This window comes from Equus asinus, chromosome 28 (assembly GCF_041296235.1).
Source record: "Equus asinus isolate D_3611 breed Donkey chromosome 28, EquAss-T2T_v2, whole genome shotgun sequence".
NCBI lineage: Eukaryota > Metazoa > Chordata > Mammalia > Perissodactyla > Equidae > Equus > Equus asinus.
The window spans coordinates 29,366,726-29,438,814 of NC_091817.1; positions in this window are offsets into that span (position 1 = coordinate 29,366,726).

Consider the following 72,089-nt stretch of genomic DNA (forward strand, 5'->3'; position numbering starts at 1 on the left):
TGGGCTTGATATAGATATTATTTAACCATATTTAAGAAAATATGAGAACTGCATGAACAAATGGTAGTAAAAAAGACCAAGGACCCAGCAAATTACTCACAAGTAAAGCAATGTCCATAAACCTAGGCATATGATTTATAACCATGCAAGTCATTGGCCTTGAGCTCTGGTGGCTAAGAGTTGAATAGAAGAAGTTTTTGCATATAGAGTTGTATTAGTCAGGGTTCTTCTGAGAAACAGAACCAACATCTATACGGAAAGAAACTTGTGATAAGGAATTGGCTCACATGATTATGGAGGCTGAGAAGTCCCAAATTTTGCAGTCAGCATGCTGGAAATAGTGTAGTTTCAGTCTGAGACCAAAAATTTGAGAACTGGGAGAGCTGATGGTTAAGTACCAGTCCAAAAACCAGCAGGCTCAAGACACAGAAGAGATGATGTTTTAGTTAAAGTCCAAAGGTAGAAAAAGACAATGTCACAGCTCAGCGAGTCAGAAGGGGTTCCCTCTTCCCTGTAGGAAGATCAGTCTTTGTTCTATTCAGGCCTTCAACTGACTGGATGAAGGCCATGCACATTAGGGAGGGCAATCTGCTTGACTCAGTCTACTGATCCAAATGTTAATCTCATCCAGAAACATCCTCAGAGACACCCCTAGAATAATGTTTCACCAAATGTCTGGGGACCCTGTGGCCCAGTCAGGTTGACACATAAAATATCATGTCACATCTCAAGAGTGATAAATACTTCATAGGAATGTGAACAGATCTTAACTGACGGCGTGGACAAGAAACAATATAGGAATTAAAGTAGGGCAAGTACTGTGGAGTTAGAGGTCAGAAAAAAATATTCACCTGTGGTCAGGATGGTGTACATAAAGGAGGGCCACAATTTACATGTTGATTCATTTATGTTACTTAATTTGATTTGTTCTGAGTGCTGTCATTCTCCAAAACCTGCAGGACTTAACATACCCCTCAACTCAAATGCGTTGCTTCCAAGGAGCCATTGCCCCTAGTCTCTGATTTCTTCCACATCTCACCACACAAATGATTTTACACATTCACAGTCCCAGGCCAGTCTCAGTGTCATGAACAACATCCACTATTTTCCCATTTACAGTCTGTGTTTGACATTTTCTCTTTATACCTCCACACTTGCTCTTTCACCAACCTGCTCTGTAAACTGTTACTCTCTTGCCCTATACCTCTGGTTTGGGTTTTATGATGACAACTGACACCAAGAACCAGGAGGTTTGGAGGAAAGTGAGGGCAGCGTTTCTATCTCTCTGGCTTCTCTCTGCTGGGGCATAACTCACAGGTTTCTGTTTGCTCCTTTATGTTAAGAGTCTTGCTAACCTTGAGGTTCTTACAGTGTTCCTTGTTGGTTTTCATAGTCCTAATCTACACCTCCAAATAGCCTGTTTATTAAACTCTGCTATGATTATCGTATATTTTCTATCCAAACCATATGGATACACCACTCTTCCCACATTATTCAGGTCATTTCAACTTGCCTTTGAGAGACTTTCCCTCTACTCACATATTACAGCTAAGGTTGCCACCAACCTCACTTCCAGAGGTGACCATATGACACAGTTCAAGCTTACTAAGCATGTTCTGGTCACTTAGTCACTATGCTTCTCTCAAGAAGGATATTGGACCAAAGTCAGGTGAATCTCAAGAAATATCAGGATTTTAAAAAATTGTATTATTATTTTTTTAATAGCCAAAAAGAAGAACCTCTCTTTCTACTAAGATTGCCAAGCTGGCGGGTCACAAGCCTGGACCTGTTGGTGGCTGCTTTGCTAGAGAGAAGACAGAGCTGGCCTGAGATGAAAACCGAAACAGAAAATCAGAACCAAAAGATGAAGCTGGACACATATTTACCCTGTGCTAAACAGCCAGTCTGTCTTTGGACTTGTAGCTTTTTCCCTCCTTAAGTCAGTTTGAGCTGTGTTTTTTGCCATTTGCAACCAAATGTTTTATGACAAATAAACACTTCTCTCACACATTTTTCATGAATGCAGATTACAGAACAAGGGCGTGGTGAGTGAAAATGTTTCACTCCAGTCTTGTGTTCTCTGGTGTCTGGTGACTTGTGTGACACCCTACCTGTCACCCTTGTTTTTCCAGAAGGTCTCAGCTCTCCATCCGCTTTGGACTGTGGGACTCTTCAGACACCTCATCTTGCTGACCCTCATTCTTCCTCATCAATATTTTCTCATCCATTCCTTATGGTTCCAGAAAACACTCCTGGAAATATCTTTCTTAATCATTGAGCATTCATTATTTGTGATGTTGTAACTTTAGAGTTATTTACCAAATATTAGCCCATATTTTCTTCAAAAACCCTGAACCTCCGAGATACTCTTGACCATACAACTGGATACCAACTGACCCATTCTTGCCAATGCTTAATCCACTCAATGACAACTCAGCCCACGTCCAGAATTAATAGTTGGCTTTCTATAACGACGGAAATATGTTCCAGTAGGTTGATATATATGATTTGTTAAATAGTTCTCTCTTTATGTAATACTTGAGATTACTTTTTTTGTTTTCTTCTTTTATATTATTTGTAATACTACAATAAGCACTTCATTAATGTACTTTCTGCTTTTATTGAATTATATATTTAGACAAATAAAATAGTGCAATAACTTGATGGATGATTAAAAATATCATCAGAGCTCTTGCTGCAAACTACAATATTGCTTTACAAAAGAGCACAGTAGTTTAAAGGATATAGGCAATGAAAGAGTATAATAGCTTATAACATCACCAATATTGGGTGACACTTTGAAATTGCTACTTTCTTAGGTGTAAGACGATGTAACTCTATACTTTTTACTTTTTACTATCTCTGTAGATGCATATTTGGCATCATAGTTCCTTTTATAGAACAAATGAAACATGCATTATATAGAAAGGAAAGGAGAATCAACTAAAAATAAATAATATGAAGAAAACTGTAGTTATAAGAACAAGATATATACAATAAAGAATAAAACAGAAACAGAAATTAGCAATAGAATTTGTCATCGAGCTGCAAAATCTTTCCTTGACATGGCATTTTAGCAAAAAGTAGACCAAAATATGTTCTGTAATTTGTTCTATAAGTTTTTTGTTATTATTAATTACAAATTTTCACAGAATGATTCAAGTCCTGATATAGACTTTATATTTTATGTATTTATTTTTTAGCACAACCTATCACATTAATGAAAATTGAGCATCAAGGTTACATTTGAGCAGTGGTAGGGGCAGCGAGTCCTTAGAACACGTTCAGCTATGTTGTGACCCAAATGGAGCATATGACCCATGTTACTCTCCCCTCACCACACGACTTAGGCAGTGAGCATGTGATTTGAAGTAAAGTTGGAAGTTGACTCAGAGTGTGACAAAATTAGCTGTGCCACGTTTTGGTGATCGGTTCTAATATTATATAGGAGAATCATGAACCAATGTTTTCTTTCCCTAATCAACATATTTTAGGCGCATTCATTTGGGAAGTTGAGTGCTACACAGTTCTGTAGATTTCTGGTTTTTTTTTTTTTTTTGAGCTGTGTAGTGAGTTGAATAGATGGAGAGAACCACATTGCAGCCAGATCATTGTAAAGCGTTCTGGACTGGGAGTCAGATGGTCTGGGTTCTAACCCTGGCTGTACAATTTACTCTCCACTGGTCTTCGGTAAAATGCTTGACTATTTAAAATGATGTGTCCTTATATGCTGAATGGGGATGAGAAGTCCTTCCCTAACAGCTACACAGGCCTTTGTGAGGGTCAAGGGTAATGCCCATTCGAAACTAAAGCCCTGCATGAACATAAATCTTCCCATGCATCTCATTGTCTTCTACGTTGGGGGACAGCTTGGTCCATTTGTGTCGCACAGAGAAATGCAAACTGAATTCACTAATTCAGAGTGAAGTTACCTTTATATGTCCTTCCAGCAAACGCACCCTTTGTGCTGTCTGATCCTAAGAAAGCATTTCTCCATAAATAATTGTTGTTGAAATCAAGGGCCTTCCAACTCCTGGAATTGCAACCACGTTAGACAAGCATGCCCTCCAAAATGCTGTCATTGTTAATCAGACCTTAGAAATAGACGTTGAATAATGGAATTTTTAAATGTAAGAAAAAATATGCCTCTATATTCTGGCAGGCTTGCACTCATATGTGAATGTGAACAGACATTTGCAGACAATATTACCAAAAGTTCATGAGCAATAATTGTAGTCTTCACTTCATCCCTCATTTTGCCAGTTTCTTTCAAGATTAAATGTGAAAAATGCATTTGAAATATATTTAATGTGCTATCCAGAAAGCATTGTGGAAGATAGATTCTTCAAAATTGTTTTCAGACTCGATTGAAGATTAACTGCATGAAGAGGTGGAGATGATTGTAAGTGATTGTAAAATCTGTCATGAGAAATCCATTATTGAGCTTCTGTATAGCTAACAGCTAATTAACTGATAGGTGCTGTATATATACACACACCCCCTCTCTCTCAGAGAGTCTACGTACAGAGACATACATATACGTATATATGTGTGCATATGTATATACGCACATACATAATGCACACATCCATCACTTAGGCCACAGTCTGAGACCTTATTATGTCTTAAAAATGTCTTTTTGCACTGCCTTCCTATTTCTCTCTCCATCCAGACCTCCTACAGTTTCTCACGTCTTACCTCCTTTCAGGTCTCTGAAATGCCCCATTGTCCTTTCTGCCACTAGACTTTATCCTGTGCTGATCCTTCTGCTTGCGATGCCCCTTACCTCATTCATTCCTACTCCAAGCATCAGCATTAAAGGCATTTCCTTCAAGAAACATTCCATAGTCCTCCAGCTCTGGGTTAGGTGTCTTTCTGTGCTCTCTCAAAGTGCACTTAGGACTGTGATGGCATTCATGGATCATCAAGGACTGGATACTTGTCTACCCCTCCATTAGATTGTGAACTCCAGGGGCACTGGTATGAAACTTTATTAAGTGTTGTATCCCCAGTGCCTTAAACACAGAGAAAATGTTTAACGAGAATTTATGGAAGGAGTATATACAAAAATGAATGAATCGAGGAATTTGGGCAGATAAGATCGGGCCTAATACATTCCACTCAGTAAGGATAGGAGATTAGAAGGAAGAGGAGACAGGACAGGATGTTACTTCTCTTCTGGTACCATCAAAAACAATTCTCTGCCTTTTGACAAACATTTGTTTATAAGAACATTACCGTGTAGGCAATTCCAATGGACAACTTGGTGATCAGGAAGCTGCTGATTGAAAGAAATCAGCTAAAAACAAAACATTGCAAAGTCTTCATTGGCAGTTGTCCTACTAGTCGCTCCTGGGCTTCCTCAGAGCCAATAGGCACGCCGGTTTGGGATAGGCACAGTGCAAGCGGGATACTGAAATGAATTACTTTCCTATATTTTGTCCCTTTTTTTCTCAACTTAGCATGCAATATTTCATAAACAGTACTATTGCTATTTTTAAAGCAAACTTTACAAATTTGCACAGATACATATTAATCTTTCTTTCCACGACTATGATACCTTTAGAGGAGTTTATACAGAATCCCATAACATGTCAAGCATACTTATATTTATAATACTTACATTATCAACTAGTTCCACCATTGTGAGAGAAACGCATTACGGATCCTGATGTGCTTGTGGATGTTTGGCCTGTCACATAATTAAATCCAAGGGAGCTTCATTCTGTCATGAACTGTGACACTTTTGACAGAATATTAGGGCTCTCTAGACTCAGTATTTTTGTCCATAGATGAGGGAATTGAACCAAGCGATCATTTAACTTTCTTTAGGTTTTGTGATCCAAATCCCTTGAAATGAAAATGTACATAAAACTTTTCCTTCTCCATTGTAGATATTATTACTTTCCAAAAAGGATTCAAATTCTAATCCATTTATTGATTCATTTACTCACTCTCTCAACATTAATTACGTTGCCAGCATAGGGTATAATGGCTGCATATAAAAGTCCTACTACTGCTTCTACTTCTATGACTACTAGCAGTGCCAAGAATACCAACGGTAACTGAGTAGGTACCATGTGTTAAGTACTAAGCTAAAAAGATTTATATAGATTAACACATTTAGCAGGAGTGGTACTTCTCAGTCAACGCCTGGTACTCCCATTTCAATGAAGGTGGGGTTTAAGCTTGCTAGAAAACCTTCTTCATCTCTGCTATTATCATTTTTGTTTCAGAGATAATTAAGCAGAAATTTATATAACTTTTCCAAAGTTATAGTTTTATTTAATGCTATCAACTGGCTGAGCTGGAATTTAAACAGAGTTCTCATTCTTAACCACTCTGATGCTACTATTATGGTATTTTCAGTACCTGCTTTTATTTTATTAAACATTTTATTTTAGAATAGGCTTAGATTCACAGCATCTGCTTTTTAGTGTTGTATATATTTAAGAAATCTATCTGTGAGACATTAAACTAGGATTCCTTTAAGAATAGGACACATATTCCCAGGGTACAACAAAATTCTCAAAACCCAAAACAAAAATGGATATTCATTGTGTTCAGTAACTCTGATGAAAAACACATGAACAGATGAAAAGAAAGAACAACAATAATACCAACAAAATAAAACGAAAAACCTAAACAATACATTAGAGAGCAGTCTTCTCCTATGGGAAAAGGTAGAACTGGTCATTAACAGACCCGGGGACTTCTTGGGAAATGGGGAAGAACCTCTGGTTGAAAGGCAGGTTGTACAACTTTGCGCATGGCACAAATTTGGGGGAAAGGCCTGCATACCCAAAGAAAGTGTTTAGAGAAGAATGAACAAGCCACTTTCGGTAAGAACAATTTAATTATAATTTTATAGTTTTAAAAATCTGTATAATTTAGTTTTATCATGAAGTATGATTTAGCACTCTTTAACAAAAAGAGGTTAAATTCACTAAGCCCTTGGTTTAGAGCACTAGTACGTGACTGTTATATGCCACGCACCATGTATCTTCCTTGCTATTCTATTTGCCACTTCTAGAATGCCCTCATATTTGCTCTGCATTTCCTTGTATTTTATGCCATTGTTCCAAGGGGGAAGCCCGATGCAAGCAAAGCATGGCACACATTTGTGAATGCCTCTTTCCTAATGCCTTTAGAGCATTTTATTCATAAAATCAACTTTTGTTATGATGTCCATAGTTGCAGCATTTGATGTAAAAAGCAAAATTGGGTCTTTCAGATCTGAGGATCTCAAGCACGACCTACAATTTTGTGTGACTTTTTTTCCAGATTCATTATTAAAGTTAAACAGTTCATAATGTCACTTAAAAAATGACTTGAGGGGCCGGCCCAGTGGTATAGCAGTTGAGTGAGTACGTTCGGTGGCCTGGGGTTCACTGGTTTGGATCCCGGGTGCAGACATACACACTGCTTGGCATGCCATGCTGTGGTAGGCGTCCCACATATAAAGTAGAGGAAGATGGGCACAGGTGTTAGCTCAGGGCCAGTCTTCCTCAGCTAAATGAGGAGGATTGGCGGTAGTTAGCTCAGGGCTAATCTTCCTTAAAAAAAAAAAAAAAGATGATTCTTTGAGAAATCTGACTGAAATATGCTTGGTATATTACTTACAACAGGTTGGCAGCATAAGAAAAAATCTGTGAATTCTGACAATAAAAAGTAAAATATAAAGGTAGAGAAGTTAACTTTTTCATTTTTTAAATTAATATCAAGTGAACACCAGGACAGATTCAGATTAGAAATAACTAGCAGTACCCAAATGAAAAAAAAAAGACCCTCTATTCTCAAGTCAGCCTTTCCTATGAGGAAGAGCTTGGACATATTTAACCTCTTTTCGTTTCAGGAATTTTTTGATAAAAATTGATTTTCTTTATTTTGTGTACATTATTTTATGTTGTTTCTTGATTGTGATATTTTAACACTTTAAAAAGATAGCATTTCTCGGCTTTCAAGATTGAACATTGATATGAACCTCCTGTAAATATAGAGAGGATGATAAGTATCAAGACGTTCTGATGATTACATGAAGAATTAGTATCTGGCATGTTCAAAATAAAGTATTGTGTGTGAAAATGTAAAAGAGTGGAAAAAGTTAGTGTGTTGTAACTAAGTAAAAGAAATAACGCCTATATCCTAAGTTTGATTTTGGCATCAAAAATATGATAAATGAGAAAGGATTTTAGGATGTATAAAGAACATTATAAATATTATGTAATACTTTTATTTTCCCTCATATCCATTATGAAGGAAGTTAACATATATTTACAATAATTGTGTAAAAATGTGTTATGATTATCTTTAAAATACCTCATACATTGCACCATCATTGATCTTCTCATTTCTTATTTTACACAAAATGTATGTGTTATGTTCTCATTCTCTGAATTCTAGATTGTTTTCTTTCCTTACTTTTCTTTTTATTTTTTTCCTAAACTGACCGTAAGAGGTTATGATTATATATAAAATACATTTGAAAATTATAGATAATGTATGACAGTTGGGCTCAAATGTAAAATTTCCCATTCATATTCTGCATTGCCTGAGTAACACAAGGGGTCTGTGTGGGAGGAAAAGTGGCAAAAAAAAAAAAAAATATGCTTCATAGTTCAGTGAGCAAAAACTTTTTACCAAAAAAGGAAAATTATCTTCAATGCAAAAATTTTTAATCTTGTCCTTTGCAAAACTGAGTAAGAGACGATTCCTCTAATCTCAAGAGCAGATACGTAACATCAAATTTTAAATTAATAGTGGGCTCTATTCTTTGCAGCACCAGAACGTTTTTTGGGGAGTGGCTCTTCGGGATTAGAAATGTAGGAATATTTTTCAGTGATAAAAAGAAGGAAATCTTGCCATTTTCTACAAAATGGATATGCTAAGTGAAATAAGTGAGAAAGAAAGATGAATACTGTATCATCTCACTTATATGTGGAATCTAAACAGTCTAATTCACAGAAACAGAGGGTAGGATGGTCGTTGCCAGGGGCCAGTGGGTGGAGGAAAAGGTGAGATATTGGTCAAAGGTACAAACTTCCCATTAGAATATGAATAAGTCCTGGGGATCTAATGTACAGCATGGTGTCTATAATTAATGATACTGTAAAATATGTTTGAAAGTTGCTAAGACAGTAGACCTTAAATGTTCTTGACACGCACACACACAGATAATTACGTGAGGTGATGGATGTGTTAACTAACCTTATTGTGGTAATTATTTCACAATATATACATGGGTCAAATCATCACTTTGTACACCTTAAATTTACACAATGATATATGTCAAGTATATATCAATAAAGCAAAGGGGAAGAAAAGAAATGTAGCCATCAGTAGATCCAAGGTGATAGAACCATACCTGACACTTAAGCGGGAATGCTGATGTGGAAAAGTCCTTTAAACCTTCTGGCCAGAAGAAGGTTTTCTGTGTTAGATTTGTGGCAGTCATCACTGCTTTCAGGGAGATTGTTGATTTATAGGGGGATTAAGTTGTATATATTACCATATTAAACTTCCAAAGTCTCAGTTCTGCAGTATTATGTAGACTCTTGGACACTCGGCTTAGCATTTCTGAACTTTAGATTCCTTCTCTGTAAAATACTAGAAGGATAATATTAACTTTCCTAACAGGGCTGCTGTGGACATAGCTTACCTGTAACTAGCAAAACAAATTCACCAACTCTGGGGTCTACTAGTAAGAACTTTTTCTCTACCTTGAATCTCTTCTACAAGTTGGGGGACAAAAACAGAGGAGGACTTTGACCCAAATATTGTCATCAGAAATTCATTGTCAGTAGATTTTAAATAAACTAATTTACAAATACAAGTCTCTTTGTTTGATCCATTATTGAATATGAAAATTTAGCTTTCGAATGTTCTAGGGGCACTGTTTTCTCTGATCGTCCCATTATGTTTTGTTTGGTTTCTTTTTTTTTTTTTTTTAATTTTTTTTAAAGATTTTATTTTTTCCTTTTTCTCCCCAAAGCCCCCCGGTACATAGTTGTGTATTCTTCGTTGTGGGTTCTTCTAGTTGTGGCACGTGGGACGCTGCCTCAGCGTGGTCTGATGAGCAGTGCCATGTCCGCGCCCAGGATTCGAACTAACGAAACACTGGGCCGCCTGCTGCGGAGTGCGCGAACTTAACCACTCGGCCACGGGGCCAGCCCCTGTTTGGTTTCTTTTTATTATTACTCAAATACAAAACTCAGTAAACTTTAATGTGAACCATCGCCTTCTGAGATCCCTGGGGAAAAATGGGATGATTCCTGTCCGTGGAGCAACGATGAACTCTAGGCTGTAAAGCTCAGTGGCGATTTTATAAACACACTCACACACACATATATGTACATTTATATTATATTGTATATGTATCAGATTATCTTACCATTCTACCTCAAACCCTCTCAATCAGAGCTAAATAAATTGCTGTTGCTCAACCAGCTCTAGTCTGTGAACATTTTATTACTGGTCCACAATAAGATAAATGTAAGTATTTAGCAAATTTGATATTTTTTCATTAGTACACTAGTCTCGTTTTAATTTTTATTGGATTTTACAAGATTATCAGCCTAACATTGAATGGGAAATTGCAAGACAAACAGGAAACAAATTGCCCTACCTTGACTGCTAGCCAAAGCTTTTACCATAAAAGGCCCAATCTATCACTAGCTCTCAGTGACTTCTCACTCTCCTCTTCCTGTTGTCCACTAGGGTGTAGTGACACTAGCCTCTCTGTGCTGTGAGCTTCACACACTTATTCTTGCCATTTGAGTCTTTTGTGCAGTTCGTGTTATGTGTGGGTGTGCAGGTGTGCACATGTGCATGCATGTATGTGTGTTTCTGTACATAATGCTCTTCCCAGAGATTCCATACACCCTGACTGGCCATCATTTGATCATCGGTGAACATTCAATCTAGAGACACCATCCTTCCCACCAGCCTTGTCCTTGCAGCTCACTTTTTATTACATCACCAAAATTTAATATTTTCCTAGCATGCAGGAGGCTATGACTTATCTGTTTCACTTATTAGTTTAACCATTTCTTTCTCGTTTTTTAAAGATTGGCACCTGAACTAACATCTGTTGCCAATCTTTTTTGTTCTTCTTTTTCTTTTTCTTCTGCCCAAAGCCCCCCAGTACATAGTTGTATATTGTAGATGTTGGTCCTTCTGGCTGTGCTGTGTGGGACGCCGCCTCAGCATGGCTCGATGACTTGGGCTAGGTCTGCACCCAGGATCCGAATGTGCAAAAACCTGGGCTCTTGTCCAAGGGACTGGTCGCTAACCTTTATTTCTGATTCTCCAGTCTAGAAGAGGAGCGTCATGACAGGAAGTATCTGATATATTTTGTTTGTTACTCTAGGCTTAGATCCTGGAACAATGTCTGGAAGATAATATTAATAGACAATAACTAATATTGGCTATGTGTTAAGTATTGCATGTTTATATAGCACTTTATCAGTTCAAAAAGTAATTGCACGTACACTGTTTAATCTGGTTTCATTAACCATGGGAAAGCTATTATAATAATAAGTCAAGTGTATTAATATCTCTTCATTAATGGTCTCCAAAACATTTAATTTTACTTAAAACATATTTGAAAGACTGAAACGATTCTTCTTTCCTTGCCACCTAAAAAGCCAAATGTGTATTTCAAAAAAAAATTAAAAAGAAAGAGGGGCTGGTCCAGTGCTGTAGCAGTTAAGTTTGCACATTCTGCTGAGGCAGCCTGGGGTCCACTGGTTTGGATGCTAGGCACGAACTTACACAACACTCAACAAGCCACGCTGGGTCCAGCGTCCCACATATAAAGTCGAAGAAGATGGGTACGGATGTTAGCCCAGGGCCAATCTTCCTCAGCAAAAAGAGGAGGATTGGCAGCAGATATTAGCTCAGGGCTTATCTTCCTCAAAAAAAAAAAAAAGAAGAAGAAGAAGAAGAAGAAGAGAAAAAAGAAGCACATAAACCATTGTCACAGAATTTTTAAGAAAATGTTTAATACAAGGTGAAGTGTAAATCATGATCACATGGAAAAACATGTTGTATTGGACAACCTGGACAGCACAACTTATATTCCCATTTATTATTTGAATTTTGACAAATCCCCTGGTCCAGTGTGCATTCCAAATACCTCATCTGTAATAATTAATGTTAAATCCACATTTCTAGATTTTCAAAAGGATTCAAGGAGATCAGATATCTAAAATCATCAAATACAGGATTTAGCACATACTATGTTTTCTCAATTATCCTTTTAATCAGAGAGGATAAAGTTTATTTCTACTAATGAATTAATGCCATATTTATTAACAAATTTAAATTGTGTACCTGTTACTTGTGCACAAAGGAAAACTTGTCTCTGTTTCAGCAATATTCTATATCTGCATACACTTTTAGTGTACATATATATATAAATATACATATACTAGAAACAGATTTTATTTTTATCACCAAACTCTAATTTTACCTGCTGAGAAAGCATTTTTAAACCTCAAGCAATTTTTACTTAGCTTTGAAAAATATTGTTCACTGTCGGGGCCATAATTGTAAATCTAATTTTCCATCTAGCATTCTTAGGGATTTACTGACTGCTTAATTTGATGGTTTGGGACTTATTCATAATTGTAATAAAAATACATGTTAGAACACATTTCTGAATGACACAGTGATTTAATGACTGCCATTTCCACTGGCCAGAAACAGCATTATTGTCAGCATTTAGACAGAATTATGGACTTGCTGAATATGCTACAAAAGAGAGAAGGCAATCTATATGGAATTAACAGGAATCCACCCTGATTCCTGTTTCATATCCCAGACTTTATGCATTCTCTGAGTCATGTCTTTATTTATTTAGTTTATGTCTGAGCTTAAAACTAATTTCAAAGCTCTGTTACCAAAATCTACTTGGTATGAGTTAAAATCAGGAAATTAGAAATGAACTGGTCTGTAGCAAAAATATTTATGCATTAGTTAGATTTCAGAAATATTTCCCTGGTGGGCATTTCAACATAACTGAGTTAAATAAAAGTCTACAGAATTGCTTCTTCTAACTCATGTTTATAATAGGAAATGTTCCTCATAAAAAAAACATCAGATATCCTAATTTCTCTCAGGAAAATGACATGTTTATATAGACAGGGAAATATAAAATATTTTGGATATTTTATAGGAATACTATTTGGCAAAATTTCTCTGCCTTATAAAGAGATAATGATTCATTAGTTCTGTAAATATTTCCTAAGGGCCTAAATTTGTGGACATAAGCAAAACATGAGAAATTCTAAACCAAATAAGTCTACTCTAAATATGCTCAGAACGTACTTCTGGTTACAATAAGAGTCGATTGTGTTGCCATGGAGCAAGTCATGGAAGCACATGGAAGAGTACCTGATGTAGTCATAGAAATTAGCTCCCCGCTGTGATGCCGGCTCTTGGCACATGAGTAGGAGTTGCCACGCAAGAGTAACAGGAGGGCTTTACACAGTATACCAGGAAGTGCCCCTCCAAATAGTTCAGACTGACTAGAAAATTAGACAGAAAAGACTGGCCAGGTTGAGCAGGAAGCAGATGAAAGTGGAGTATAACGATATTAGCTTTAAACCCACCCATGAGATCAGTTTGAGAATAGAAAGAGAAGACTGTCCGAACAGACGTAAGAAAGTTCAGAAAGGTCACCAGTGCCTGACAAGCAGTTGGGAATTTTACCCTGAATAATTGACATGGGAACCTGGCATGGTTAATTTAGTATTTTTGAGGCTCTAGATTTGAGTAGGTTCGTGATCAATATGTGCTATGCTTATTTGTTTGTTTTTTTTTTTTTAAAGATTTTATTTTTTCCTTTTTCTCCCCAAAGCCCCCCGGTACATAGTTGTGTATTCTTCGTTGTGGGTTCTTCCAGTTGTGGCATGTGGGACGCTGCCCCAGCGTGGTCTGATGAGCAGTGCCATGTCCGCGCCCAGGATTCGAACTAACGAAACACTGGGCCGCCTGCAGTGGAGCGCACAAACTTAACCACTCGGCCACGGGGCCAGCCCCTATGCTTATTTGTTTTTATGAGGCCTGGGAGTTGCTCACTCTTTTATCCTCCCATATTTGTTCTTTTTGTTTAAAGCTAAAGATTGGAGTCACATGAAAACGGACATCGTCCTCTCTTATGGTCTTCCCTACTACCATTCTCAAATTCATTGTGACTTTTTAAGCACATAAAAGAGACTGCATTTTGAGAAAGAAACAAATGTCGACCCCCTCTTTTATCCCATCAAAAGTCCCACTAGTGCAGGAAGGAATGGGGAGGGGGTTTGCCCAGGTGGCTCCATTCTGACACTTGCCCTTGATATATAACAGAAGGTGTCTCCTAGAGAAAAATCTTTGGTAAGAGGAAGGATAGAGTGAAAAGAAGGTACAATCTCTATTATACTATGACATCTTCTTTAGAATGTCCCCTACTGGAGAGTGTGTCTGTTTTCTTGTTCCCAAGAGCAGCAGAAACTATGCGTGTTGCATACATGTGTATGTGCGTGTATAACATCCTTAAATAAGTCTGAGTGCAAGATGGTTTAGATATATAATTAACAATATTTAATAATTTGATAATTTAGAAATGTACATATAAAGAATTAGAAGATTTCTGAAGACCCTAGTGATAGCGTTCTGTCTCTTTCTCCCTCTCTGTCTTTCTCCATCCTTATTCCTCTCTCCTTTTTTCTTGCATGCACACACACACAAACACACACTATCACATGCATATATTTCTATGAAATATATACTGACATAAACACATAGACACACACACAAACACACACACACACACACACACACACAGTAGCACTAGCATTCATTGCTGACCAAACACTTCAATGTTTGTTCAACTATAGGCTTTTTCTCAATGAACAGACAAGAACTTCTGGTCCCAGAAGAGTCAGTTTGTACACAAATACTGTGACGAGTTCCTCAAAGCAGATGAAGGCTTTGCAGACTCTTAACTGTGGTGCTTTCATATATGTTTATTGTAGTTTTAACTCTGAAGTCTTTGAGTTTGTCATATGTCCAACAAGAATCACTTTTTCAATTCCAATCAGAACTCAGGCAAAGAATGACTGCAGAAAGGTGACTTCCATCGTCTTCCATTTCTTCCACTACATCCTCACTTAACTAATACACATAAGCATTTCATTCCAAATCCTATAATTATTCCCCGTTCACCATAGTACAGCTCTTCAAATTACATTCTGAGCAACACTTGCACCCCCACAAATTGTGATTCTGATTCAAATAGATTTTGGAAACACTTTCTCCAACAAAATATCCTCTTCTGAGAAAATCACAGTTCAGGGGAATATATTAAACTCTCAGTAACGACACTTTGTTTACCGTGTTTTGCCAACACAGAGATTTTTAAACTTATTTGACAACAAAAGCTTCCTTTTCTTACTATATTTCTACATACACACAAACATGTATGAACACACACACACCAAGTGATAGCATGGGAATTCACTTTTAGAAACACTGACCTAGAAAATACTATAATTTATATGTCTGTTAGCACGGCGTTCAAGAACTTGCATAGTCTATTCTAATCTTTCTTTCACAACCTCATTTTCCTTGATTTAAAAATCTGAGAGAGTAGATTTCCCTGTTATAACTTCCTGAGTCTATTATTTATACCACAGCTCAGCCTTCTGTCTCCCTTTTGCCACTCCCCAGCATTTCAGCACACAGTGACCTCTGCAGTCTCTAGAACCTCCTTGTCCTGTCCCTCATTTGATGCTTCATAAACATACTGTGACCTTTTTGCTAAGTGTTCAAGAAAAAGATTAAGTAGAACAGGTGTTGGAGTAGGAAGGCCAGAGGAAGCTTTTTCAGGTTTGCTATAGACAAATTTATAACTAATTTTGATGAGCTCAAAAAACACATGTGGTGGAGAAGCATAAGCTCTCAATCATAGGTGAGTAATGACGTGGTATATAGAAAACGAGTCTCAGACCTGGGTTTCAGTGCTTATCTTGCAATGTCCTACATAAACGATCGTGGTGGTCTTTCTTTTTTGTGGATTCATCCCATTTACACTGGGATAACAAAGTCTCCCTCAGAGAACTGCTTTGAAAATAGAATAAAATCAATGATGTGAGTGATAGTATCTCAAGTTCTAAACAGACATAATGCATCATTTCAAACCAGAAAATTAATAACCATAATAATAATGATAATTAGTATTTATTATATATGTGACTCAATCTGTTATAGAAAAGAAACATACATTACAGGATTTCACTCATTTCTACTAGTATCCATCCCTATTTCACAAATAGAAAAACTAAGTTTCTGGAGTTAAATGCTTGGCTCAAGGTCATAGAACAAGCAAGGGGTGGAGCTGAGATTCAGAGATCACATCCTTAACTAGGAAGCTGTATTGAATGCTCCTAGTGGTGTTCGATCTATCGTATGAATCTGTTTATCTTCACCAAGCCCAGCACAGCATTGAGCACGTCCTAGTTAGCAAGGAACTAACAGATTTACTTATTCACAGTGCTGTATGTCTTAGTGGGAATTCTAGCCAATGGAAGATACAATAATTGATACCTATTTAGTCAGCTGTTAGTTCTAATTAGACAGAATTCGATACTAAATCCATTATTTTACATCACAGTCTATTAGTTCCCAGATAGAAAAATACGCTCTCATAGTGCATTTGAATTGGAGTTCACAACATATTTATCATCAAACACATTTATTAGGATATGTAGGGTGCCAAAATTCATATAGCTGAGTATTCTTTTTTCCAAAGGGAATAGGGCTATTAAAAAAAGTTACTATTTTGAAATTTGTTGTGACCTTCAAAATTACTTGGTTCTAGTCCAATATAGATGTGAAGATTAGGGCACAAAGAGAAGAAATGAGTAATCTAAATCTCAACAACATGTTAGTGGCCAGGCTGTGACACTTGGTTGTTTGTCTCAGTAATATTTGTGGGGATAGTTTTGGCTTCTGGTCTTTGGAATATCATACTTTGGTGAGGAACCAGAAGTCTGAATACATTATTGGATAATCCATGATGGATAGGACTTCTAGGTCAGATGGAACCAATGAAAATGAACTGGAGAACAGTTAAGATTGAATAGTCTATCATCTTGAATCATGTTTGGTACAAGTTCTCTCTTAATGAAGGAGTTTTTATTATTGTTATTGTTCTATCATTGCTGCTGTAGTTTGACTGCACAATCTAGAAGATGATGAAATTTTGTATGGCAGAAAATCTTCCTGGCTTGATCGTTCTTCAACTAAAATAGATAACAGGCCTCTTAGAAGTTATTATTTATTGTTATTGAACATTCACCTCTACTCAGGGAGGGAAAACATATTATGAACATTTTGTAGAGGATTTAGCTGAAGCTCAAAGAAGTTAAGTACACAAAATCTGCAGCATCCCTGGATTCTCTCTTGATGTGCATGTTGCAAGGGACAAGAGGAGGACTCCTGGAACGAGTGTAACAGATAGCAAAAGTGATAGCGATTCAGGGAGTGTCTATAGCTTAGCAAGAGACAAAGGGAGGGTGATTCAGCCACGGATGACCCTATCCAGAGTAAAGCATTAATTAATTCGGCCAATTATAAGTCAGGGGCCAGTAAGAACAGAAAAGATCAAGCGCACAAAAGATGCTGCCTGCAGACTTGATGGAATCCAGAGCAGGCCACTTAAATCAATGGGTGCCTTCCCCCTGCTGACAAGAGGTCGTGTGGTTCTTTCCTCACCCAAAAATCTTAGAAGGAAGGCTGTGGTGCAGAAATCATAGAGCCTGAGCAATCTTCCTCCCCAAAATCTAAATATTACTTACTTAGACTGTCTATGTCTCCCTCCTTGCTTGGTTTAGTATCTATCATTTGGAGAGAAGTTGGTAGTGCTATGCACATTAGGAAGTTCAGATTCCTGATAGACTAATTAAATTATATAAGTTATACTTTCTTTTGCTATCGAAGTTAAACTCTGTGTTAAGTTACATCTTACCACTTGTTCAATATCCAATGATTTTACCATTTTACAGTCACAGTGCACAATTTTCCAAAATAGATCACACTCTATGGAAACTTGTTGCACTTAATTATCATGATTTCAGAACCTCTGAGTCCTATTTCTTTCTCTAAACGTACCTAATTTAGTACTCAAAACAACATTGATGTATTCTGTTAATGTGTACCAAGGATGATGATGATGATGATAATTCATAATAATAATATAAAGACTAAACAATGCGAGAATATGCTTATTCATCAAGATACCTCCTATGCTTAAAGAATGATTCATTTATTTATTAGTTAAATATTGAAGTAAGATTTGACTATTTCAACAATAAAGGACCCATTAATTACCCCTAACATCTTAGATACTTAACTGATCACATCTATGTACATATTGCTTTCAGTTTCAGAAATTACGTAGAAAATTTCCCTATTTCTCTGGTGGTAACCATTTTGCAATATATAAATGCATCAAATCAACACATTGTACATCTTAAACTTACATAATGTTATACATCAATTATATCTCAATAAAGCTAGAGAAAAAAAGAAAATTTCCCAATTTCTATTTCCTGTTTCCTAAATAGTAGAATGTGAGGTTTTGAAACGATCCCGTTTATAGGTGATCACTTTGGTTAATAAAAGTGAAGTAAGCCTGATTGATCAGTAAGTACCCATGAACACTCACATGGATGAGCAATGGTGTGTTCCAGATAAAGAAAACTGTATGCTCAAGTTAGCCTTGTCCCCAGATGCGTGCCACACATTCCTAGGGATTTTCACTCTATTTGAATTTTATGATGCCCAAAGCCTGATGTTGCCAGTCACTGTAACTTGTCTCCTATCTAGCCACACATCAAATTAAATATCTCTTTCTAATTATTTGGAAGACATTTTGTTTCTCATGTCTGTGGTTTTGTATCCGTCCTATTAGGCAGGACTAAAGATAATGGATATGGCACATGAGAGCCCTACAGAAGTTACACAGATTAGTCAAAAATGTGAAAACCCCCAGTATATCAGAGAAAGAAGGAAAGTTTGGGCTTCATTTCTAAAAAAGGGGTGGGGACATAACAGCAGTGAAATATGTAGAGAGGCTCAGAGGTCGTCCTTAATGACACCTCAAATCTCCTCCTTCCCAGGAGGCCAGAATTCACTCTGAATTTGTCTTGTTCATAGCACAGACAAACCACTGCATTTCCCCACATATTGCCCTAAGCCAATGTGCAGTGCTTCTCCTGGATGTTACTGAGGAGACCACTGCCAGTTCGCATTACATCTACATATGTCATCTTCCTACTGAGAACTCTTGAGATCATTTTGAAGAACCTAACAGGAGGATGAATACACACAGAGTCATAGTTCATTTAAAATGAACGAAAAACTGATCATCACAAGATATTCCTTATCAGTGAAGAAGTTTCTGATGAGTAACACCCTCCTCCCACTCTGCCGTCTATTTTCTTACTAAACAACAGGGAGAATAATGTAACCCAGATCACTTTAATGGCAGCAGAGGGTATCATACACATGTTAAACTTTATAAAGTGGCCTCTTCAGCTATTCATCAAATAATATAAAGTAACTGATCTTTAGCTAACATTTAGTACTTTCTATGTTCAAGCACTATTTTAAGCACTTCAGATGTAGTAAATCATACAACATTCTTAGTAATTCCAAGAGGTCGGTACTAATATTATCCTATTTTATAGAAAATAAAAATAAGGCACAGAAAATTCTGCTAAGGGTAATTCACTTTATCTGCTTGGATAGCCTTTCAGGAATGTCCCAAGTTGAGGAAGGAAGATGAGCCTTGATACTCTTGCGGTCAGCGAAAATGAGGGGCCCTGAGGTGAAAGTGAACTGCCCCAGGGAAGGGGGTAAACCTTGGGTGAGGCACTTCCTTCTGTTGAGGGCAATTACAGGGGAAAAGCTCAACTATTAGGACTCCACAGCCAAGAATTCCAGCTACCGGGAGAACTGGTGCTTCAATCCTGAAGGTGTATCTTAGCAATGCACTACAGCACCCTCTACACTACTAAACAGGTAAACTCCAGATGTCTGATATAGCCATGGATAAACTAATGAAGGAAGGGATGACTGGAATATATTTGTCTGATTAATCATCTGAAGAGGAAAACTTACTCTGCCCTCCTAGGATAGTATCATATTCTCCATGTTCAGATTTCTATCTTCCATGTGGAAGAAGCAGCACAATCTGAAGCATCATCAAGGAATATTCATATATTCCAATGATGACTATGGAATTAACATAGAGTTCTATTGGATGTAGAATAGGAAGTACTAGGCTTTTAGTGAAGGCGACTCTGGCCACCCAAGACAAATAGAAAGAAATGGATTGTCTCAAAATATCACCACGAAGAATAAGAATGCTAAAGACAATAGTGAAATTAGATTGTAATAAACTAGAACAATAGAGGAGGAAGGGAATTAACATAGAGTGAGGTCTGTGTTAAATGCTTTTACTTTTATTATCAAACTTACTGTTTGAAACTCCCTGAACATTAGGATATCACAACCAGATGAGAGAAATCAAAGTTCAGCAAGGTAAAGTAAGTTGTCTAAGAAAGTGATGCACCTCATATTTGAACATAGATTTGTCTAGGTCAAAATTCAGTGATCTCCTCTATAGAGGCTATAATTCATGCCTCTAAATGTCATAAATTTATGATTAAGTAATCATGATTGCAATGTCTGACTTTAACAGCCACTTCATACTTTGCTATAAAAGTATTATTTTTGGAATTTATTTTGTAATTTTTTTTCTTTGTAACTTGTCTGATCAGCAAAACACAAAATGATAGTCCTTGTTTTACATATGAGAAAGTTTAGGCTTAGATGAGGACTACTTTTGACTTTTCCATTCTCTGGGGCTGCTGTGTCATTCTATCATTCATTCTGGAAAGATGGAATTCCCATCCTATTTTTCACCAGAGCTGTTCCATTGTAGGTGTGTTAGGCAATTTGGGTTGAATTTTAACAGACTGAACTGAGCAGCATTCAGAGAAGGCACAGGGTCACTTGGCTCATTTCTTTGGTGATGGCTTCCCTTCAAAATCACACACAGAAAGGTTTCAAGAGGCTGACTTGACCAAAGTGACCCAGCTTGGACATAGCAGAGTCAAAACTCAAAAACAGGTTGTCTGCTTCAAGATCAGTTAACATATTTTTGACGTAACAGCTGTAGCTCTTGATGTGCTGGTAAAGCGATTCTTTCTAAGTTTTTCTAGGTTCCTGCTTTGTCTTAAATACTTAAGCTCTGCTTCTCCCAAACTGACAGCAAGGAGGTGGAACCAAAGTCAGGTGAGACCTGGCACAATCTTCTGCCCCAGATAATGACCATATCGTTCTCTCTGCCTACTCCCGGAATCTCACTGAATGATACCTGACAGCATATTTTTTGTTCTCCTGTAGGAATGTGGGAGATCTTTCCTCCTGCTAGGAGGAAAATAAAATTTAAACAGTTATTGCTTTTTTCTTTCTCCTGAAGTTTTTAGTTTGCATAAAATATTGAAGCCAGATGATGTTTGTTTTGATCACTTCCAATTCCATTTCACCCAACGATCTCTGTATCACTTATTTTTAAATTTTCTATGTCAAAGGATTTGGTTAACTATCTATATAGCTAGCTAGCTAGCTAGCTATCAACAGAGAATGGGAGAGAATACAACTCTACAACTAAAGGAAATATTTAGATAAGGGTAGAAAAATCTGAGAATCTAAGAATCGTGTGTGCACTGTGGCATATGGAGACATCAGCTTTAAATCTTTCTTTGGCCTGGAGCAATATAGCCATAAATAGAGAAGGGAAATGCAATTCTCCTTACAAGCCACTACAACTCTAATATATTAGAACTCTAAAAATGGGATTTGGGACCAAAGCTCTCATTCATCCATCTGTCAATCCATCCATCACCCATTTGCTCATCTGTTCATTCGATATTCATGAACACTTAATAGATTCCAGCTACTAGTAGATGATTTCATTGCCTTGATTTGGTTCCCACATGCATATATACCCCTCAGAAGATATTACTAGTCCTTTAAACAATAATCTGACCACAGATTCTAGCACGATGGCAAATAAACTAAAAGAAATATTTATCAAAACTGTTAATTTGCTTATTGTTAGGGCATTTTTTTATAACTCCTCTTATACTTTTTTCTTTCTTTTTTTTTTTTAGGAAGATTAGCCCTGAGCTAACTGCTGCCAATCCTCCTCTTTTTGCTGAGGCAGCCTGGCCCTGAGCTAACATCCGTGCCCAACTTCCTCTACTTTATATGTGGGACACCTACCGCAGCATGGCGGGCCAAGCAGTGCCATGTCCGCACCCGGGATCTGAACCGGCGAACCTGGGGCCACTGAGAAGCAGAACGTGCACCCTTAACCGCTGTGCCACCGGGCCGACCCCTACTTTTTTCTTCATTACCTTTCTCTTTGGACATTTGCTCTCTTTCCAAAGATTCTATAGTCATCCATTCAAGTAAGCTACAGAAGTAATTTTTGCTTTTCTGAATAATCTTAGGTTTATCATATACTTTTTCTAAAGTAAGCTGTAGCTTCTTCTCTTACTAGATTTGTTCATGGAGAATTTCTTTACTAAGGCTGGGTTATTCTTCAATTATTCAAATTAGGGATAAAAGATGGAGAGACACACTATCATTAACTTTACCTCAACCTTCACAGACATTAGTCCTCACAAAATACTTCAGGGAGAAGAATCATTAAACCATTTTCATGAAAGAGAAAACTGAGGCTTCAAGAATTAACCTGCATCCATGGACAGGAAGTTCATTCATGATGGAGCTGAGATTTACCTCAGTCTTGTCTAAACCAAAAGCTTTTACAATTCCTACCAGACTAAAGCAAGAGAGGACTATTCACAGCTGAAGGAGCCATTGGGTATTACCCTAAGATCAGCCCTCCACTGGTTTCTACTTCTTGTGTTGGATATTTATTATGGTTATTTTGTCTCAGAGCCTTCTCTGGTGACTTCTATCTCTCAGTCCACTGGGCCATTATGTCTGTGAATGATCTCTTCTATTAAAGTTGGTACCTCTAAGCTTAAATGTGTCCATGTATAATTTTAATATGTAGAGTCTCTTTCTCCTCTGCCATTAACCCACTCTCCATTCCAATTATGCAAGTGGCTCAGACCTACCATGGCGGTGGTTAGTTGTATTAAATTGAGGAATAGTCACAGGTCATAAACCTCCCAAATAAATTGTGCTCAAATAAGATGTGAGTAGAAATTCAAGTTCTAGATCACATTTATTTCTAAGTTGCACTTTCACAGCATTTTCCTCTTGTTCATGTAATGAATCCTTATTTGTTTAATGATAGTGATTAGATGCCTTAAATTACCAGAAATAAAATCCATTTCCCTCAGCACTGGGCATGCATATGAGAACCTTCAGTTGTGTATTCTCCAGGCACTTTTTTATAATGGCACTAAATACATATAAACAAGCATCTGTTGCAGTAATTTAAATGTTTTCTCCTTATGTACTGCATGCATATTAGAAACAGAATGTGTTATTTAAAATATTAGTTATGTTCATGGATTAGAATCTTTATTTCTGAATAGCTAGCACACAAAGATCACCAAGTGAATATAGCAAAGTGTGTCTTTCTGACTCAAATAGGCACACCTTCCATTTGACTGTGTGTTTTACATATGTTATTCAGAATCATGTTTCAAAGTACTTAGAATCTACATCTATAAGAGGTCACACCTCTCTTTGCCTCAGGTGATTTTAAAGAAAATAACCACTTTTTGTTAAGCTATCCAGAGATTTGAATGCAATTTTGACATTTGCTGCCTGAAATAATGGTACTGATTATAATTAAAATTAAAGTAGAAATTGAAAATTAAAATGACCAAAAAAAATGCCCTGGAGTTCAGGAAAATGTATAGAAAATAGAGTCATAGAAGGACAGACTAGTTGGAAAATAGTACACTGATAATGATTTAAGAAATAAAATGTTAATAAATATAATGGAAGCTCAGATATTCTATGTAGAATGATGTGACTCTTACTCTACTATTTTGGGGGCAGTGACACTTGATGTGTAAGAAATTAAATGGAATATGAATTAAACTGTCCACGATAAGAAAGGTCAGTATATAGACATTATCTGAGATTTCTTTCACTAATTTTACTGCTTACAAATTCGAGTGGAATTGCAGAATAAAGCCAATTTTATAGACATGCCATTTGAGCCAAGCCCCTGAAAATTAATAATATTTAACCTCTACCACCAATCTATAATAAAGTGCATTGCCCTTCAATTAGTCAATAAATGTCTTTCACTCTCTTCTCAACTTTGTGCATTTTTGTAGGCATATGTTAAACATCCATGTAACAGAGTACCCTACACTGAGACTAGCCTCTGGATGATATGCCAATTAGTGACTGATGTTCCAATCAAAAATTAATATTTATCTTCAAATAGAATATGTAGTTTCATCCATATTGAGGCATTCTCTCATTTATTAATTGAGATAATTCTTTTAATGATTGTATTAGCTCGCTATGGCTATGTAACAAATTACTACAAATTTAGCAGCTTAAAGTACTATACACTTGTTATCTCACAGCTTTTGTAGTTCAGAAGTCTAGGTATGGTGTCCGTGGATTCACTCTTGAGGGTTTCAGAAGATCACAATCTAGATGTCACCCACAACACAGTTCATCTGAGGCTCAGTGTCCTACTCCAAACTCAGTCAAGTTGTTGGCTGAATTAAGTTCCCTGCGGTTGGACTACTGAGGTACCATTTTCTCACTAGCTGTTAATCAGGGACCCATCTCAATTTCTAAGGCTGCTCCCAGTTCCTTGCCAAGCAGCCTCTAAAAGCAGTTCACAGCAACACTGTTTGCTTTCTTCCAAGCCATCATGCACACTTGTCTCTATAGTCTTCCACTAGCACCAGCTGGAGGAAATGTTCTGTTTTCAAAGGATTCACCTAATTAGGTCAGTCTCACCCAGCATAATCTCCTTATCTTAAGTTCAATTGATTTGGGACCTTAATTACATCTGCAAAGTCCCTTCACAGCAGTACCTAGATTAGAGTTTGATTGAATAGCCAGCCCAGATAACATGCATATATCCTAGGGGCCTGGATCTTGGGAGACGTTTTAGAATTCTACCTAATTTTAAAAATACAAATGAAGGCTTTTTACATAGTAACAAGACTTCATAATAACCTTTCATTGGGAAGCAACAAGGCCTTGAATGATTAAAAACAAAAGCAAAAAAATGAGCTTAGACTCATAATTCTTGGGTTAACCTTCAAGCTCTTGGGAAAGATTTTTTTAACCCCTGTGGAGTAAAATTTCAAATTCCTTATGGATAAGATACCTATATGATTGGTTTGCCCAGGAAAGAGCCAGTTCATCTCTGTTTTCCTGGTAATATTATTAAAAATGCCACCTTTTATTCTAAAATGCATCCATGGTTGGATAATAAATCACAGGGTTACTTATATGACTACTGTGAGTATATAATATGAAAATGTGTCTAAAATCCTTCAAAGTATTTAACTAATAGAAGGCATGCAAAAACCAGTAGTATAGACTCCCTTTTTCACCAGCCTGGATGTGTAAATGCCATTGCACAAAGGGTTTATATGTGTAAACACTATGCTGTGTTCAATGATAAATACAAAGAGATAAGTAAAATAAGAACCTAAGGCTTAATAGATATAGTTAGGGACATCAGAAAATTAGGAAACAAAAATTAATAGCCAAAAGTTTTAAGTAAGTTTATATTGGGAATATAGACTTGGAGTGATCAATTGTTTGGGGGGGGGGAAGGAAGCTATATGAGAGTTCTTAGAAGAGAGTATTTGAAATGATGCTTAAAAGATGAATAGAATTTCCATCAATGAAGAAGAAAGAGGAGGGCATTCTAGTTCAAAAAAATTAAATCAAACCCACAGAATGCATTAGAAATTCCATGTGGAGAGAATACAGAGTGATCACAAAGGCCAGTGACAGACGGAGCCGAGAAGGTAAAGTTCATTACAAATCGTAAAGGATTTGACAGCTGGGCAAGGAGTTTGTATGTTTTTGATAGGCGACTGACACAATCACAGTCTGTCAAATGATTATAAGGGGCAAGGATGGAAAGAGGAAGCAGGGTCAAGAGAAATCTCCAATAATTTGAAGAAAAATAATGGAGTCTTGAGTTAAGATAGTAGTGGCTTTAAGAAACAGCAAAATGAAAGAAAAGGAAACACACACACATGTATATTAAAGCAGTGTATGTTGAGTAGAAATATCAGTCACTAAGGGATGTGTGAAGGGATCTATTGAATAAAAGTAGAGAAATGTGTCAACGTTATTTAGTAGAAATACAAAGATTAAAGTTAGCAAATTTGCAGAGGAAAAATTGTTAAATGAGTGAGGCTGCAGTCCAGTGTATAAATTACTATCAGAGCGAAGGGACAAAAAAGAGTGGGAAAAAAGCAGAGCTGAATGTGGTTTGTACTTTATTAAAGGGAAGAGTTAGTGTGGCTAAAAGCATAGTACAAATTTGACCGGGTAGAGATAAAGGCTGCCTTTAAAACACACATATTTTTTATCTGATTGCTGTGTTTTTGTCAACAGGGCTCCTATGTTGTTGTATAAGTACTATAATTATAAAAACTAAAGGAAATATGTCATACACTAATTAGAGATGGGGCCACATCTTGTCTAGTTAGTTACATCTTGGGAAAAGATATGCAGAGAAGTTTGAAAAGGAGGCACACTGCATGGAGCCTTGAAAAAAAGACCGTGATGCAGGAACATGTAGATTTACTTGAGTCCGCATGCTTGAAACATATAAAGCATTATATATACATATATGTGGGTGTGTGGGTGTGTGTGTGTGTATTGCCTTTATACCCAATCATTTCGACTAACTAATTGTCAACATGATGGAGGAACTAGAGGACAGGGAAAAGTCAAAGACAACATCTGTGTGAGTGTGAGCCTCAGTTTGGCTTAAGTATGCTGCTTAGATTATTCTTTTTGCTACTATAGCCCTAGATGTTTGGGCTGGCCCAGAATGCCAGTTGAACAGGGTGAACACTATATATTTTCTCAATTCTGTTAAGTATCCTATCTATTTAGCTTACTATTTTTCACCCCATTACTTCCAGTGATCAGGGATAGTATAGGTTTCAGCAGTATCCTTGACTGCCTTCTTTATACTCCTAGGAAGTGTAATGGTCTCCCTCTGCATCTGGTAACTGATACCATTAATTAGACCTGACAAATTAATGATAGGCTATATTAACCACATTTGTCTAAGCATTTCACAGATATCTCCTGTTTCCAGTGGGAATCATTCAGGCTAAAGGAAAATATTTAGAATCCTGGATTCAGCAGTAAAGTTAGTTTTCCTAATCTCAGAAGTATCTCAAATAGGATTTAAGAAAGGATTGGGCTAAAATCCATTGCATGCATTTCATCCAAAAGCAGCAGAAATTTCACAGACCAGTCAGATTGAAATCTCATCCTAACGGTTAAAAATCATCAATAGTTCCCCATTAATTTTTAAGCAGACAAGGTACTTTGTGTTCTGCCTTTCCTACCTTATATCTGTTTTTTTCCACACAAATTATATTCCAGTCTGGTTGAATTACTTGCTTATCCATGAATATGTCCTGAGGGGCAATATCCATTTGAAATTGATTTCATCCAGACAAGTAAGATTTGGCTGTACCTGCTTGGTTCATCCTTACTTTATATCATGAGAGTAGGGCAAAACAAAGAATACACAATTCCATTCTTATGTTAGCCCATTGGCAATAAATAGGTGGTAGTCTGGAGAGAAGAGCTGCAAGGACTGGTCTTCCATGCTTCCACTTAGCAAACTATATGTTAGTTGCTATACCAAGGCTTGTGTATGAACTTCACCCAGGAAGGGATAAGGAGGGACAATTCTAGCATTCAGAGAATCCCAGCTCTGTCTGCTCAGGCATGAGGTTATTTAGGGAGCGGAGATGGAAAAGCTAGGGGGCAGGAACAGACTCAAGCTCTGTGGAATTTTTCCTCAAGTTTAGAGGAGGAGTCAGTATAAGAATTGAGTTATAAAGCAAGCATACCTACTCAGCTAAAATCACATTAGAATCTGATATCTCTTCTTACATCTCCAATGTCAGAGCTAGTTCAACGTGTCCTACAATCTAGTACTAGGTACCGTAAGTGACTCCATGGCCAAGCTGGGAAGGACTCATGTGTCAGTGAATGATCACATTGTTTTACCTGTAGAAATAGCTTGGACGCAGATCTCCCTAAAAACAGAGCGGAGGAGTCTAATGATAGTCCCAAGCATTTAGTCACAGCACTCAAAACCCTCCCTTAAATTCATCATCTGTGTTGGAGGGAGTTAGGAGAAACAAAAGCAGACAGTTGTGTATCAAACAGTAAAAATATGTGATTATAAGGAGTTCTTTTCAGTAGTACTTACAAACCACTGGTAAAGTTCTAAAAGATGTCATACCAAACCTCTTAATCTCAAGTTCCTGTGCCTGATGCACAATAAACCAATCACTGAGACGTTGGTGCTTGGAGATGGAGAAAAGTTTACTCAATTTGGCTCAAATGAGAAGACAGGAGGATAGGTTCTCTCATATCTACCTTAACAGGAGAAGAAAACAAAGGGTTTTACAGAGCTAAGGGGCTTGGCAGAAGAAGTTTCAAGGAACAAAGGGGTGGTACTCCAATTTTCCTTCACTCCCAATAAGCCCTCGGGCGATCTGACTTCTGGGCATCAAGGGCAGCTGGGGGCTGGTTATCTGGTGATGGATCATAACTTCCTTGAAGATGTGCTTTTCTTCTGTAAAACAAGCTCATAAATTCTTGTGACCCTTGAGTCATCCCTCAGGTTAAATAAGAAAATAGCAAAATGACAAGATTAGCTTCTTATCTATGTCTGTGTTAGGAACAAGGTGGAACAAAGGTAATCTTATTGAATATTTACAGTAATCCTCAGGTACCCAGCTTCAGAAGTTGCCATTCAAACTTTCCAGTGTCTCACTTGGTAAATTAGGACATGGTACAGAAAGTAAGTGTAAGTTTAAATGCATTCACCAAAAAAAAGAAAAGAAAATCTCTTCTGGGACATTAATACTGACATCTTGGAATTACCATGACTATTAAATAGGAGGATATGGAAGGGGCAATGGAAAATGCTATTGATGCTGTATCTCCTACCCCCTGGCCCATGCTGTATTACTGTGACAGGGTGTTTTCAACATGCTGGGAGCTCCCTAACTCAATGCTATACTGAAAGAATTTCTCTGTTTTGAAATGTGGGGAATTAACACCTGGGGGAAACTCTATGCCATTAGAGAGTTGGAGTTGTGTAAAAATGGCCCAGACTCCAATCCTCTGTCCTATAACTCTGAGCATGCTCCACACCATTTCTCAATAGGTCCTCAGTGTCTTTGCGCTTCAGCTACCCACAGTTACCACAGCAGTAGCTAGTATATCTTTTATTGTTTTTTTTCCTCTTTCTCATTTAATCACTTGTAATTCTTGGTCACCTCCCAATTATCTCCACTGGAGGCCCTAACTCAGTGTCTCCTTTTGGGAAAACCCTAACTAAGATGGGACTTTTCTCCCTTTTATTCCTTCCCTTCACATACTAACATTGTACCTATTCAAAGATTTAACTTGTGTTTTATCATTGATTAACTCGTCTGTCTCCCCCTAGAAAAATTTAGGGTCCTTAAATATAAGAACAAGATTGTATTCAGCATTCTAATTTTAATATCATGGCAATCATAAAAAGTTACTGAATGAATGAGATAGTGAATGGATGGATTAAAAAACGCATGAGTTGTTCTATGCCTTACTGAGTATTTCCATGACCGATACTGTTGACAATAGCAGATGGTTCTTTCCATATCCTTGAGGATTTAAACCCTGGCTCACTATAGGCCACATTTCAAGTTGCTGAGCTGTCCTCTCTCCAAAAAAGGAAACGAAAGTAGACAATGCTGAACCATGATAATGGTATAAACACTTGGCAATCCAAGGAAGATTCAAGCAAGTATATTCACAAGAGTGCATATTAGACTAAGGATTTCAAGGGCATTTGGGAAAGTTTGGAAAAATGAGATACATAACACGACTCTGGGTGCCAATTTTTCTATTCCAGGAACTAACCCACTATTTGGAGCCACTTCCTTCCCTCTGAAATAGTTGTTCAACAAGTTGGAACTGACAGCAGACAAAATGTTTTACTGCCATGTGTCAGGTAGCTTGATGCATTTCATGCCTGAATAAATGCAAAATGAAATTTTAGCTAAAGGAGATGGTATAGCAAATGGTTCTTCACAGAGTAGGGAGTAAGGGACATGTCTCCCATGGAGAAACTCATGGTGGCAATGTGTTTGATTCACTAATTGTCAGAATAAAATCAAATATCCATAAGTTCAGACATGCTAATGAACAAGAAGCAGAATTAGCTTTTTCTCTGTCTATTGAATTGTCTAATGTTTGTTAAAAGAAGCAAACAGAGCATTGTGGATCCAAATATTACCCCAAGGTGTTATAAGCACTATAACTTGCAGATTATCACTGACTGGCCTTTTACAAGATCCTTTTGAAATGACACTGATTCTTCAGCAACACAGTTTCCCCCCAAAAAATACGTTAAAATGATTTACTGAAATTTTCTATTGAATTGCATTAAATTGAGACCTGCTATAAAATAAATCTGACTTTGGATCCATATTTTAAAAACTACCTTGGACAAACATTAGATTCATTTTTACCATAAGACTTTATTTTGTTACTCCCTCTCCCTTTAGAAAGATGTTGTCTACTATATTTTATTTATTAAAATACTTTATTAATTACCATTATAAATATTACTGCTAGCTAATGCTTTTATTTCACAAGTTTGCCTTTCTAAAATGAGTCAGTATGATTTCAGATTAAACAACCAAGACAGATTTAATGTTTTAGTTCATCCATGTGGTCTAATTGGGGGGAAAACGTTTAATCTTGAAATTGTAAGAACAGCTCATAAGTTCTTTATGCAAAAAAATTGATGTTGTTTGAGAAGGGCAATAGTGACTTGCATTTTGAATATATCATTCATTCAGTCCATGTTAATGCTATTAAGTATTGAATATACGTATACTCTGCGGGTTCAAAAATCAGAGTTGTGATATTTTACTTCAAAAGACTTTCCCAAATTATGCAGGTTTAGGAAAATGACAAAGACAAATGAAAGAGCAGTACCCTGTCTAGACACCCTTATATCCACATCCGAGCTGGGATCTGGGGAATACAATACAATGGAAGTCTACTCAGCTATCCAATAGTGATAGAGCTGAGGGTGTGATAGAGGGGGAAAACAAAAGGTAATGAATATTTTAATAATGCATCTTTTTACCCCAATCTTAGACTTTTATTTTACAATTTATATATAACTATGTAAGAATTCCTAGTGACCCAAAAGAAGACATGGTAAAGTCTAGAATTATTGTGTGCCTCTGTGTGTGTGTAGGCACACATAGACACTTGTTTTCTGAGATGATTTAGTTGAATTTTAGAGCTATCCTTACCATGATAATTGGAAAAATTTGAAAGATATAGGCCCCAAAATTTTAATAAAATAAATTTTGACAACATTGAATCTGCATAACCAGGCAATTTATTATATGAAGGGAGCAGGAGAGACCTCCATAATGATTTTCAACATTTAGAAGAGTTTTGATGATATTTTTCTCTTTTGGAAGATAAAAGGAAGGCTCCATTTGGATGGGTGATTCGCTCATTGAATAACGTCAGTTCAAGAACTTTGTGAGTGCATGCATGAGTGTGTGTGTGTGTGGTGTGTGTACTATGACAAGCGCAATGACAGACACTAGGTATATGACAGGCAATAGGTATATGTTCTTTATTTTCATGATGTTTACATTAGGGTATTTATATGATAATAAGGGAGGTATGAGCTGACAACAAAATAAAATATAAATATGCATAAAAATTCAAGAATTGCTAAGTACTACAATGAAAATCTAACAGTCTAATTTTCAGAATGAGGGGAATTTGGGATGCTAGCAAGCAGGGGCAAGAGTGTATTTGTGGGATATCCAGATATGCTTGTACTCTTTTTATTTATATATATATATATATATGTTTAACGAAAATTATATATATTTAAGGTGTACAATACGATGATTTGATATCACATACAGAGTAAAATGATTACTACAGTCAAGCTAATTAACGTATCTCACATTGTTAGCATTTTTTTTGTGGTGAGAGCACCTGAAATCTACTCTCAGCATGTTTCCACTATTCAAGACAGAATTATTAACTATATTTGTCATGTCTGTAGATTAGATATCTAGACATTAGTCTTAAAAAATGTGACTTTTTACCTGTTGACCAACATTTCTTTATCCCTTCCATCCTGGTAAGCACTGTTCTACTCTCAGTTTCTAAGAGTTCAACTTTTTTTTTTTTTTTTAAGATTCCACATATAAGTGAGATCACACAGTATTTGTCTTTTTGTATCTGGTTTATTTCGCTTAGCATAACATCCTCCAGGTTTATCTATGCTGCTGTAAAGGAGAGAATTTTCTTCTTTCTCTTAGCTGAATAATATTCCATCCTCTGTCAACAGACGTTTGGATTCTTTCCATATCTTGCCTATCGTAAATAATGCTGTAATGAACATTGGAGTGTAGACAGCTCTTTGAGATACTTATATCATTTCCTTCAGATATACAGTCATGCTCCACAAAATGACACTTTGGTCAATGATGGACCAAATGTACAACAGTGGTCTCATAAGAGTAGTACCATATAGCCTAAGTGTGTAGGAGGCTATACCATCTAGGTTTGTGTAAGTACAGTCTCTGATGTTCACAGAATGACAAAATCACCCAACAACACATTTCTCAGTACGTGTCCCCATCATTAAGCAATGCATGTCCGCATACCCAGAAGCGAGACTGCTGAACCATACAGTAGTTTTACTTTCAATTTCTTGAGGAACCTCCATACTGTCTTCTATAATGGCTGTACCAGTTTACATCCCTACCAATAGAGTATAAAGATCCCCTTTTCTCTGCATCCTCACCAGTACTTGTTATCTTTTGTCTTTTTAGTAACAACCATTCGAACAAGTATGCAGTGATATCTCATGTGCTTTTGATTTGCATTCCCCTGATGATTCGTGATGCATCCCTTATCAGATGCATAGTTTGCAAATGATTTCTCCCATTTCTTAGGTTCTCCTTTCACTCTGTTGATTGTTTCTTTTGCTATGCAGAAACTTTTCAGTTTGATGCAATCCCATTTGTCTATTTTTGCCCATGCTTTTGAAGTGTATCAAAAAAATCATTGCCCAGACCAATGTCAGGAAACTTTTATTCTATATTTTCTTCCAATAGCTTTAAGGTTCCACATCTTACATTTAAGTCAAACGCATTTTGAGTTGACTTTTGTATATAGAGTGACATATGGATCTAATTTCATTTTCTCTATGTGGAAAACCAGATTTTCTCTGACTGTTTATTGAAGAAATATATATATATATAGTTAGTTAGTTAGTTGCAGATATGTACATAATTCTGTGTAATTGTTATATCATACTGATTGATGGAAACTTTTAGGGTTAGAAATATCCCTCTGATTCTCTAGGAACATTTTTTGTCTTGTAATCCATTTCATCTGATTGTGCAATAGCTGGTCATATTTTATTCCTATTGCTGACGGCACAATATGACCTTTTCTATCCTTTTACTTTTGACCTATTTGTATCTTTGAATCAAATGGATGTCTCCAGTTGACAGCATGTAGTGGGATCTTGTTGTTTTATCAAGGCTGACAATATTTTGATTGGATAGTTTATACTATTATTATTTAAAGTAATTATTAATATTGATAGAGTACTTAAAATTATCTTTTTATTTCTATTTCTGCTTCTCTTCAACTGTTCCTCTTTATTGTAGTTACCATTTGGTGTCATATCCTTACACTGATACATCTTTGCTCCCATCCATCTTTCTTGTGATATCATTGTGAATTATATTATATTTATGTGTTACATGGACCCTAAAATATTATTTTGTAAATATTGTTTTATATAATTGATTTTTAAATAAGTTAAGAGAAGAAAGAAGAAAAAATATTCACAAAAATTGTCTTTAACAATTACATAATTACCTCTACCAGTGCTCTGGCTTTCTTTTTTTGAGGAAGATTAACCCTGAGCTAACATCTGCTGCCAATCCTCCTCTTTTTGCTGAGGAAAACTGGCCCTGAGCTAACATCCATGCCCATCTTCCTCTACTTTATATGTGGGATGCCTACCACAGCATGGTTGCCAAGCAGAGCCATGTCTGCACCTGTGATCTGAACTAGAGGACTCTGGGCCATGGAAGCAGAATGTGCAAACTTAACCACTGCACCACTGGGCCAGCCCTACCAGTTCTCTGGTTTTGATTTGTTTCTTTCCTAATGTAAATTTAAATTTCTGTCTGATTCACTTGCTTTCATCTGGAAGAACTTCCTCTAGTGCATCTGGTAAGTTGAGTCTGCTAGCAACACATTCTCTTAGTTTTTCTTTAACATGAACTGTCTTTATTTCATCTTCATTTCAAAGAATAGTTTTACTGGGTATAAGTTTTAGCTTTACCATTCCTTATAGTATTTTGAATATGTCATCACTCCTTTCTGGCCTGTATTTTATGTCATGGGAAACTAGCTCTTAATTTTATCAGACTCCCATTGGACATGATGAGCTGGTTTCAGCTTGCTGATTTGAAGATTTTCTCTTAGTCTGTCTTTGTCTTACTGTTATATGAATTGCGTAATTTCTATCCATCTATCTTTAAGTTTGCTCATTATTTCTTCCATCAGGTCAGATCCACTTTTGAATCCTTCTAAGATATTTTTCCGTTGCGGGTAACGTAATTCATATTTTATTCCAGAAATCTCAGCCTGCCATTTCTTGGATAGAACCTCACCATATGAGGGGTAAGCGAAGAAGGAGAACCTCTGACTTCTTGGCTGCAGTCACCTGGAATTTAGCCTCTGCAATATCAACCCGGCAGGGTTAGAAATTCTGGTGGCCTCTTCCTCCCAGCAATTCTAGGAGCTGGGCGGGGAAATCTTATCCTCCAGGCCACATCACCTGGAGCTGAGCTTCTATAATATGGAGCTTGGGAGAAAGTGAGTGAGGCAGTGGGTCATGGCTCAACTTTTGCCAACTGTCACTATTCTCATTGAGATTTAGTAGATTTTCTTGGATAACTTTTTTTTGTCATTTTCTGTAATCTTAGGACAGATTTCATAGACTCTACACATTGACTTTTAATAATTTTCACAAGTTTGGGCCCTTTTGTAGGGGATCAGATTCATCGACCTTCTTACACAGCTATTCTAGAAGTTGTCTCACAATAGTTATCTTTCCTAATTCATATCTGATGTCTGTGTATGTTTATATAGCCTAGCATTTATCAGATGTTTCAAGAATGCTTTTGTAATAAATTAACCAAATTTTAAGTGAATAAGCCTGAAGAATTCCCATATGTGGGCAGCATTGTTAGTGAAGTTGACTGGCCCCACATACGAGGGATCACCATTGTAGATATATAATGCCAGCTTACTTTTCACTTCTTTTGAAAATGATATGTAAGGGATATGTTAGGTTTCCATTCTAAATACTCCCTACAGTTCAGAATCCAAGTGTGCCAAGAGAGTGGATTTGATCTCTTCCCTCTACATCTTGTTCAACCAGTAAGAATCATTCAAGGGCCAGGCCCAGTGACACAGTGTTAAGTCCATGCACTCCACTTCAGTGGCCCAGGTTTCGCAAGTTTGGATCCTGGGTGTGGACCTAGCACTGCACGTCAAGCCACACTGTGGTGGCATCCCACGGGAGATAGAGGAAGATCGGCACAGATGTTAGCTCAGTGACAATCTTCCTCAAATAAAAAGAGGAAGATTGGAACAGATGTTAGCTCAGGGCCAATCTTCCTCACACACACACAAAAGAGAATCATTCCACATAACTTACTCTCTGCCTTTTAGAGAAGCCTATGGCATTACCAATCCAAAATGGAAAAGAGTGCACAGAGGAGAATCAACACCTCTCTCCTCAAGTATCATGTTAGGCAACTTTACAAAGAATCTTTGAACCATGCTTCAAGGAAAACAATCATTTATTTGTATTTCTTTGATGCTAAGAGTCTATTCTCCTGTTAAGTGTCTGATATTATCTTGTCTAATACTCACAAAGTCTGAGAACTGAAGTCCCCAAATAATAAGCAATTCAGCTAATAAATTAAGAAGTCTGAATTCTAAGTCACGGATATCTGTAGTCAAAACATTTTCTCTTTTCCACGCATACTGCATATCCTTCCAGTGGTAGCAATAAAATAAATACATGGTATCTTAAAATGCATATTTTAGTGCTCATCTTTCGCTGCTTCTGTCAAAACTGGCATTTGGACAGCCAAAGAAAGGATAATTTTCTTCTTTTAGACATTTAAAAAACAAAACAACTCAAATGCATTTTTACTATTGGTCCTGATATAGTAATGAAACAAATATGTTTTGAAATATCATAGTACAGCGGAAAATGGGCTTGATATCAGATGTGCCTCAAATCTCAGTTCTCCTGTTCTTTAGACAAAGATCTGGGATAATACTATTTGCAACACCATAAAAATGCCTTTATGATATTTTGCATTAATGTAGTCTTGGCTTGCTTGTCTTTTCTCATACTTGTATGGGGAAACTGTGAACACACTCTGCATCGATGGGTAAAAATGGGTCAATAAAAATGTGAGATATCTTCTTATGTTGTAATTATTTCTTAGTTATAACTACAGGATTTATTTAACTCAATCAGCTTTTCAGGGTTTGTGAAGTCCTAGGATGTGGCAGTAATGCTTATCAGACGATCATCTCTCAAATAATAATTGACTGTCAATAAGCAATTGGGTTTCTTACTTGCTTTCAATGCAAAATAATCACAAGTTTTGGGGAAACCATCATCAAAACAATATCCCCTATATATGCATGTAATTACTCTGTTTTCTTCATGTAATTATCCATTATTAAAAGAGGCAGAGTTTCCTTCTTTCAAGACATATTAGAGAAAAAATTCCCCAACTCTTCCATAGTCCACTGAAATTCATTTCTAAATTCACAATTACGGCCATTTAACAAAATTTTATTACAAAATTATGAACTGTAAGAGTAAATCACAGAAATTGTCTTCACAATTTGTGTTTTTGAAGTCACAAAATCTGAGGTATATAAACTTTATAAATAACAAATTCAATCTGTACTGCACACATTTTGTAAATCACAATTATAGTTCCTATTGTTTACACTTTGCAAATCACACATACATTTCATGTTAGTTAGCTTGGAGCAAAGAAAGCATGCCCAAAGGAATGACATCATGATGTGATGAGATTTCCACGCAAGTCCTACAAGCAATCATTGAAAGGGAGTTTTTCTTTTTTACCATCCTCAAGAAGGAAAAGAGTGGGTAGGGATGGTAACTCTCTTAGAACACCGCAAAGATTTTCATGGGAAAGAATAATACATTTTTTTGTGTCTCCCGGAAAAGAAGTATATGCCCTGTGTGTACAGAAGATACTAATCTAACAGAAAGTAAACCCTTATAACAACCAGAATGGAAAAGATATCTAAGTGGTTTAGGATACTATTTAAATATATTGGATGGTAGGGTTTCAAGACTAAGGCCCTAGAATTAGGTAATCCATCTTTTGCCTTTCTTTCTTTAAGTGCAATTTTCAACGCACTTTTTTTCTCCATGCACCGATCCTAAGGCAGAAGTCATGTGTCCTGCGAATCCAGACTTAGATCAATCCTTTACAACTTTGTGTCCTCTTCTCTCGTTTCTTTAAGAATTATGTTTTCTCTCTTTCCTCTTTCCTGATTTGCGGTAACATTACAGAAACTCAAGGCTTTTCTCTCATTTCATTTTCTCTGTTATTAACATTAAGACTTGTAACAGGCACTATTTCCCTCCATGAAGTCTGAATCCAAAGATTCTTTACATAAACCATCTAAATACTTCCAATAAAGTTCATGTTTTCTATCATCAGGGTATTTAAATTATTTCAAACATCATGGTTATATTTAAGTATATAAAGAAGACAGAATGTCAGCTTTATTTAGTGTCAGGATAATCACAGCCCTCGAACAGGTGTTTTAAACTAATCATAGTATTTAATTTGTATAACAACCATGGAAAATAGGTATTATTATATTTATTTTAGAAGAAAGTAATATCAAGGCTCATCAAAATTAAATAATTTGGCCTAAATCACAGTTCTGCTTTGACAGTCCAAAATGTTCTCTTTCCACAAGCTTACCACACGACATCAGTTCTGGTCACTTGCAGGCTAGAGGTTGAAATCTTCTGTAGGCTCATTCACTCACATTTCTGGTGGTTTATTCTGGCTATCCTTTTACATCTCCTTAGAATTTAACTTGGTCTGTCAACTGACACTAACACGTTTGTTTGTCATTTTTTTTGCTGAGGAAGATTGGCTCTGAGCTATCATCCACTGCCGATCTTCCTCTCTTTTTATATGTGAGCTGCTGCCACAACACAGTCAAAAACCTTCCACAAGTCAAACTGAGTTTCATTAAGTACAATTATTAGATCTTTAGGAGTTTCCGTAACAATTCTCACTGAGTTTGGAATCAACCAGCACAGTACCACATTGATTTTCCAACTCAGGCTTTCAAGATAACTAGATTTGCACTAAGTGCCCAAGAAAAAAACAGAACATGTCATTTACTCCTACACAATATACTATGCTTGCGTTGCACTAAAATATTTTATGTTTAATCACAACTACAGTTAAATTTCCATAACTGTGCATTGTAGTACATCTATAGAATGTGTTGTCATTCAGCACATCAACAACACATTTCTCCGTAAAGGGATGATCTTGTTTTTAAAAAATATTATTTCATTATTGACTATGCTCTTTCTCCTTATTTTCTTTAACATCAGTGGAGAAAAGACTATGGTCCTATAATCACTTTTGTTTTAATTTTAGGTGTTTTCAAGAAAATCAATGTGTAATAATTGGAAGAATATGAGGTATCGGGACTGAAATGATTAAGGAAAAACAAACAAGAAACAGAGCCAAAGCTCACTTTATGAAGTTTATGAAGCTTTATCACGGAAATCTACTCATAGCTTGCCATCAATTTAACACATTCATAAACTGCTAACATGCAGAAAGGCTAGCTAAAGAACTCAGGGCTCAAGCAATGTCACATTGGTAAGTTCCCTGGGTTTTCTTTTTACCTTATAGATCCCAGAGTTGGAGCTGAGGAAGCCAGCATCCCAGAAATACCAGTAGGTATAGCCAAAAGTCACACATGAAAACATGCTTTCTCAAGAAAAAAATGCCGGAAAAGGGGCAGCCTATCAAGAAAGAAATATTTTAGACAATAATCAGTCTACTCTAGTCAAACGTCATGGCAAAAATGGCTGCCTCACATGAGTTATCACTAAACATCTATTAAAAAGACTGAATAAAAAATATATAGTGATGACAGCGAATGCTGGTGAGGGCACAGAGAAATTGAGTTATTCATATTTTGCTTGTGGGAACTGTATATGGCACAGCCACTCTGGAAAAACTTTCTTAAATAATTAAAAATGCAACTATCACATGACCCAAAAGTTGTACTCTGGGGCATGTATCCCAAAAAAGGAAAACTTAGGTTCACACCAAAAACTGTATAGGAATTTTTTGTAACAACTTTATTTGTAAAAGCCGGACATCGGAAATTACCTAGATGCCCTTCAGTGGATGAATGGTGAAATTAACAGTTGTACATCTCAACTATGGAATGCTAGTCAATGGTAAAAAAGGTATTTGACTATGGATGAATGCAACATTCCAGATGAATCTCCAGAGAATTATGTTCAGTGAGAAAAGCCAATTGTAAAAGGTTACATACTATATTATTCATTTATATAATATTCTTGAAATTATAAAATTATAGAGATGGAGAAGAGGAATAATTGTCAGGGCTTAAAGAAGGGACAGAGGCAGGAAGGACATGAATGTGGCTTTAAAAGGGCAATAAAATGGATCATTGTGGTGATGGAAATATCCAGTATCTTGTCTGTATAACTGGTAACATATGGGTGATAGTTTCGTAAGAGATCTCCATTGGGGAAATTGTGTAGAGTATGTGGGCTTTTCTGTATTATTTCTTACAGCTGCATATACCAATCTACAACTATTTCAAAATGAAATGTTTAATTAAACATTCTATTCTCTAATACATTACTTAGTTTTACACATCACCTCTAAGTTATCAGACTGAAAGCATCTTGAAGACAGGAAACATTATTTAGAGCCCTCACCAATTTTTTTATGTCCTCTTCTCTTGACAGTAATCATGGTCTTAAAAATACAAATCCCATTGTTTCCCATTAGAGCGCCTACTTAAAAATCCTTCCTTGACCTGACATTGTTTTTTAATTAAAGATTAACATAGACTTTTCAGACCAGTATGAATCATCCCCTGTCTATTTCAGTAGCATCTCACTTTTCATTACCACTCTTTTCGTACTTCAGGCAAGCTGAACAATTCTTTACCACATCAAAGTCCTTCCCAAATGCAAGTTTTCTTGGCCCAGATTCTGTGAACACCAGTCTCTCTTTCTGGAATGACCTTTACGAGACTGCAGTCAGTGGAAGAAATTTAGTTGTATATTTTTTAAGGTTATAAACAGTGCGTAATGGAAACACAGATTAGATTGAGATCTAAATCTTGCTAGGGAGACAAGGAAGGTGGGAAGACGAGCTTATCAGGAATATAACATTTGAATCCAGCCTTGAGGTGCCTGTCACATAGTAGGGCTCACAATAAAGCAACACTTAACTGGACAAAAATGAGTGACATAAGTTTTTCTCTTAGTTGAGTAGAAAGGGGCTGCATTTTAGAAATTTTGCTCATGACTTACTGAAATATTAGAAGTATCTGAAAGTTTATCAGCTTAAGAAGTCCCCCAAAGAGATTAAAATGCCAGGAATACAGTAGCTTGAATTGGTAAGATTTTTAAAGGCAAATATATTTTAACAGTGACTTCTTAAAAATGAAGGATGATTTAGCAATGAAGGTCCGTAAGCCTTATAAGACCTAGCACATCCTGCATCGCTCCGCTCTCCCAATTACCGTAACATGTGGTTCATGAACGTGTCTTTCATTGTAGCATTTCTTTTCACATATTTCTTACTTGAATGGCATCAGAAAAATCCCATGACTTCACGTTTGAGTCTGTCAGCTTTCCCCAGAACAGATCTATGTGGTTTTGGAATTACGGCGGGGCAGTGGCAAGAGCTCTGACAGCATCATTTCCAAGGGTATAAATGTTCCCTTTCAGTGAGCTTGCAATCTCACAGGCTCAGTGAGGAACTAATACCTTGAGAGCTCCACTGCGATTTGCAAGAACATTTGAGATAATCGAAATAAGACGAAAAACATGGAAATTATTTGAATATCCACATTGTGTCCCATCTTTATGGAAATCTTTGAAATCATTGTTGGTAAAAGACCGTCTCATAATATACCTGACTTAGCGTGCCACCCCAATACCCATACCTTTCTGTCATATTAAAAGTTAAGCATAGATTTCAAAGTCAATACCTAAAAATATTTGGTGCAACTCTGTAAAATTTAATTTGTCTGTCGGACAGAAAAAGGGAACAAATAATACTCACTCTTCTCTGCTAGTGGCCCCCACTCATTTGTCATTCTGATCAATAGTGTTTTTGATGTCCTGCTCTTGAAGCCTCATTCTAATTTAACTCTCCTGTGCTCCCAAAATCTTTACTTAACCATTCCATTGACTTCCCACCTGCCTATTCTAATCACAGGCCACTAGTTTGATGACAGAAAGAGCCAGTGACCTTCCCTGGAAGAGGTCCCTTAGAAACTTTTCTCCTGAGGTTAGTGCGAGTGACAGGAAGAAATTCATAACCGTTTCTACTAATGGTATTTAGCAGCAGTGTTAAAAAAGGAAGCCCCTTGGCACAGCCAACAACAGTCATCCAGAAAGCACCAGTGACAGCTTGCAGCAAATACCAGATCTGCTTCTCATCATAAACTCAAATACTCATTCCTCCTCTGTCTCAGTCTCAGTGTATCTGTAACTATTCACCAGCAATAGTTCTTGGTCTGTGGCCACCAATAGTGCCATTGATCTAAAGTCAGGAGAGTGACTTCTTTCAGGTGCTTAGACCTAAAATGAAAAATAAAATGTACTGAACCTCACTGTGCAAGAAAACAAAACAATTTTCATGGTTCTGCCACTTCTTGTCATCCAGACTTAGGGCATCACCTTAGCTTACTCTGAATCTCAATTTCTTTATGTGTAGAACAAAGATAATAATGCCCATATTGCAAGTTTTTCTAAGAACCAGAGATGATTTATGTGGTATTTGACACAATGTTTGGCACAATGAAGAATTTTATGAAGATAGTAAAATGTTTACTGTGATTTCTCATGTCCCATTATACTGAATATTTTGAGAAAGTCTTAGGACATCTATTTAGTTATTGCTATGAGAAGTAAGTTTTTTCCTACGAGGTACAGAGTTCTTGTGAAATAAATGTCATCAAAAAATATCCCCAGTTGCAAAGCGTCCATTTACAGTAAATGGCCACCAATTACTCTCCACTACCTCAGCCAGCCAAGGTACTGAGAAGAACAAACTTGTCTAGAATTATAGAGGGAGTAGTAGTATCAGTGGGGAAAATTAGTGAGATCCATTCCGAAAACTAAACTGGGAGAATTATGAGATCCACCCCAAAAACTAAATGCAGAAGCTAGCAGTTGAAGAAGACTTTTCTTTCACTAGGGAGCCGATGTCAGGGAATATATGTGCCAGACCTTTGTAAGATTAAAAAACTATAATTACTCGCCCATATTTGATTATTTTCTGGCTTGAAATTTGTCTTTTTGAAGTTGTGAGCATTTAACATCCACAAAGCAGAAACAAATCTGGATTTTCCATTAAGTGGATTTTGTAAGTGAAAAAATGTTGGTGATTGCTTTGAAATCCTCAACAAGTATAAACGTAGCATCTACTTTTTGCATTATGTTTAGTTCTGGGATTATGAAAGTATAAGTAAGGCATATCCTCAGTCTTCAAAATGTTTGTAGTTCAAAAGGAAGGCAGGCATTGAAACATACTGTTGTTTATTAACACAATTATTACAGTGGGGTGCAATACATATGATTAAAAGCAGTTAGGGAAGTCTTGACAGGCAGTTAATATTTGAGAAAAGGATTAAATAATGGGTAGAATTTGGCCAGATGTGCAATTTGTGAGAGGGCTTGGGATATTTTAGATGTTCTATGTATGCAATAAAAAAAAAAGAAATTATTTCACTTCCAGTTCTTCTCCCTTGGGAAATAATGGAGACTTCACACCCAGGGTGCTGAATAGGGAGATATCAAAGACTAAAACGGGAGAAGGCAGCTACCAGGATACTCTGAGATCCTGTCACCACCTGAAGGGAAATATAGGACACACAGGTTATTAATCAGATGTTGAGAAATAACCCACAGTGGAAAGTGGAAAGGTCTATGGCTTTTGTCACTATTTTTTTTTCTCAAAATCATAATCTTGGTTACTCAGATCCATCAGGTGTCCTTGACTTCTCCTGGCAAAGTTGATTTCAACAGATTTTAAACAACATCGTATGGTGCAAACACAGGACAGTGCTGGCATGCACTGTAGGACAGAGAATCAAGCTAGCAACATTGAACAACTTTCTGACTAACTGAAAGGAAAGAACTCCTACCTTGTGCCTTAAACAACATGTATGCCCTGGTTATGCTAGAAATTATATGTTAAGCTCCCTCTTAGACTGAGATCTCCAAGGATCAGGGTTTTATTCTACTTAGTTTGAGTGAACAATTTGGCGTTCTAACTAGAATTTTCAGCATCAATACACAACTGAAGGGTAGGAATCCACTGATGAGTAGAGAGTTCTGATGCAGGATGTTCATTCTACAGAGATAGGAGATATTTTAGCTAAGGTTGAAGCAGAGGCAGAGACCAACACATTATTATCAAGAATGATGGAAGGCATGGTCAGGGAAAATTTACAATGTCAGACAATGGAAGTACCAGAAACAGTCTCAAGGAGCACTACACTGTGGTTGGGGTAAATCAGGGCTCCAGCAAATACCAGAGGACAGACTATTACCCAAAGCCTGGATCCAACAATATTAGGTTGGAAGTAGTTATGGCTCATACCACCACAAACTACAAAAAAAACGGCCTGGGTTTAGAACTTGTGGGATGGAATTCAAATACTGGCTTTGCCGTGTGATGGTTTCATAACTGTGAACAGTTATTCAATATAACTGTGCCTCAGGATCCTCATCTGAAAAAAAAGAGACATACGTTTATTTTTTAAGACTATTGCAATAATTTTGGGGGGTTATGTCTTACCTAATGTACGCATATTTTTCATGCTCTATGCTTTCTTTGAAGCTGAGATGGAGAACTACTGAAGAAGATAACCACTGCACAATCCCACTTGTGGCACCAGAACAGGTCTCATAAGAGTTGGACTGAGATTTAAAACAATGTTTGGTGTGTGTTAGGCACTGAATAAATATTAGATAAAACAAATGAACTCATATATTCACTCTTCAATGTTAGAAGAACCTGGATGATTCAGATTTTCTGGGAACACCATTAAAATATAGCGCTCTAGACATGATGTTCTCCATTGTTCTCTTTTGCTACAGTGGAAATTGGAAAAAAAAGAGAGATTAAGCATCTACTCAGGACTGCCTGTTAGAGTCAAAGCGAACATTTAAACCATGGTGTTAGTTTTTATTTGTTTTCTTCATACTATTTTATTTATTAAATAAGTTAAGCCAAATAAATAATTGAAGAGATCCTTGGGAAAAACTTATTCTTTACTTGGTTCCAGAGAATTCAATGACTATTCTTCCAGATCGATAGTTCTCAAAACATAGCATGCAGCACACAAACATGCAGAAGACATCTCAGGGAGGATATTTTATCTATGTGTGGCATGTACATGCACATAAGCATTCTTTTTACTAGGCTTACTCCCCATAGATATGATTTATTTTATACGAGGTAGAACCAAGACATCTGCATTTTTAATGGAACAAATGTAATTTAGATGCAAGTTGTTTGTTTTCTCTTTGAGAACTACTGCTTGTATTCTTTCCTTTCCTTATTTTCCAATCATTTATCCACTGAATAATTATTTTGAAATAATAATGTAATAAACATCTGAGTGACACAGCCTAACTAAGTAAAATTGTAAGGTTTTATGGTTTCATGGTTACTCAAATAGAATTAAGATTTCCTTTGTAAATTCCCCCAGTTCTATTCCCATCTCCCTGCTCAAACATAATCACTTTTCAGATTTTTTTTTCTGTTTTGTTCCTACAAATGTTTGTTAGACTATTATTGTTTATTTATGTAGCTATAATCTATGTTTGCAACTGGCTTTTATGTACTTAAACTTTATATAATGCTATCATACAACATGAATCATTCAGTATCTTGCTTTTGTGGTAAATATTATAATTTGGGGAGGTGGTGCACATAATTTCAGTTCATTCACTTTAATTGCAGCAGGGTTTTAGTTCATGAATATCTCATACTTTTTAAATCCGTATCCTGCAGATGTGTATTCATGTTATTTCCAATTGTTGTTTATTAAAAACAATGCTGCAATTCAAACTTCTGGTGTATCTAAGTATATTCCTAGGAGTATTACTTTACTGAGTATTAATACATGGCTGATACCTTTAGAAATACTTGAGAAAATAGTGAAATTTGGGGAAACTTACTTAATCCAACCTAACTCCATTTCCTTGCCTAAAACTGAGGATAGTAATTACTACTGGATTTCACAAAGATTAAATGGGTCATCTTTTGTGAAAGTCATGGCAAATTGTGACAACAAATAGTCTCTCCCATTTTTTCTTTCTCATTCTAATTGTGTTTATGAGCAGAGAACGGAAGACAGGACTGTCATGGAGACAATGAGCATTTCATACATTTATCTAAGTCAGAGAAATCTTGACTGAGACTTGAATGAGAAACATCTGCATTCTGTCTGAGTTTGTCGGAATAACTTTTACTTTGATATTCAGAATCATCATCTTTGAATTTCTGAATTTGTGACCTGCCCATGTGGGTGGTTTGTCTGTTTTTCTGATTTAAAAAAAGAAAAAAAAATAGTGCCACTGAATCTTATTTCTTATTCTGTCCCTTTTCTCCCGCTCTATTTTATATTCATTTGCTTGTCCTTGCTGAATCTTCTCAGGCTTTTCAACCACATGCAAACATTAAATGAAGGCTTTCGGGCAATTTCAAAGCAAAGCAAAGCAATTCCCCTAAAGGGAGAGAAGACAGTTGTTGATTGCCTACAGAGACAGAAAGGGAGGTCCGAGCTAAGAGTAGAAGGCCAGGACAATGGTGCTGTCCAACACAATTTCTGGGACAAGGAGGAAAGAAAATCAAAGCATATGGATTTTACTCTTAGCATGTGCCAGGCTCTGTCCTGAGTAGCCTCATTGCTTTCACAAAACAAAGCAGATGACTCCTGAAGTTTACAGATCTCAAGGTTATGGAGAAGCCCAATGTCAACTCCTCCATTTACCTCCACTTACCTCAGAGAGCTGTATTTTCTCTTTATTGTTGACCTTTGACCTCCCCTGCCCCCCTCGGCATGTCAAAGCTTACTTTTTAGTTACCAAACTAAAAATTATATGCATAGATTTTATAGAATGTACAATTTTCCTGAACAAATGTAACACGTATAATATTCCCCATTGGCCTAGAATTTCTACCTATAAATATAGCATATAAGAATACTGTGAAATCAGAAGGAATATTTATATGAAAAAATATTTATTTCAACATTCTTTAGACTTGCAAAAAATGGAAGTATTTAAATACATGATAACTAAGGAATAAATAATTGAAGTAGCATATATTCATGTTAGAGAATATTATGAGCCATTAAATTGAGGTTTATAAAGAATTTGTAAAAATGTAAAAACAATCACATAAAGTTAAGAAAACAAAATACGATAAAAATGCAATTGGATTTCAACTGGGTAAATATAGACACTTTACATAATGAAAATAAATAAAATGACTAAGAAATGCAAATAAAAGTAAAAATTGTTTATATTTCTCTGTCTTGATTATAGTACTATAAGTATTTTTTCATATTTTTCAGTTTCTACAATAGGTATGTATTATTTTCAGAGTTTGTTGATGCAAATAATCCATAATCAATCTATAAATAAAAATTGGGTGAGTTTATTATGAGACAGATCTGAGCACTAGCCCACAGCTTTCCTTCCACAAGGAAGGAAGGGCATCAAAGAAGTGGAGTGCACATAACGGTTATATACCATCTTGCAACAAAGAGCATACATCACATATGACAAGAATGTCCCATTTACAGTCCTCATGAGATGCTCAGCTGGCACAGAAGATCAGCGGTCAGCAGGTCGGTGGTCACACAGTGAGTGGTGACAAGACGAGCAGAGCAGCTTAGTAATTAATCCTTCTTTTAGGGAGAGATGCTTATTCTAAAGGAAATGCCCATCTGGAGGACATTACACCCCTATCTTTAGGGGCATCATTCTTGTCTTTGGGACATAGTAAATGCTTAAAGCAGATATATAATGCATGCTCAACAGGCCACATCATGCCCTTTGGGAAAAAAGTCAGGCCAAATTAGTTTTACAACAAAGGCTTTCCCATATACTCCTATATATCTATTGCTTTTCATTTATTTATCAAGTTTTTCTAACATCTAAGTTATGGCAAAAATAAAATATTGCCTTTATTTACACTAGACTTCTTTTGGTAAGAATAGAGGACTTGGGGAGTAAAAAAATTGTTTTGTTAGCCGAAATTTGGCTATGAAGCCAGTCAATTATTTGAATTCTAAGGCCTCATTTATCAAGTTAAGTTATATAACCAGACCTGCTAATGGTCCAGTGGTGTCTTAAGGGTCAAATGAGACCCTTAAGGGTCAAAGGAGCAAATGAGAATGGAGATGCTTTACAAACAGGTCATTAAATAAACATACACACCACGTTTTGCCAAAGCAGTCCTATGCCTTTTCATATGGGATAAGAAGTCATGTTTTATTTCCCCTGAAATTCCTCTCTGGCCTGAAGGTGTTGAACAGATGAAGGATGGATGCAGTCTCCCATGAGTGGGCTTCTGCCAGCAAGTTGCTGTGGAAAATGCTTAGGTTTTCAAGTGAAACAGATCTGGTAATTTGGGGGCAGGTCAGATGTCTCTTAACCTGTTTCCTCACATATAAGGTAAAATTACTATCAATTCTCTCACAGGGTAGCTTTGAAAATGAATGTTGATGACATGTCTAAAACACCTGTAAGGCATGGTCTGAAACAGGGGTTCAATAATATGTTGCTCTGCCTCATATAGTGCCAACTTCCCACCCAGCGGCAAGCATTCCACATTTTCTGTTTCCACTGGTGAAAATGATTAAGCAATATGTAATCATGTAAACACAATTGCGCTGAAATAGTAAACAAGGAATTGGGGCATAAGGTGGTATAACACCAAAAAAACAATCAAACCTACAATAAAAAGATTCACTTTCCATGCCAACCACTGTTAATGCTACCACAGGTAATTTATAATTGGAAATCATAACTTGTCATAACTAGATGTCAAAAGACCAGAAAAACCCAATGAAGATTAATATGTTCCTTTCTTATTTTAAACCCAATGGGGAGAAAAAGACGCACGTGGACATGGTGGAAGGGGCATGGGATTTCTTTTAAAGAGGCCTCTTTTATAAGGACATTAATCTCATTCAGCCCTCGTGACCTAATCACTTCCCAAAGGGCCCACCTCGTAACACCGTGAGTTTGGGCATTAAGGGTTCAACATACAGTTTTTGGAAGGACAAAACCATTCAGCCTAGAGCATAGGTATGACAAATAAAAATGGCAAGCAATAGAATATATTGGAGTAAACGAGGAAGCCATTTGGTGTAAACCTAATTTGGCATGATTTGTTTTTCCAAAAGGGCCTGATATGGCCGTTGAGCACGCATTGCATATGAGCTTTAAGCCTCTGCTATGTCCCAAAGACAAGAACAAAGGGCCTGAAGACAAAGGTGCTACTTCCCCCACATTGGTATTTCCTTAAGGAAAAGCAGCTTTCTCTAGGCTAGGAACTGACTGCTGCGCTCACCTGTGACCAACCCACCTAGAGACAACAGACCTGCCATCCTGCTGTGTCCACTGAGACAGCAGACCTACTACCTGCTGTGTCCATCAATTGCTGTACTGACAGAGCAGTCTCACGACTATTGTAAAACGGACATTTCAATCACATATGAAACATGCTCTTTGAAGGTATATAAACACTCTGTACACCCCAATTCTTTGGTGTCAGGAAGGAAGGGCCAGGCTATATGTTACTTACATTTGGCTCAGAATAAACTCACCCCAATTTTCATTTATAGATTGGTTAAGGATTATTTGAGTTAACAGGTGTATACCCTAAAGAATTGAAAGCAGGATCTCAAAGAGAGATTTGTACATATATTCTCATACCACCAATATTAACAAAAGTTAAAATGTAGAAGCAACTCGGGATGTATCAATGGATGAATAGGTAAGAAAAATGTGGTATATACATATAATGCAATGTTATTCAACTTTAAAAAAAAAGAATTTCTGACTGACATATGCTACAACATGAATTTTGCTTAAGGATAATTTGGTAAGTGAAATAAACCAGTCACGAAGAGACATATACTATAGGATTCCACTTATATGACTTATTTAGAGTGGTTAAAATCATAAAGATAGAAAGTAGAACAATGGTTGCCAGGGGCTGGAGGGTAGAGAATGGGGAGTTATTGTTTAATAACAATAGAAACTGATGGTGATTGCACAACATTATGAACGTATTTAATGCCACTGAATTATATACTTAAAAATGGTTAAGATTGTAAAAAGAACATATAACTAAATCTAGGAGAGAAACAAAATAATAGAAAAATAACAGATGAAGCCAAAGGAAAGGGAGAAAGAGAAAATAAACGGGAACAAAAATAAGTGGGATAAATAAACACATAGTAATGAAGTAGATATAAAGCAAATAGCATTAATTACATGAAATACATGTAGATTAAATTTTCCATAAAAAGACAATGGCTGGCAGGCTGGATAAATAAACAAGATGCAATGATGTGCTGTTTACAAGAGGCAGAATCGAAATACAAGAACACGAACTTTGAAAGTAATTAAAAAGATATATAGTGCAGACACTCACAGAAACCTATACAGCTGTAGTAGTATTGGGCAGATTAGCATGTAAGATAGGCAGCATTGCAAGACATTTAGAGAGGCATTTCATAACGGTAAAAGGATCAACTTCTTAGGCAAATATAATAATCCAAAATTGTATATGTCTAAGACCACAATTTAAAGTATATGAAGCAAAACTTTGCTGACCTAAAGGGAGAAATAGAAAAATCCATGCTCTTAGAGAAATATAATAATATATCTCTATGAAGATTTGATAGAATAATCAGACAAAAAACCTCAGGGCATAAAATAGTTTAGTGAAGTGATTAACAAAGTTCACTTAACTGACATATATAGAATCCTGAAAAGAATAACTACAAACACATATTCTTTTCAAGAGTATATAGAAAAATTATCAAAATTGACCATACGCTAAACCATAAACTGAGTCTGAACAAATTTTAAACGATTATCATCATGCATAATATCCTAACACAATAGAATCAGTTTAAAAATCAATTTTAAAAGTACCTAGAAAATCTCCAAATATTTGAAAATAAAGCAATAGAATTCTAAAGAACCGTGGGACACAGAAGAACTCACAATGGAAATTCAAACGCCTGCTAAATATATTAGGAGGAACGATAAAAACTAGAGCAAGAAACAAGGAAGTGGTGGTGCTGGCCCCGTGGCCGAGTGGTTAAGTTCGCGCGCTCCGCTGCAGGCGGCCCAGTGTTTCGTTGGTTTGAATCCTGGACGCGGACATGGCACTGCTCATCAGACCACGCTGAGGCAGCGTCCCACATGCCACAACTAGAAGGACCCACAACGAAGAATATACAACTATGTACTGGGGGGCTTTGGGGAGAAAAAGGAAAAAAATAAAATAAAATCTTTAAAAAAAAAGAAAAAGAAACAAGGAAGTGGGAAGTATGCATCTGAAAGAGAAAATCTACGAAGACAAAAGTTGGATTGAGATTGATTGTGGAAGAAAGAGAAGACACAAATTACCAGTATCAGGAATGAGAAATCCCTAGAATCCTACAGACATTTAAAAAAAAAATAAGCTTTATGACAATTCATTTGAAAATTTAGATAAAATGGACAAATTCTTTGAAAAACATGAATACCAAATGGACACAAGAAGAAACAGAAAATCTGAGAAGTTTATATCTATTAAATTGATTTAAGTAGAACTTTTCCTGCAAATAAAACTCCAGGCCCAGTGGCATTATTTGTGAATTATTCCAATATCTAAAGAATAAATAACATCAATTTTAAACAAAATTACAGAAAGAATAGAATATGATGGAATAATTCCTCTTTTTATGAGTTTATTGTATACAGCTTTGATATCAAGACCAAAGATGTTTCAAGAATGAAAATTTGCAAGGCATCTCTTGCATGTACATAAATGAAAATATCTTAATAAAATATTTAAAAATGAACACTACATTATTTAAGCAAGATGATACACCACATCCAAGTGGACATTACTCTTGAATGCCCGGTTGGTTTAACATTTGAAGTTCAATCAATGCAATTCACCACATTAAGCAATAAAGGAGATATGATTATTTCAAGACATGAAAGGAGAATTTCATAAAATACACCACCCATTTATGAAATAAACTCTCTATGAACTAGGAAAAAGAGGCCATTTAACCTGATAAAGAGAGTCTACAAACACTTTACAGATAACATTGCATTTTATGGTAAACTATTAAAAACTTTACCAGAGATCAGAAATCAGAAAAAAGATTTCACTATTACTACTTCTGTTAAAATTATATTAGAAAATCACTATGGTCTAAATGTGTGTTCCCCCTAAATTCGTGTTGAAATCCTAATGGCCAAATGTGATGGCATTAGTTAGTGGGGCCTTTGGGACGTGATTAGATCATGACACTGGAGCCCTTATGAAAAGAGATTCCATAGAGCTCCCTGACCCCTCTCCCCATGTGAAGATACCGTGAGAAGAGAAATGTGCAGCCTGGAAGAGGGCCCTCACCTGACGGTGCTCACCCCCTGATCTTAGACTTTCAGCCTCCAGAACCGGGAGAAATAAATTTGTGTTGTTTAGAAGATACTCATCTGAGATATTTTGTTACAGCAGCCTAAAAGGACTAAGACAAGGTTCTACCCAATACAATATACAAGACAAAGAAAGGGAAAAAAGAAAAATATATATATATATAAAAAGATGAAAAAGAGAGAAATAAAACTTTCCATGATCATTTATATGATAACCTTTTAAAAATCATGTTCATATGTTACTATTAATATGCAAATTTAGGAACAGCAATGTATATGCAATTATGTATTGCATTTTTGTAAACTAGCAAAAAACTATTAGAAAATAAAAGGGAAAAGTGGAAAGTAACATTTACAATAGCATCAACATAACATCAAATACAAAGCAAAAATGTAATGTGAGATACACAAGACCTTTACAAAGTAAATGAGACATACAACACCTAAATAAATGAATAAATATATAATAGAATTGAATACTCTCCTACAGAAAATACAAATTCTCATTGAGGATTTTAACTTGTTTCATTCTGTCTTTTATTGTTTTCAATTTACTAGTCATTTTACATTTTATATGTGAATAAAATGGATAATAACAATGAAGATCCTCTACAAGAACAATACATCTGGATGCCTTAAACTACCAGATACCAAGACAATATAAAGACACACGAATTAAGGCAGTGGTCCAAAGTTAGACAGACAAAAAAGGGAACAGAATATAAACCTGAAACTGCCCCCACAAAATAATGTCTTAAAAAAAATGGAACAGCATAGAGAGGTCAGAAGCAGAACCACACCTGTAAAGAAGTGTGATTTACGATAAAAGTACCACTCAAGGCACCAAAAAAGAATGCATGTCTTTTCAATAAATGGTAAACATGTACTTGTATATTCAGAGTGGAAAAATAAATTTATACTGCTACCACATACCATAAACAAAATCAATCCCAGATGGCTTATAAATCTAAATGTGAAAGGTAGAACAATAAAGATTCTAGCATGCAACATAGAGCATAATTAATTTACGACTTGAAACAGAAAGCAGGAAGAAAAACGTTATTCTAACATAAATAGTGCTAACCATAAAAGAAAAGTTTAATAAGGTGAACTACCTTAAAAATAAAACTTCAACTTATATGAAAAGGTATCTTCAGAGAATGAAAAAGGAAGCCACAAATTCAGAAAAGACATTTGCAAAACACATAATTGACAAAGAACTCATACCTAGAGTACGTACAGAACTCTCACAAATAAATAATAGACAGATACAACCCAGTTGAAAAAAGACAACAAAAAAAGAAGGAAATTAGGAAAGGAGGAAATTAGCATTTTACACAAAAGCTATATATCCAACTGTTCCATAAGTTCGTGAAAAGTTGCGCTAACACCATTGGTCAACAGAGAAATTCAAATAAAAGACAATAAAATTGCATTACTAAACCACTTGCACTACAAAAATTAATATGATAATTCTCAGTGTGCAAGGAGATGGTGCAATTTGAACTCTCATACTGGAACGACTGTTTTAGAAAGTGTTTGAGCTTATCTGTTAAAATCAAACATGTAAGATCCAGTAACCCCACTCGTACATTTACAAGCAAGAGAAAAGCCTGCAGATGTACGACAAAGGCGTGTACAAGAATGCTTATAGCAACAGTACTCGTAATAGCCCCAAACTAGAAACAATCTAAATGTCTGTAAAGAGTATGAAATGGACAAACAGGGGCCAGCCCTGTGGCCCAGTGGTTAAGTTCACGCTCCACTTTGGCAGCCCAGGGTTTCCCCAGTTCAGATCCTGGGTACGGACCTAGAACCACTCGTCAAGCCACGTTGAAGCAGAATCCCACATAGCACAGCCATAAGGATGTACAACTAGAATATACAACTATGTACTGGAGGGCTTTGGGGAGAAGAAGAAGAAGAAAAAAGTTTGGCAACAGATGTTAGCTCAGGTGTCAACCTCAAAAAAGAAAAAACGACAAACAAATGGTGATACAAACATACAATTAAATAGTATCTGGCTATGAGACTGCATAAACCAAAATTATATGTAATTATATAAAATGCACAAGTGTAAGGTTAAGTGAAAGAAGCTAGACACACGAGTATATACTGTATCATGCCTTTCAGGCAGGTATCTTGAGTTCTGTTATGTTTAATATCTTGATCTGTGTTGTGATTACATAGATTATTCTTTTCCTTTCTGCAAGAATTTACCAAGTCATACACCATAACTTGTGCACTTTATTTTATGATATACTTCAAGAAGTTTACTTAAAAGAAGAAAGCACATGTAAAACAAAACATTTGGATTAGATTCAGAGATGTATATATATATAAGTATATATACACAAATATGCAGACATATATCTTTGCATGCAGTCCAAATGTTTTGTATTACATGTGTTACATGTGTATACATATACATGCAAATTTATATATATATGTATAAATATACATATATATTTGCATATATATATACATGTACATACAAAATATTTTAAAGAGCCACATGTCATTTAGATTGGGGGATGCCTTGAATGTGGCTGGAAAATATGCAAGGCTTTTGATGTTTTAAGTTGTAGCAATGTGAACTCTCTACATTTAATAGCTTAGGGTTGATAGTTTAGCTGGTAGATCAAATAACTAAAATTGTGATCTTAACATTCTGATTTTGCAATGAGGGTAGTCTACTTAATATTTCTGAACAATAATTTTCTCATCTGTACAACGGGTATTCATGTTTCTAAATTTATAGGGTCATATGAAGCAAAATGAGAAAATTAATGTTTAGGGTTTTACATATTAGGCAATATTGAGATCATTGATGTGGCTCTCAATAAAAACATTTTTCCAAGGCTACCTTTAGTTTTCTTTCTATAACTTACATGGGACATTTTGAATCTTTTCCTTTATTGGAAATCATCCAAAGATACAAGAACAGCTTTATGTTTAGAAATAGCCAAGAACAGGGAACTGTTGTTAACATGGCACTTTCTTTCCAGGACTTGTTCCATTATGTAATATATTACAGCTTCCCACTAATAAGATAATTGATTAATATGTAAAAGTAAGCACAACTAAAATATAATGAGAGTATATTTCAGATTGTGGCTCTAGCCTGACTCTGAAGTAATGCCCAAAGATGAATTCCAGAAAATATTTGTAAAATAGTATCTTCAATTGACTACTTAGGATATGCGCATATCCGTATCTTTGACATCTCGACACATAAATTACACTGGTTTGAAGTTTGGATATAATACATGTTGTACTTGGAAGTTAATACATTTTGACATTAAATATTGACTGGATTAGTTGTCATTTCTTCCTTTTCTAGATAAATGATTTTGGTCAATTAAATACTATGAGACTCAGATTTTTTCACCTATAAAATAGTTCTATTGATACCAAATTTATAGAATTTGTATAGGTTTGTCAGCTAATCTGTAGCTGTATAAGGTAGAAATGGCTTTAACTGTGACTACTGTGTGTAGTCCTTAACCAAGGCTACTGAAACAGTCGGTCGTATCTCTAACTCCCTTCAGTCATTATCATTTGATGAAACTTAAGCTCCACACCAAAATCACTTACAGAAACTATAGCAATCCCCTGATTCTTATATTCTTACGTATGTTCTTATATTCTTACGTATGTTCTACAAGTCATTATTGTAGAAATTCAAAGTTGTAAGAGAATTTGTCAAGCTAACAAAATAAAAGACAATTAATAAAGAAACACAATGAAGAAGCTAAAAGTACTTTCAGTTATCCTTAGTCCAAACTCTTCATTTCACAGATGAGAAAGCTGAGGCCTAATGCCACACAATGATCATGTTGGAAGATGGAATAAATTAGGGGTGATTTAATTTGATAATGGTGTAGGGAAGTTGTGTCCTCTTCTTTTTTCCATATCATGCATGAATAAGCCTTAACTTTATTGCACGTATACCTTTTTTAATAGACCTAACAGCATCCTTTATCAATCCAAGTGGTATTGGAAGAATGCTTGGTGATTTTGGCCTCTTGATAATTAGGAACTTATTTATTAGTTTATATAGATTTTACTTTTAAAGCAGTTTCAGTTTCACAGAAAAATTGAGCAGAAAATAGAGTTCTCGCATGCTCCCTCCCCAGACATACAGTCTCCTCACCATCAACATCCTAGGCCAGAGTGGTACATGTGTAACAATTGATGAACCAATATTGATACGTCGTTATCACCTGAAGTCTATAGCTTACATTAGACTTCACTCTGTTGTATGTTCTATGAGTTTTCTCAAATGTATAATGACATGCGTATCATTATAGTAGCTTACACAATAGTTTTACTGCCTTAAATATCCCCTGTGCTCCACCTATTCATCTCTTTTTCTCCCAATACAGTGGCAACTACTGATCTTTTTACTGTCTCCATAGTTTTGCCTATTTCCAGAAAGTCATACATTGGGAATCACACAGTATGTAGCCTTTCCAGATTGCCTTTTTCATAGAGTAATACACATTTAAGAGTCCTCTATGTCCTTCATGTCTTGATAGCTCGTTTATTTTTAGCACTAAATAATATTACATTGTCTAGATGCACCATTATTTTTATCCATGAACCTATTGAAAGACGTCTTGGTTTCTTTTGTATTTTGGCAATTATGTACAAATTTGCTATAAACAGCTGTGTACAGGTTTGTGTAGACATAGTTTTCAACTCATTTGTCATATTCCAAGAAGCATGATTGCTGAATCATATGTAAGATTATTTTTACTTTTTTAAGAACCACCAAGCTATCTTCCAAAGTGGCTGTATCATTTTGTATTCCTATCAACAATGAATGAGAGTTACTGTTGCTCCACATCCCTGTCAGCATTTGGTGTTGCCAGTGTTTTGGATTTTAGCCATTCTAATAGGTGTGTAGTGGTATCTAATTGGCTTTTACTTTGAAATGTGCTAGTGTTGTATGATGTTGAGCATCTTTTAATATGCTTGTTTACCATCTGTATATCTTCTGTGGTGAGATATTCAGATCTGTAGCCCATTTTTTAATTGGATTGTTTATTTTCTTACTGTTGAGTTTTAAGAGTTCTGTGTATATTTTGGACAACAGCTTTTTGTCAGATATTCCTTCTGCAAATATTTTCTCACAGTCTGTGTTATGTTTTCTAATTCTCTTGATAGTGTCTTTTTCATAAAAAAGTTTTTTTTTTTTTAATTTTAATGAAGTCCAACTTATCAATGATTTCTTTCATGCCTTTGGACTTGTATCTAAAAACTCAACACCAAACCCAAGGTCATCTGGATTTCTCCTATGTTATCTTCTAGAAGTTTTATAGTTCGGCATTTTACATTTTCTTCTATGATCCATTTTAGGAATTTTATTTATTTTTGGCCTGGGTTTTCCAAAGGATGGAATTCGAAGTCTAAAATCCCAACCACTCTGCAAAGATATTAGGAATACTCACTAGTGAAGATTAGGGAAAAAGTAATTTCTTTCATTTATTGAACATCCAAATGGAGTCTAGTAACGTACTGAATCATGTAGAAAATAGAGTATCTCAGAATACATCATTTGGAAAGAGGTCTGGTGAATAGTTCCTCTTTGATGGTAATGCATTTAATGGATCATTAACAGGTACTATAGAAGGTAGATAAAAAAGGATCTCTTCGTAAAATAAGTTTTGAAAAATTTTACTTAACATGCAGCATATGTCTTTAGCATCAGGATTCTTAGAGGCTTCAATATATTAATTATTCCGGTGACTCTCCGAATGGACAATAAATTAACCAGTCTCCGAAACTCAGTTTTTTGAACATACAATATTTTTCTTGGAAAACTGGTGTTTCGAGTGAAAAAAGTATTTTCTAGATAAAAAAATAAGCTCATGGCATGAAGTTCAGTATTATGCCAAAGGTCATTCAGTTAGTTACTGGAACATTTGAGATTGCCACAAATTGTCTCGTTACAAACTGGTGTTGATTTCATTTCCATCTACTTCTCCTTAAAGGAAGTGAAAACTCATTCATTAAATAAATACTTATGGACCATCTTTTACAGCATCCCAGACATTGGGAAATATCATTAGAATATTCGTGCCTTGAAATTGAGCCTCATGTCCTAACAGAAAGAACTTTTATCATGATATAAGGGACTGTGTTATGATTAACTGGGTAACTGTTTTAACGTTTTAGGAGTTTATGTCTTGATGTACACATTTCTAACTCTTTTCAGCTCTTTACAGTTAGTGTAGCATCAAGATTATCTGAGCGCTGCTTATGTCATTTAGAGGCATTCATACGTGCCCTAGTGACCTCATTTATGGTAACTATATTTAGGCCTTTCTATTTGTGCATTTGTGCATTGACTGTAAAGACGCTATTTTTGTGACTGGTGATTCTGCAGTCAGAGAAATATGTGCATTGATGATGAGTACATCTTCTCCCTTAAAAACACCATTAATTAATTTCTTCTACAATCCACTATACTCATTGTAGAGTCAGATAAATACAAAGTTTGGGCACATGTCTTCTTCAGAGAATCAAAGAAGACTTGAGATGACAGCCTTCAGTGAGAATTCTGAGCAAGGATTAACATTTTGAAAGAGCTTGTCCATCTGTTAAATAAAAGCTAAATCTGATTCAGCTCGAGCACAACACACGCATTCTCAAAATAAAGCATTCGTTCAAAGTACCCATCTAACAGTCCAGCTAATGTTTATTATTAGCGTCACACTACGAACAAAAAATTCATTTTATTTTTTTTAATGTTTTACAGATTCTCAATTCAATTTTGGTATAAAAATAATAATTGTTATTGTGCCCAATAATCTATTCAGGTGTATCAACAGTAACAATGGGTATATTTGTATGCTTTATTTGTGCAATACCCATCTGCCAAGGTTTTCCATGTGTATTACAAAACAAAACAAAAAATTTTAAAAATGTAAGGAAGTTTTCTTAGCAAAATCTTGTATTCATTAGTCAATTTTGCAAAGTCTTACCAAAACATTTGTTAAAATAAGTTTTCATCATTCTTAGCATAAACAAACAAACAAATCAAAATTCCTGAACATCCCACCAGGCATGCACACCTGGGAAAAGAACAACAGTCTCGATCAAAATCATGATACTATCCTGATTAACATGGAGGAAAGACCAAGAGCTCATAGAAGTAGGCAGGTAATTGGTATGAATATTGATTCTTTAACTCACTAGTCATTTGATCATGAGTGACTCAAGCAGCCCATCTGATCTGGGTTTCCCCATCTGGTTAATGGGCACAGGAAAATTACAGTGTCACGTATATTAAAAAGTGAATAACATAACATAACATAACTAGCGTAGTATTTAGGATCGACTAGATCCACAGGAAATGGTTGCTGCTTGTCTTTCCATTGAAAAAGTGTCCATTTACAAAATGCACAACACTTGTTATAGAGTTCAGTGCTAGACAAATGAAGAGAGGTCATTTGCTCTTATCTCACTAATTCACTGAAACAAGGCTATATTGTGCAATAAAATAAGATACTGTGAGTCATTCAAATAAAGAAGATTGAACAAGATCCAATTTATATTCCACAATTCAAAAGTTACAACACTTGTGTTTCCTTGAGTATGCCTTCCAAATGGTATCTAGGTGATACGCAGAATACTTCATTTTAAGATATAATTTAAATTATATTTGTCTGTTTATAGTAATATTAAGGCCCTTTTCTTTTGGAAAGATTGGAGTAATGAAAATCTGACTTATCTTCTGTATTAGTTTTCTAGAACTTCCATCACAAATGATCATAGACAGGGGGGCTTAAACAACAGAACTTTATTTTCTCACAGTTCTGGAGACTGGAAGTCTAAGATCAAGGTGTGCATAGGTTTTCTTTCTTCTAAGGCCTCTCTCCTTGACTTGGAGATGGCTGTGTCCTCACATGGTTGTCTCTTGGTTTGTGTGCATCTGTGTCCCAGTTCCCTCTTCTTGTAAGAACACCCACCACAATGAATTATGGCCCACACTTATGACCTCATTTTACATTACTTACTTCTTTAAAGGTCCTATCTCCATATACAGTCACATTCTAAAGTACTGGGGGTTAGAACTTTAACACATGGATTTTGGGGAGACACAATTGAGCCCATAACACCTTCCCACCATTACAAGAGGAAGACAGGACAAAATACATGAAATAGTTATTTTCAGACATTGTATTTCAGATGGCATAGAATGTTACTCTGAGAGAAGAGAAACAAATTTGGTGGACTGTACTATTGCCTGATTTTTCTGCCTAGAGGCCCATTCCAGTTTCTAAATCAGGATGGAAATTCTCAAAGCAGAGCATAATGGTCTTTCTGAGCTGAGGTCAGAGTTTAGAGATGCTAAATTATGTGACGAGGTAGAATTTTGGAGGAGACAGATCTACACAGAAAAAGATCACCAGAATCTGAAGAGGAATCTGTTTCTGTCTTTGCCAAATACTAATTCTTGTACATTTGGGGTAATATTCCAGGAGCCCTGCAAAGAGTGACCAGAGTGCTGTAAACAGAATAATTCTCAGAAATCACACAGTGTAGGTAGATTTTCTAGCTCTGTCAATTCATAGTAGAACTTTCGTTCATCACTTGGCTATTCAGTCAAAACCCCAAAAGGCCCACATCTTAGTAGTAGGACTAAACAATTCCAGAATAATAGGTGCTCTTAAAAAGTGCTTAAAACAAGTCTCGACAGATGAAAGTTGATATGCAATTGATTTAATTATGCCATAATAAAGTTCATAACTCTTTCAAGAAGGAAAGCTAAATTCAGACATTCACCAACATAACATTCACAATGTCCAACATCCAACTAAAACTTGTAAGGCATGACTATAAGCAAGAAAATGTGAACCAAAAGTTAAAAAAAAGGAACAATAAAAACAGACATAGAAACGATAGTGATGTTGAGAGTGTAGACAAGAATACCTTATTTTTCTATGCCCAAGGGTTAAAGGAAACCATGTGCAAAATAAGGAGAGAAATGGAAAATGTGAAAGAAGCAAATGATACATCTCCAAAATGAAAATGTAATATTAATAATTTAATTATTCATGGATGGGATAATCAGCAGGAGGACACTTCAGAAGAAAAGATCAGTAAACTTGAAGACAAAGGGATAGAAATAATCCAAACTAAAGCACAGAGGGGAAAAAAAGCCTGAATATTAAATAAAGGACAGTTCTAGTGACCCATGGAACAAAATTAAGTGGTCAAGAAATAGTGGATAAAATTTACTAAGTATGATAAAAGCTATAAATCCAAAATGTCAATAAACTTGAGAAAATCCAAGCAAAATAAACACAACAAACGACATAAAGACATATTCTAATAAAATTACTGACAGGCAGTAATAAACAGAAAATTTTTAAAGTAGGCAGAAAAGAAAAGGCTCATTAAAGATGAAGGAGCAAAGAGACGAATGACTGTAGTTTTCTTTGTGAAATTATATGACAGAGAATAATTGCTACCATTTTTAAAGGTCTGAGAGAAAGAAAAAAATCAAACTACAGTAACCTCAGAGAAAATATCTATCAAATATGAAGTTGAAATAAAGATTTATTCATAAAAATTTCAGAAATGTTTTTTCCAGCAGATTTTCACTAGAATAAATAGCAATTTTTTAGACAAAATTAAGTAAAGAAATTCTTCAGACATAGCTAAAAAATAATTCAAATGTAGCTTTGAATCTACACAAAGTATCAGATATCAACAAATATAGTAAATATATGGGGAAACATAAAGACTTTTTCACATTAAAATTTCCTTAAATATTTGAAATTTAAAGTAAAAGTAATGTGTCATAAAATTATAATATTTACGCAAATAAAATGTAGGTCAAAAATAGTACAAAGGTTGAAAGGAGGAAATTGAAATTATAGTATTATAAGAGTCTTCCATTCTATGTTAAGCATTCTATAATATTATTGCAGGGTAAACTGCTGCCAAATTTTATGAATGGGGGGCAATTAATTATTTCAACAAACCGAGTTCTAATGTCTGGATATAAAATAAGAAAACATTGGAACTCAGCCCCATGACTGAGTGGTTGAGTTCATGCACTCTGCTTTTGTGGCCCAGGTTTTTGCCAGTTTGGATCCTGGGCATGGATCTAATACCACTCATGAAGTCATGCTGAGGTGGCATCCCATTTAGCACAACTTGAAGGACCTTCAACTAGAATATACAACATTGTACTGGGGGGGCTTTGGGGAGAAAAAGAAGAAAGAAAAAGATTGACAATAGATCTTAGCTCAGGTGTCAATCTTAAAAAGAAAAAAAAGAAAACATTGGGCCTCAATCCTTTCCTTATCCCATATAAAAATTATCTTAAAATGAAAAAAGACCTAAACATAAAGCTAAAATCATAAAATTTCTAGAAGATGCCATAGCTATTTTATTTATGCAATTGGGATAAGCTAAGTTTCTACATAGGAAACCAAAAGCATATACCATGAAACGAAAACAAAAAGAGAATCAATAGAAACTCATAAAAATCAAAACATTTTGTTCTTATAATGGCCTATAATTGAAAAAATGAAAAAGCAATCACTGAAATATGGAAGAAAACATTTGTAATACATTTAACTAACAATGGTGTGTGTTCAGAATAAAGAATTCTCACAATGCAAAACCAAGGAAACAAACAACATGATAAAAATGGGCAAACTTCTTGAGCAGAGACTTCACACAAGAAGATGCTGACATGGCCAATAAACATGTGAAAAGATATTCAATATCTGTAACTTTCAGAAAAAAATTCAAAGTAACATTACAATGAGATTTACCTATACACACTTGAATGAATAAAATTTGTAAAACTGACAACACCAGGTGTTGGCTAGGATATTTGGAAAAATTGGAAAAAATATGTGTTGCTGATGGGTATGCAAAATGCTACAACATATTTTGAAATACTTGGACTTTTTCTGTATGGTAAACCATATACTTACCATATTACCCAGGAATTGTTCTTCTAGGTATTCACCCAAGAGAACTTAAGGCATATATCTTCACAGACTTTTTTCTGAATGTTCCTGGTGGCATTAATCATAGCAGTAAATAAAAAAATGGAAACAACTCATATCAATCAATAGACTAATGACTAAGTAAATTGTCATAAATCTAGACAATGGAATACTACCCAACCATGGAAAGGAACAAACTACTAAGAAGTGGGGAATGGAGAAAGAGGTGTCAATCAATAGACTAATGACTAAGTAAATTGTCATAAATCTAGACAATGGAATACTACCCAACCATGGAAAGGAACAAACTACTAAGAAGTGGGGAATGGAGAAAGAGGTGTCAATCAATAGACTAATGACTAAGTAAATTGTCATAAATCTAGACAATGGAATACTACCCAACCATGGAAAGGAACAAACTACTAAGAAGTGGGGAATGGAGAAAGAGGTGATGCTGAATAAGCAGAAAAGGGCCTTTTAGGCTATGGTCGATAATTTATATAGTAGTTTTGGTTCAGTGAAAAGATAAAATTTTTTATTTTGGGACATAATGTTAAATTTTCTTTAAAACAAAGTCACTTTGGCTTCTAGGTCAACAATCAATCACTGAGAGTGTGGATATCAGTCAAGAAAGGGAAGAGACAGTAAGAAGTGTTTTGCAGGTACTCTTGAGATAAAATGCAGGTCTTCACTTCAGTCATATAACACGAAACAGTGAAATGGACAGATTTTTAATATATAAGCAAAGTTTAATACATATATATGTATATTTATACTATGTAGACATAGATGTAGTTGTAGATACAGAATATAGATGTATAGACACAGATATATGATAGAGATGTGAATGTATATATGAGTATAGATACAGCTAGAAGTATAGATATAGATATAGGTTTGTGGAGTTGATAAGCTTTCCTTATGGATTGAACATAAGTAATTAAAGAGAATGTGGAATCAGATATGAATAGAAGATTTCTGTCTAGAGAATTTGGGAGATGTGGCTCAATTTAAAAATTGTGGAATACTGGGGCAAAGTATAGGAGAATTAATAACTTTTTTGTCTTAGGGATACAGCAACAATAGCCAAAAAAAGAATACAACCCCAAAACCCAGAGCTATCTCTGAGCAGAATTAGGGAAAAGCTGAATCTATTGCTACTGTGCCAGGGGTGGTAACTCTGTCAATTATCCACAGAGATTATCATGGACATGTGTACAACTTGGGTCCCACTTCTGAGATGTAAACTGATTAATGAAATTAAAGATACAGTTGAGCAAAAGAGTGATGTCAGCATCATGGTGGAGTGAGCTCTCCTCTCAGTCTCTGCCCCCTAAGATACAATAAAAAAGACATTCATAAACCAACAGAAGACATCCACACAACACAATAGACATCTGAGAGATCCATGCAGCCATATATCTGAAGATAGGGGTGCTGGGGCCCCGTCAGGAGGCAGCGGAAGAAGGCAGCTGGATCTCCTCTTCCTCTCCAAGTGGCAGTGGGCAGCTATCTAGGGCGTGACACCACACGTGGCAGCCAGAACATGACTCTGAGAGAAGAATGGGGAAAAGGTAGCCCTCTATGGGAACGCTGTCACTCTTGGAGTTGCCTCCTAACCTCCAGGAACACTCCCAACTTAGACAGCTAAGTAATCATGGGTGTGCCCCCACCAAGGCAAGCAGCACAGGCAGGCAGACAGTGAGTGCAGAGTGGGAGCACATGGGTTTGTTCATATGAAAGAAAGTTCCCCTCCTCCCACTCCCACCTAGTGCACTAGCTGGACCTGTCAGCCAGAGCAGGAGATCTCTGCAAGAATTCCTGCATGTGTGTGTGTAAAGAAGCAGTGGCCAGCAGTCAAACACAGACCAGTCAGCCCAGCTTCCAATGGACAGGCACAGCTGCCAGCAATCACAGTGCACTCAGAAAATGCATCTTGCTCTCCACCAAATGGTGGTAGGTGGAATCTATGACCTAACACTGCCTCTATGTGATGTTACAAGTCCACCTCATCAAATAGCATGAAGAAGTATATTAACATTCCAGACAAGAAGGAAAATGACAAGTACCCAGGAACCAATCCTGAAGTCACAGAAATTTACAATCTAAATGACAGAGAATTCAAAATAATTATCATAAAGAAACCCAACGAGTTACAAGAAAACTCAGAAAGACAGTACAATGAACTCAGGAATTAAATTAATAGAAAGAGGAAATTCTTCACAAAAGAGATTGAAATTCTAAAAAAAAAAAATCAGAAATTTTGGAGATGAAGAACACAATGAATATTTCGTTCTAGAAATCATTAAAAATCCTAGAATCATTAAAAAATAGAGTTGATATTGTGGAGGACAGAATTAATAATTTAGAGGATAGAAATATAGAAATGCTTCAGATGGAAGAGGAGAGAGAACTAAAACTAAAAAGAGTTGGAGAAATCCTCCAAGAAATATCTGATTCAATTAGGAAATGCAACATAAAGAGTACAGGTATTCTAGAGGGAGAAAAAGGGAGAAAGGAGCAGAGAGCTTGTTCAAAGAAATAATAACTGAGAACTTCCAAAACCTGGAGAAGGATCTGGAATTACATGTAAATTAGGCTAATGGAACTCTTAATTACCTCAATGTAAAAGACCTTCTCCAAGGCATATATTAGTAAAACTGGCAAAACTCAATGACAAAGAAAAAATATTAAAGGTGGCAAGGCAGAATAAAATAACCTAGAATGGAACTCATATCAAGCTTTCAGCAGATTTTTCAGCAGAAATCTTAGAGGTTATGTGAGAAGAGAATTATACATTCAAAATCCTGAAGACAAAAATCTTTTAGCCAAAAATACTCTGTCCAGTGAAACTGTGCTTTAGATATGATGGAGAAATAAAAACTTTCCCAGATAAACAAAAGCTGAGGGAGTTCGTGACCACAAGACCCCTCCCCCAACAAGAAATGATCAAGAATGCACTCATACCCAAAAAAAAAAAGGGTTTACAAAGACTTGAGCAAGGGAATAAACAGAGAGATAAAATGAGAAAGTTGCAGCTTTCTATCAGAACAAACTGGCAAACAATTAATTAAAGCATTAAAGATAAAGGGAAAGAAAATATCAAAAATAAATATAATCACTTCATTTTAATCACAAACTCACAATATGGAATGGAATAAGTTGTGACAACAATAAGTTAGATAGGGAACAGGAAAGGGATGGGTCTGCTTAGAGTAAGGAAATAAGAGGTTACCAGAAAATGGACTATGTTATCTATGAGATCTTGTACACAAACCTCATGGCAACCACTAAACAAAAAATCAGAACAGAGACACAAATTTTAAAATAGAGAGATAGAGAGACTGAGAAAACTATGACAGAGAATCACCAAACTGAATTGGCCATCAGAAATACACAGGACAAGAAAAAGGGAAATACAGAACAACCAGAAAACAGCAATAAAATGGAAGTACTAAGCTCTTGTATAATAATAGTCACTCTAAATGTAAACAGATTGAATTCTCCAATCAAAAGACACAGAGTAGCTGGATGCATTAAAAAACAAGACCTAACAAAATGCTGCCTCCAGGAAACTCATCTCAGCTCTAAAGAGAAACACAGGCTCAGAGTGAAGGGATGGAAGATGATACTCCAAGCTAATGGCAAACAAAAGAAAACAGGTGTTGTCATACTTATATCAGACAAAGTAAACTTAAGATTAAAAAAAAGGCAATGACAGACACATAGGGGTAGTATGTAATGATAAAAGGGACACTCCACCAAGAGAATATAACACTTATAAATATATATGTACCTAACACAGGAGTACCAAAGTACATAAAGAAACTATTAAAAGACATAAAAGGAGAAATTAATAGCAACACAATAACAGTGGGAGACCTCAACACCCCACTAACATCAATGGATAAATCATTGAGACAGAAAGTCAACAAGGAAATAGTAGAATTAAATGAAAAACTAGACCAGATGGACTTAATAGATACATATAAGACATTCCTTCCAAAAACAGCAGAATACAAATTCTTCTCAAGTGCACGTGGAAAATTCTTAAAGAGAGATCATATGTTGGGAAATAAGGCAAGTCTGAATACATTTAAGAAGACTGAAATCATATCAAGCATCTTTTCTGACCATAGCACTATGAAACTAGAAATCAACTACAAGGAAAAAGCTGGGAAAATCATCAATATGTGGAGAACAAACTGAACAACCAATGGATCAAAGAAGAAATTAAAGGAGAAATCAAAAAATATCTGGAGACAAATGAAAATGAAAAGACCGCATACCAACTCACATGGGATACAGCATAAGTGGTCCTAAGAGGGAAATTCATAGCAATTCTGGCCCACCTTAACAAATAAGAAAAATCTCAAATAAGTAATCTTAAACTACACCTAACAGAACTGGAAAAAGAAGAACAGAGACCAAAGTCAGCAGAAAGAGGGAAATAATAAATATCAGAGCAGAAATATATGAAATAAGCACCAAAAAGACAGTAGAGAATATCAATGAAACTAAGAGCTGGTTATTTGAGAAAATAAACAAAATTGGCAAACCCTTAGCCAGACTCACTAAGGAAAAAAGAAAGCAGGTCAATAAATAAAATTAGAAATGAAAGAGGAGAAATTGCAATGGATACCACCAAAATACAAAGGATTATAAGGGGATACTATGAAAAACTATACACCAATAAATTGGACAATCTAGAAGAAATGGATAAATTCTCAGACTCATACAGTCCTTCAGAAATTGAGAATCTGAATAGACCAATCACAAGTAAACAGATTAAAACAGTAATCAAAAACCTCCCAAGAAGAAAAAAGGCAGGACCAAATAGCTTCTCTGGAGAACTCTAACAAACATCAAAGAAGATGTAATACCTGTATTTCTCAAACTATTCCAAAAGATTGGAGAAGATGGAAGACTTTCTAATTCATTCTATGGCATGAACATCACCCTGATCCAAAAGCCAGACAAGGACAATAGAAAGAAGAAAAATTACAGGCCAATACTGGTGATGAACATGGATGCAAAATTCTTCAACAAAGTATTGGCAAATCAAATACAGCAATACATTAAAAGCACCACACACCATGATCAAGTAGGATTTATACCAGGGAGGCAGGTATGATTCAACCTCTGCAAATCAATCAATGTGAAACACCACATTAACAAAATGAGGAATAAAAATCACACAATCATCTCAATAGAAGCAGAGAAAGCATTTGAAAAGATCCAACATTTACTTATGATAAAAACTCTCAATAAAATGAGTTTAGAAGGAAAGTATCTCAACTTATTAAAGGCCATATTTGACAAACCCAAAGGGAACATCATATTCAACGGTGAAAAACTGAAAGTCATTCCTCTGTGTACAGGAACAAGACAAGGGCACCCAATCTCATCATTCTGATTCAACATAGTACTGGACGTTTTGCCCAGAGCAATTAGGCAAGAAAAAGAAATAAAAGGTATCCAAATTAGAAAGGAAGAAGTGAAATTCTTGCTGTTTGCATATAATATAATTCTATACATAGAAAACCCTAAAGAATCCATGGGAAAACTATTAGAAATAGTCAACAACTACAGCAAAGTTTCAGGGTATAAAATCAATTTACAGAAATCAGTTGCATTTCTATACACTAATAGCAAACTAACAGAAAGATAACTCAAGAATACAATCCCATTTACAATCAAGAAGAAGAATAAAATATCTAGGAATAAATTTAACCAAGGAGGTGAAAGACCTATACAATGAAAACTATAAGGCACTATTGAAAGAAATCAAAGAAGATATAAGGAAATGGAAAAATACCCCATGCTCGTGGATTGGAAGAACAAACATAGTTAAAATGTCCATACTACCTACAGTAATCTACAGATTCAATGTAATCCCAATAAGAACCCCAATGAAATTCTTCATGGAAATAGAAGAAAGAATCCTAAAATTCATATAAGGCAACAAAAGACCTTGAATAGCTAAAGCAATCCTGAGAAAAAAGAGCAAAGCTGGAGGCATCACAATCTCTGATTTCAAAATATACTACAAAGCTATAGTAATCAAAACAGCGTGATATTGGTACAAAAAGAGACACACAGATCAATGGAACAGAAGTGAAAGCCCAGAAAAAAAACCACGCATCTATGGACAGCTAACCTTTGACAAAGAAGCCAAGAACATATGATGGAGAAAGGAAAGTCTCTTCAATAAATGGTGTTGGAAAACTGGACAGCCAGAAGTAAAACAAAGAAAGTAGAACATTTTCTTTCACCATACTCAAAAATTAACTCAAAATGGATTAAACATTTGAAGGTGAGACGTGATCACAAAACTCCCAGAAGAAAATATAGGCACTACACTCTTTGACATGGGTTTGGAAGCATCTTTTTGAAACTACATCTACTCAGACAAGGGAAACAAATGAAAATATAAATAAGTGTGACTACATCACACTAATGAGCTTCTTCAAGGCAAGGGAAACCAGGAACAAAACAAAAAGACAGCTCACCAACTGGGAGAAAATATTTGCAAATCATACATCTGACAAGTGGTTAATCTCTAAAACATATCAAGAACTTGTATAACTCAATGACAAAAAAAACGAACAATGTGATCAAAAAATGGGCAAAAGATATGAACAGACATTTTTCCAAAGAAGATTTACAGATGGCCAATGGGCGCATGGAAAGATGTTCAACATCATTAATCATTAGGGAAATGCAAATCAAAACTACAATGAGATATCACCTTACACCCATTAGAATGGCTATAATCACCAAGACAAAAAACTACAAATGCTGGAGAGGATGTGGAGGAAAAGGAACCATCACACACTGCTGGTCAAAATGCAAACTGATGAGGCTGCTATGGAAAATAGTAGGGAGATTTCTCAAAAATTAAAAATAGGAATACCATACGACCCAGCTATCCCACTACTGGATATTTATCCAAAGAACTTAAAGTCAACAATTCAAAGAGCCTTATGTAGCTATATGTTCATTGCAGCATTATTCACCATAGCCAAGATGTGGAAGCAACACAAATGCCCATTGACTGATGAATGGATAGAGAAGATGGAATATTACTCAGCCATAAATAGACAAAATTGTCCCATTCGCAACAACATGGATGGACTTCGAGGGCATTACATTAAGTGAAATAAGCCAGACAAAGACAAATACCACATGATTTTGCCCATATGTGGAAGATAAACAAACACGTGGACAAAGAAAACACATTAGTGGTTTAACAGAGAGGAACTAGAGGATTTCGGTGGGCGGGGCATAAAGGGTAAAGGGGTACATATGTATGGTGACTGACAATAATGTACTACTGAAATTTCACAATATTATAAACTATTATGACCTCAATAAAATAATAATAATAAAAGTGATACAGATGAGCAAAATAAAGTTTGCTTCTATGTGCCTATGAGTGCCAGGTGGGCCTGAAATGTAAATAAAGCAAATCCATCCACAATTTAGACTTCTGAAAATACCAGTGTAAGAGGAAACTATTGTTCTATTAATCTGCACTAAAAAAATAAACAAGCAAGCAAACAAACATGCCTACTAAAATTCACATGGATATCAAGAAGAACATTTGCTCTTCCAGAAAATAAAAATAAACTCAGACTGGTAAACTGATTCTAAGTGAGGAAATCGGAGAGATCCACACAAATTTCTGGAATCTCTGCCAAGTGACTAGGCTAAACTGACCAAGATTAAGGAGTATTATTTATGATTCTGAATTTTCCTATAAAGATGGAAAAATTTACTCTCTGGCAACTTGATGAAAACTCCAACCTTATTCTAGAGGTAATGGAATTCAGTGGTTTTCAAATCCCTGGGAAGTTTTGCCATTTTCTTAGGAAATTAGGAGCAACTTCTTTATTTCCAAATGGCCTGGAGGAAGGTTCCTCTTCAGAGAAGATAACCAAACAGATTATGAACCACAGGTTGTGGATTCTAGATCTAGCATTTCCACTCACCTGACAAGTACAAGTTGTTTCATATTCTTATCTATCACTTTTATCATTTATGAAATGGAAATAAAATTTAGTTCACATAGGGAATTATTAAGATAACATATTCCAAGTCTAAATATTGCTTTGGGAATTAAACAATAAATAATATTAGTCTTTATTTATTAATTTACTTAATAAACATTTATGGGATCCTTAGTAGGTGCAGGCCAGATTTTATGGTGATGATCAAGATACAAAAGTCCCTACCCATGAGGATATTACATACAAATATGAAAATAGACAATAATCAGCAATGACGTCAACAAAAACATAATGGAGAAATATAAATGTTAGTGAAATAAAGACTTAGAAAAGTGAATGGATGAAACTAAGTTGAACCCCTACTCACATTGCATGCAAAATAAATTCCAAATAGATTAAGGAATAGCAATTTTAGAAGCAAACCTCGGAGGTTAGATGTAAAAGCTAAGGGTGGGGAGACTCATTAAACAGGAACAGAAATGCATAAGCTCCTCAAAAATAAGGAGAGATTTTTTGCTACAAAATTTGTAATGAGAATCATAGATTTAAGGCTAAAATCCAATGAAAAGTTGTTACATTGGTAAGACGGTAAAATGCAATAGAAATTTAGGCTGCAAAAAAAATTATAGATAGCAAGTTCACAGTAGA